General features: G+C 40.8%; 3 protein-coding genes and 2 pseudogenes across 3 annotated transcripts in view; all 5 read left to right on the forward strand.

Annotated features, from left to right (window-relative positions):
• Window positions 1–2,347: 2,347 nt before the first annotated feature.
• LOC126071138 (olfactory receptor 7E24-like) lies at window positions 2,348–3,335 on the forward strand (annotated as a pseudogene).
• Window positions 3,336–3,798: 463 nt separating this feature from the next.
• Window positions 3,799–15,277, forward strand: LOC126071139 (putative gustatory receptor clone PTE01). Its single transcript, XM_049875403.1, is given in 3 exon segments — window positions 3,799–3,822; window positions 11,241–11,389; window positions 14,389–15,277. Coding segments are annotated over 3 exon segments (1,062 nt in total).
• Window positions 15,278–43,463: 28,186 nt separating this feature from the next.
• Window positions 43,464–49,614, forward strand: LOC126071140 (olfactory receptor 7E24-like; annotated as a pseudogene).
• Window positions 49,615–64,406: 14,792 nt separating this feature from the next.
• Window positions 64,407–65,336, forward strand: LOC126072101 (olfactory receptor 18-like). Its single transcript, XM_049876765.1, has one exon. The coding sequence runs from the start codon at window positions 64,407–64,409 to the stop codon at window positions 65,334–65,336; it is 930 nt and encodes a 309-aa protein (XP_049732722.1).
• Window positions 65,337–69,992: 4,656 nt separating this feature from the next.
• The window catches only part of LOC126071141 (olfactory receptor 7E24-like), a 12,588-nt gene continuing 10,491 nt past the window's right edge, over window positions 69,993–72,089 (forward strand). The window contains exon 1 of the mRNA XM_049875405.1: window positions 69,993–70,027. Within this exon, the coding sequence (XP_049731362.1) occupies window positions 69,993–70,027 (35 nt within the window). The remainder of the gene's footprint in view (window positions 70,028–72,089) is intronic.

Raw genomic sequence — 72,089 nt, forward strand, 5'->3', positions numbered from 1 at the left:
AGCTGAAAAGGTGTCTGGGGCCATACTCTCAGAGTTTCTCTAGTCTCTGTCAGGCCAGCAAGTCTGGTCTTTCTTTTTGAGTTAGAATTTTGTTCTACATTTTTCCCTAGCTCTGTCTGAGCCCCTCTATTGTGATCTCTGTCAGAGCAGTCAGTGAAGGTAGCCAGGCACCATCTAGTTGTACTGGACTCAGTCTGGTGGAGGCCGTGGTAGATGTGGTCCATTAGTAGTCCTTTGGACTAATCTTTCCCTTGTATCTTTAGTTTACTTCATTATTCCCTGCTCCTGAAGGGGTGAGACCAGTGGAGTATCCTAGATGGCCACACGCGGTAAAGACTCTGCATACCATTCAGCAAAGTAGAATGTAGAACATATTCTTTATAAACTATGTTATGCCACTTGAGCTAGATGTTCCCTGAGACCCTGGTCCCCATAGCCCTCAGCCCAGCAATTCAGTCCCTCAGGGAGTTTGGTTGTGTCTGTGAAGCTTCCATGACCTTGCCTTGTACAAGTTGTGCTGGCTTCCCCAGTGTCATGTATTGTCTTACCCTTCAGTGAATTTATCATTTATTCTCTATTTAGTGTTTTTCCATCCCCACCTATCTCCTCCCTCATAATCATCAAAGATTATTTCTTTTTGTGTATAAACCTTTTCATGAGTTTTTGCAGTAATGGTCTCATACAATATTTGTCCTTTTGTCATTGACTTATTTCAGTCAGCATAATGTCATCCAGATTCATCCATGTTATGAGATGCTTCACAGATAACATCATTTTTCTTTACTGTTGCATAATACTCCATTGCGTGTATGTACCACAGTTTGTTTATCCATTCGCCTGTTGATGGGCATCTAGGTTCTTTCCATCTTTTTGCTATTGTCAACAATGCTGCAATGAACATGGGTATGCATACGTTTATTCGTGTGATGGCTTTTATTTCTCTAGGATACGTTCCTAGGAGTGGGATTGCTGGATCATATGGTATTTCTATTTCTAGCTTTCTAAGGAAGCGCACCATATCGTTTTCCAAAATGCTTGTATCATTTTGCAGTCACACCAGCAGTTCATAAGAGTTCTGATCTCCCCACAGCCTCTCCAACATTTGTTATTTCCTATATTTTTTGATTTGTGCCAGTAATGCCGGGATAAGAGTATCTCACTGTAGTTTTGTTTTGCATTTCTCTAATGGCCAGTGATCATGAGCATTTCCTCATGTGTCTATTGGCTGCTTTAATGTCTTCTTTGGTGAAGTGTCTGTTCATTTCTTTTGCCCATTTTTTTTTATAATGAGGGTATATACTTTGAAAGATTTTTAAAGGTGACCCACATGTTTGAATGACCATGTATCTCCATATAAGATGGATGTCAGAAAACCAAAGAATGATGAAAACCTGTGAAGATAATTGACATATAAACATACTCTCTGATTATGAGCATTTTAATTTAGAATCCAGCTAATGAGGTCCCTGGCTGAAGCAAAAGCTTTGAGCTTGACTACTAACATAAAGATTGGTTGTTTGAATGCAACCTTCAGCATCATGAAAGAAAGGCCTGGTGATCTGCTTTTGTAAAGATTAAGGCCATGAAAACTCTGTGGAGCAGTTCTATTCTGCAACACACGGAGTCGCCATGAGTTGGAATCAACTCAATGAAGATTTTTTTTTTCAAATGTGCTCCTATCCTGTATGTGTTGTTTTATACATATTCCAAATCAAGGGAATTTATAACACTGTACTCGGTTAAGTAAAGTACTTTTGTCTGCTTCTTAAAAAGAACAGCTGGTTTCCATTGAGTAGATTCTGATTCATGGTGACACTGTGTGTGTCCAAGTAGAACTATGCCACATTGGGTTTTCAGTGACTGATTTTACAGAAGTAGATCACCAGGTCTTGTTTCTGAGGTGCTTCTGGGTAGGCTCCAACTTCTTGCCTAGCAGCCAAGTGTGTTAACTGTTTGCACACCCTGGAATGGCAAGTGCTTCTTATTGTCCTTTAATTGAAAAGATATTTTTCTTAAAAAAAAAGTGTATTTCTTATTGCGTATGTTTCTCTCATAGAGGAGTGTGATATTTTGCTCTTTCTATGAACTCATTATCATAAAATGTCCTTGCCATTTTAACATTCTTTAGCCTAGCATCTCTAAAGTGGATGGGTACAGAAAAAAGTGAATAGCACAGAAAACAATGAGGAATGAGGAAAGACTTTTGAAAAATACAGTGGTTGGGCTTAGTATAACTGAGTAATATTGCTGAAAAATACTGGGGTATTAGGTCCCTAAGTGTGAACACGGGAGTTTGTGGGCTTGTGAGTTTCTTGAATTCAAAATACATACACAATACTGGGTGGCTGTTTACCTGTTTCCTTTTAACAATTCTCTTTTCTTTTTCCAAAACTGTTGCAAGTACATGGAGCCACAGAATCTAACAGGTGTCTCCGAATTCCTCCTCCTGGGCCTCTCTGAGGATCCAGAACTGCAGCCCCTCCTCTTTGGGCTGTTCCTGTCCATGTACCTGGGCACTGTGACTGGGAACCTACTCATCATCTTGGCTGTCACCTCTGACCCCCATCTCCACACCTCCCATGTACTTCTTCCTCTCCAACCTGTCCTTGGCTGACATTGGTTTCATTTCCACCACAGTCCCAAAGATGCCAGTGAATATCCAGGCACAGAGCAAATCCATCACCTATGAGGGCTGCCTGATACAAATCTCCTTTTTTTACCTCTTTGGATGTCTGGACAGTCTGCCTCTCACTGTGATGGCTTATGACCGGTTTGTGGCCATCTGTCACCTACTGCACTACACAGTCATCATGAAACCCCGCCTCTGTGGCTTGCTAGTTTTGGTGTCTTTTTTCCTCAGCCTTTTGAATTCCCAGCTGCACATTTCAATGGTGTCACAACTTACCTTCTGCACAGATGTGGAAATCCCTCATTTCTTCTGTGAACCTCCTCAACTCTTTAGCCTTGCATGTTCTGACACCTCCATCTATATCATATTGATATATTGTATTGGTGCCATCTTTGGTGGTGTTCCAATGTCAGGGATCCTTTTCTCTTACAGTCGAATTTTTTCCTCCATTCTGAGAGTCTCATCTTCAGGTGGGAAGTATAACGCCTTTTCCACCTGTGGCTCTCACCTGTCAGTTGTTTGCTTATTTTATGGAACAGGCCTTGGAGTGGACCTCAGGTCAGCTGTCTCATTTTCTTCCAGGAAGAGTTCATTGTCCTCAGTGATGTATACCGTGGTCACCCCTATGATGAACCCCTTCATCTACAGCCTGAGGAACAGAGACATCAAGAGGGCCCTGTGGAGGCTCCTCAGCAGGACAGCCTAATATCAGTACGTGTGTCATCTTTCTGGCATGTGGGTTGGAAAAGATGTCAAAACCTAACATCATAAATCTTACCTCTTGGTTATATGATTTTTGTAGCTTTCAGAGGTTTTCATCTCGAGATTTCATATCTGAACATTGCTTCCTGTGTCACATGTTTTTTTGGATAGTGGGAGTGTTCTGGGATATGCTAATCTGCATGATCAAATCCCATGGTAGCTATGGGGCCATCTGTAGCTTCTCATCTAGGACCCAGGATTTTTGATATAATGCAGAACTCTATTTTTATGTACTTAGAATCTTCATCCTTTACCATAATGCATATCTATTACCCAGACTACTTTGCATCTAACAGAACAGTATACGCAGGTTATGTGTGAGAATGCATGTCAGTGGTCCTGAACCTTGACTTCATACTGGAATCATCTAGGAAGCTAAAAAATATTGATGCTTTGGTCCCACCACTATGGATTCTGATTTAATTGGAACAGTATGTGGCTTTGGAAACCCTGGTAGCATAGTGGTTAAATGCTATGGCTGCTAACCAAAGAGTCAGCAGTTCAAATCCACCAGGCGCTCCTTGGCAACTCTATGGGGCAGTTCTACTCTGTGCTATAGGTTTGCTATGAGTCAGAATCATCGACTCGATGGCACTGGGTTTGGTTTTTTGTTTCTTTTTTGTGGCTTTAGCATAACATTTTTAAAGCACCACAGCCAGTTTTAGTGTTCGGCCAATGTGAAAACTCCTGATCTTTTCAGACTTTTCTTCAAAGATAACTAGTTTGTTGTGGGTCTTTTACTCCTCCTGAGAAGATGCTGAAGATCTCAAAATGATCAGAGCTCACCATGGCAAAGACATGAGAGAATGTACCCTAGCAAGTGGTAAGTGATTTTTCATAATATTCCTGATGATGTTTCTTCTCGTATTCTCCCTCTACATCATGTTGCTAATGGCTGGTTTTGAGTTGCCTCCCTGACACGTGGTGACCTGACGCCCAACAGAAGAACATATTACCCAGTACTGCACCGTCAGCATGATCAATTGTGGACCAGAATATTGTGCTCTACAGGGTTTTCACTGACTGATTTTTAGAAGTAGATCACCAGGCCTTTCACACTAGTCCATCTTAGCCCAGAATCTCTGCTGAAACCTGAACATTTTTGCATAATGCATGACTCTATCGACAGGGGGTTGCTGCACATGAGGTACATTATTTGTGAATCAGACCTGGGCTTCCACATGGAAGGGTAGAATTTTGCCAATGAACCATCACTGATTATTCCCTGCACACCATGAAGTTGGTTTTATGTGCTTGTTGATGAGCTATTGTCTCCCTTCTCCAGACTCACACTTCTCTACTTTACTCTGTGATGCTGGGGCTGGAGAGGGGAGGTTCCTAAACCACTCTTCTAAATTTCCATGTGGCTTTATTGTTAGGTTTTTCCAGCAATCATCAGTAAAGGTTACTGCATCCTAATAAGCTGTACATTTTCCTGGTACCTGTTTCCTTAGGCTTGTTGTTGTACCTTCTTTCAGTAACTACCATCTCTCTATTGCTACATTGCTCCTTTTCATCTTTTCCGTCTTTGTATAGCTATTTTACTGCTTACCTGAATGGGATGCTCTTCATGGTATTTTAACTTTTCTGTAATGAATTCTGACTGAAAAATTGTATTTGGGGAATAAAGGTGTTTGTGAATTGTCTAAAATTAGCACATTTCAAAGCATGCTTGGGAAAAAAAGGTGGTTGTAAATGACATATCTTGGTCAAGGTTGTACAACTGAGGATTAAGGTTGCATTATCATATTTCCAATTGCTGTGGCTGTATTGCTGCTCTAGGATCATTAATTCACCAAACATTTGTGAATAAATTGAATTTTATCTTATTTTTCATTAGTCTAAGATAGCAGAGGGTCGTGTCTTCAGAATAGGGAAGTTCTTGCCTTTCATTTGTAAGAGACTGATGAAGACTTTACTGTGTTACCATGTTTCCTTATCTTTGGACTCTTTCTGTGTTCTAGTTCATGGGTGTGCAATGTCTTAGATGTATTGACATAATTTCCGAGGGAGCAATTTGAGATGCTCTGAAAATCTGCCAATCAATAGCTTAATTTATTCTGTCTTTTACCACTTAGTTAAATCACCTGCAAACTTTCCTGACAGAGGATGACCAGTTTGTGGGAAGAGACAGCTCTCATTAAAAATCAGGAATGCAGTGCTGTGATTCTCTGGTTATGGCTAACCGCAAGGAGACTTTATGAGTTCCATTTACCGTAGAACTAAGATGCATATCTATTTCTGCAAATCTTGGGATGTCCAAAAAAAGTTGATGTATCCAAAGTATTATTTCCTTTTAATATCTCACAGTAATCTCTCCTCAAATGTAACATTTTCTTCTCCCTCTTTAAACATCAAGACTTAGAATGAGTGATTCTAGTTGATTAATGTTATGAATGGGAAAAGACTGGAAGGAAATATGCCAGAGGTACATTAAGGCAGTCAGAAAGTGGTGTAATATTTTTGATATGGAAGAGGAACTGCAGATAATAGAAAGGGTGTGGCTTATAAATGGGAGGTCTTTGGCAACGCTGTGCGCCCCATTGAGCCTCAGAGTCCTCATCATCAAATTGAGATTAATAGTGCTAATCTTCCAGGAAGAATTGGTCGACTTCAATTATGTCAGGAGGTAACATATGATCAAGAACCAATGTTACTCTGGAAGAACTAGATGGCGCCCAGCTACAACTGATGACTGCCCTCCCAGGGAACACAACAGAGAATCCCTGATGGAGCCCAAGAACAGTGGGAAGCAGACCTCAAATTCTTGTAAAAAGACCAGACTTAATGGTCTGATGGAGACTGGAGGGACTCCAGAGGTCATGGTCCTGGGACCCTCTGTTAGCCCTTGACTGGATGTATTACCATAGCCAACTCTGCAGATAAGGATTGGACTGCACTATAAGATAGAAAATGACACTGGTGAGGAGTGAGCTCCTTGGCTCAAGTAGACATGTGAGACTATGTGGGCAGCTCCTGCCCGGAGGCAAGATGAGAAGGCAGAGGGGAACAGGAACTGGTTGAATGTACATGGGGAATACAGGGTGGAGGCAGGAGCATGCTGTTACATTAGGGGGAGAGCAACTAGGTTATAAAGCAAGGTGTGTGTAAGTTTTTCTAAGAGAAACTGACTTGATTTATAAACTTTTACTTAAAGCACAATTAATAAGTAAATAAAAAAGAACCAATGGTATGGAAGGAAGAAGTCCAAGCTGCACTGAAGGCATTGGTGAAAAACAAGGCTCTGGGAACTGACAGAATACTAACTGAGATGTTTCAACAAACAGATACAGCACTGGAAGTGCTCACTCATCATTGCCAAAAATGTGGAAGACAGATACCTGGCCGACTAACTGAAAGAAATCCACATTTATGCCTAGTCCCAAGAAGGGTGATCCAACTGAATGTGGAAATTATTCAACAATATAATTAATATCACATGGAAGCAAAATTTTCCTGAAGATCATTCAAAAGTGGCTGTAGCAGTATATTGACAGGGAACTGCCAGAAATTCAAGCCGGGTTTAGAAGAGGACATGCAACTAGGGATATCATTGCTGATGTCAGATGGATCCTGGCTGAAAACAGAGAATACCAGAAAGATGTTTGCCTGTGTTTTATTGACTATGCTAAAGTATTTGGCTGTGTGGATAGTACCAAATTATGGATAACATTGTGTAGAATGGGAATTCCAGAACACTTAATTGTGCTCATGAGGAATCTGTACATGGATCAAAAGGCAGTTGTCAAATAGAACAAAGGGGTACTGCATGTTTTAAAGTCAGGAGAGGTGTGTGACAGGGTTGTATCCTTTCACCATACCTATTCAATCTTTATGTGAGCAAATAATCCATGAAGCTGGACTATATGAAGAAGAATGGGGCATCAGGATCAAAGGAAGACTCATTAACAACCTGTATTATGCAGATAACACAACATTGCTTGCTGAAAACGAAGAGGACTTGAAGCACTTACTGATGAAGATCAAAAACTACAGCCTTCAGTATGGATTAAACCTCAACATAAAGGAAACAAAAATCCTCACAACTGAACCAATAAGCAACTTCACGATAAACAGAAAACATTGAACTTGTCAGAGGTTTCATTTTACTTGGATCCACAGTGAGCACTCATGGAAGCAGCAGTCAAGAAATCAAAAGATGTATTACATTGGGCAAGCCTGCTGCAAAACACCTCTTTAGAGTGTTGAAAAGCAAAATTGTCACCTTGAGGACTAAGGTGCACTTGACTGAAGTAATGGCGTTTTCAATTTCCTCATATGCATGTGAATGCTTGACGATGAATAAGGAAGACTGAAGAAGAATTGATGCCTTTGAATAGTGGTGTTGGTGAAGAATATTGAATATACCATGGACTGCCATAAGAATGAACAAATCTGTCTTGGAAGATGTACAATCAGAATGCTCCTTAGAAGCAAGTATGGCAAGACTACATCTTACATACTTTGCACAGGTTATCAGGAGGGACCATTACCTGGAGAAGGACATCCTACTTGGTAAAATAGAGGGTCAGTGAAAAAGAGGAAGACCCTCAATGAGATGGATTGACACAGTGGCTGCAACGATGGGCTGAAGCATAGCAACAACTGTGAGGATGGCGCAGGACTGAGGAGTGTTTCGTTCTGTTGTGCATAGGGTCACTATGAGTCAGAACTGGCTAGATGGTACCTAACAACAAGAACAATCTTCCAAGGCCATTGTAGCAACTAAGTATAATGTTTTCAAGATTCGATCAAATAGTAGTTTCCCTTCAAATGGTAGCCTTTAATATGACTTTAGAGAAGTTCATTTTAAGTGTGCATTTCCAAAATTCAAAAAAGAACTTGATATTAGAAATTGTGATCTTAGGCACAACATAAAATATCTTTCTAACTTCTTTATCTCTGTAGTTGTGATAACAAAAGCACTCATCCCACAGAGTGGTTAAGAGGAGGAAATCAGAAACACTGATTACAACAGTAATGGATCAATAGGAACCTGGTGGCTTAAGTGGATATTATCACAGTCACCCTATGAGCAAGTCAATAGAGTAGTTCAACTAATGGGATTTGCAGGGAAAATATTTCATTTTCAACATTAGTTCCTCTAACTCATTGTTTGTGTGGACATGGACTTGTTATTTAACTCTTCAGACATTTTATCCTTCATTTTCTATGTTATGTAGCTTACAGCATTGTTAGGATTAAGCAGATAATGCATGCCATTCATTGTAAGAATTCAGTAAATATAGATATCTTTGTTTTCATCTACTGTAACACAGATGCCATTCAAATAAATCATTTGAAGTTCATGTGTACTTTACCTTGGATGCTTGATGACTGTCAAAACTTATCTTTACACAACAAGACCTTGAGAAGTTCAAGAGCAGGGATTGGTTATCGTTTATATATATACTAAAAATCTACTGCATTAAGATGAGAGATTAGTCTCATCTCTACTTTGTATAATGTTGAATAAATTATTTACTATCTTATATATTAAAAAAGTGAAGACAATTTGACATTAATACCTCCAGTATTTTTCTTCCTCGCTGGAGCATTATACCTTCTACAGAGAACTTTCATAGCTCCTGAAGGAAGAAATGTATGGTTTGTTTGTTTTTGTTATCATGGGCATTTGATGGGATCTGTTAGTCAGCATTTGATTATATATGCAAGAGTAAGAGTCGTAAAATGGAGGGTAGGGTTCGATAATTTGTATAAATAGAACAGGAATAAAAATATGAGAGTAGATGTTCTTCATTTGGACATCTAAAAAGGGAATGCAGGAATGTGGTATCTTTCCTTTTCCTTTAAGGATATTCATCCAGAGAGAGAAGTGGGAAAATCACAAAGGAAATCTCTGTTTTTACCACAAGAACACAACTGTCTTTGGTTTTCATACACCTGTCCTCTACACTCAGCTTTGGCAGTAACTCTAGAATCTGATCCTCTCTTTCCACTATGTTTAATATTAAAATTTTGCCACTGTACAAGGATGCTAAAAGCTCTCAATGCTTATCCTCTGCCTCTCCAATCCACCTATGGATACCTGTCATTTAGTTTCCTCAAAATTACCCTCAACCGTTTACGCATACACAGGTAAATAGCGTTCTTTTGTCCATATTCAACTTCATTAGGTATATGTTCAAGTTTTCTTGATATCAGTTAATGACAAGTCAATCTTGGAGTCCTTCAGAACAGAGAAGCCTCACCCAGATGGCCACGTGGATAGGATGTAAATGGTGCAGCGCACAAGCATTCCAATTTATCTACTAGGGAAAAATCTAGAGGAGCCAAAAGCACATTTTATTAAAGATTTCAATAGTTGGGAATGCAAAGATATCTAAGGAAAATTACACTCTGGAGTGAAGTGAGCCCCTTGTAACTAAGTAGATATCATATCCTGCTGGGGATATCTGTTGAATTTGGGCATGAAAAGGCTGCTCTTGGCCTAATGGGAAGACTCTGCCGGTACCAGAGAAACCAGAGGGCCTTCTGACTTCAAGGCCAGGAGCAGTATGGTGGTATTTGTAGGAATTCTACCATGTGCCTGTTTTTCTTCAGGGAATGTTTTCTGAGTGCAAACATTCTTCCCCAACCCCCTACTTCCTGTATTCACGCTTTTGTGGATAATCGTCTTCAGTGTGTGCTGGACTCAACTAATTGCTTACATCAAATAGAAATTGGGAAACTATTGGGGTGTCACTTCCAACAACGGGGTGTAAAAAGAATCTAGTTGTTATCTTGCCAGGCTTCTCCTGCTCTCTGGCCATCTCCCTCTGATGAAAGCCAGTTCCATGTTACCACCTGCCTGGTGGAGAGGCCCATGTGGTCAGAAGCTAAGGGAAGGCCACTGGCCAACAGCCTGTGAGGAACAAATCCTGCCAACTGACTCCTGAGTGACCTTGGAATCAGATCCTCAACCAGTCAAGCCTTGAAATGATTGCAGCCCCGGCCAACATTTTGAATGTAGCCTTTAATGAGGCTCACAGAGGTAATTAGGGGAAGGATCAAGTTACTAAATAAATATGACAAAATAGTTTTTCTAAAGTACCAATATGCATTAACTACACAGAAAAATTAGAACTGGTGCTGTCATTCAATTTAGCAAATATAGAAATTGCCAGCACATAAAACCCCAAAGCACATGCAAAGACTTTAGAAAGGAAGATAGAAAGTTGGAAGCTTTCCTTCCTGACACAAATATTAATTCAGAAAATGGAAATAGTATTAGATTTTTGCTATAGAAGACCTGTTGTTGTTGTTAGGTGCTGCTGAGTTGAGTTCAACTCATAGTGACCCCATGCGACAGAGTAGAATTGCCCCATAGGGTATTCTAGGTTGTCATCTTTATGGGTGCACATTGCCAGGTCTTTCTCCTGTGGAATGACTAAATGAATTTCAGCTGCCAACCCTTTGGTTAGCAGCCGAATGCTTTATCCATTGTGCTACCAGGGTTTTTATAAAATACTTTACCTTTCCTAAATTACATGATTCTTTCAACGGATTTGAAGATAATAAATCACACCCCGATTTTTTAAATTAAAAAAAAAAAGTATCTGATTTTAAGATCTGTACAACTTTGAAGTGGCAGGTGACGAATACAGGCGAGCTTCCTCCTTAGAATGGGAGGGTCCAGATACCAAGGATGTTAACTCTTCCCCCTGTTGTTACATTAATATTAACATGTCTTCAGAGATTGGAATAACATGAACAATTATGGTTTATTGTGAGCCCTGGGCATAGAGCGTTCAAGGCCATACGACTCTAAACAACCAGCCGATGCCCTCCGTGCTCTCAGTTTGCTCATCCTAGTCCAGTGAACTCCATACCTGTGTCTCTCCTCTAGAGTGGCATCTGCCTCCGGAGGCCCACACCTGAGTCTCTCTTCCTGCCAGTCCTGAGGAAGGAGCCTCAGCCTTCAAGCCCACCAGAAAGGAAAGGGGTGATGGACACACACTTCTTGGTCATGCCCCAGCAGAGACCCAGCACAATCCAGTGAGTGCCCTTGGATTCAGTGGACACAGAGAGGCTCATCTGGATGAGCAGCACACTTGGGATGGCCAGATGGGAGGCACTGAATTGCTAAGTTTCAGCTCAGAGTTCTGTGAAGCTTCCATTCCTGGTTCTGGTAGAAATCTGGGAAAGCCCATTTAATGTTAATTTCTTCTGCATTGATTCTAGCTCCCATAGTTCTTCCTCTTGGGATTCAGTGAGTTTATCTGTGAATTAGCTGAATGAGGCAGTGGTTTCTAGGGATCTTTCTAGCATGAATAATGTGGATCACAGGGTTTTCTATGAGTAGTAATTTATTTTACAGCCCACATTGGAGATCTGAGATATGAAAATATTATTCCCTCTGTTGTTGTTGTTGTTGTTAGGTGCCGTGGAGTCAGTTCCGACTCATAGAGACCCTATGCACAACAGAACGAAACACTGCCTGGTCCTGCACCATCCTTACAATCATTGTTATCCTTGAGCCCATTATTGCAGCCACTGTGTCAATCCACCTCGTTGAGGGTCTTCCTCTTTTCCGCTGACATACGAACCTATCATGAAATGATTACTCCTACTAGATGGACTTCAGGGATATTTGTGATTGTAGGGACCTTGACGATGAGATCATGAAGCTCATTTTTTTTCTATTGGGAAAGCAAATGTTGACAATTACCAGTAATAGTAAAATTGAACATGCATTGATAGCTCCAACTCAAACGAGTATCCTTCATTCATATATCTTATAGAAATTCTCATTTATGTGAATGGAGAGAAGCCCAAGATTTACATAGAAGTGTCATAATAAGAAATTGAAAAATAAAATTCACCCCCCAGGGAATCCTGTGCATTAGTTAAACTAGATTTTAACTAAATGTATGAGCTTCACAGAGAGACTTAAACACCATGCTGTGGTAAATGCCAGCATTTTTGGGGAAATGTGTGTAGCATGATATTATTTTTGCAAATTTTTGAGAAAACCGTACGGATATATAAACCAATCCTAACATTATGAAAACTTTGTCAGGTAAATGTTCCCACCAAATTCATGGACAGTGGTTGCCCTAGGGAAAACGGATACGCTGGGGAATGGGATCATGCAGCAGTAAGAGGAAACTTAAATATTATTGGTAATATTTTAAATGTCTATAAAATATGAGTTCTGAAGCAAATACTGTTACATGTTTACGTATTTATTATGTCGATCAGGTATTAATGATAATAATAGTAGCTAACCTTAATGGAGCAATTACTAAGTGAATGGCAGTGATTCACAACACTTGCTGTACATTAGGATCACCAATAAACTCATGTGTAGGGATTCTGATTTAACTTGTTTTTGAATGTGGCAAGTGCATCAATATATCTTAAAAAATCCAGGGGTAATTATAATGATTAGCCAGGATTGAGTTCTGTTGTTGTTAGGTGCCGTCAAGTCAGTTAGAACTCATAGTGACCCTATATATAACAGAAGGAAATGCTGCCCAGTCCTGTACCATCCTCATGATCGTTGTTACGCTTGAGCCCATTGTTGCAGCTACTGCATCAATCCATCTGGTTGAGAATTGGATTTTTCGTTTCTGCAAAGAAAGGTGTTGGAATTTTGATGAGTATTATGTTGAATCTATAGATTGCTTTACGTAGTATTGAAATCTTCGCAAACGTGAAGTCTTCCAATACATGAACATGGTATGTTCTTCTGTTTATTTGGATGATTTTTTAACTTCTTTCAGTAATGTTTATAGTTTGCTGAATTCATTTATTGTGGATTCTTTAGGGTATGGAAGGTCTCTGAGTTATGAACATCCAAGTTACAGATAACTCTTTCTTGCCCTTTAATGTTATGTAAATTTGTCCTCACTTTGAAACAATTGATACAATCCCTAATCACAACAAATTCTTCATCACAACCAACTTCACTTTCTGAAAGTGCAGTTTTTAAATCATGGAAAAGGCTTCTAGACATTTATTGCACTAAAGTAAGGCTAAATAAGAACCATACCCGCCTGTTCCGACTTAGCTACAAATTCACCTTAAAGACACACTTAAGAAGGGATCTTGTTCTTAACCTGGGGTCCAACCGTATATATATATGTATGTATCAACTATCTGCAAAAATGGATAGATTCACTTCTTTCCCAATCTGGATGCCTTTTGTTTCTTTTTCTTGCCTAATTCCTCCAGTCAGAACTCCCAGTACAATACTGAAAAGCAATGGTGGGAGCGGGTGTTGCCTCAAATGAGATGATTATGTAGCTCTTTGCCTTTGTTCTACTGTTGCAGTGAATTCCGCTGACTGATTTTCTAATGTTGAGATCATCTTGTATTCCTGGGATAAATCCTGCTTGAGCACGGTGTATATAATCCTTTTAGGATGCTTAGGGATTCAGTTTGCTAGTACTTTGTTGGGGATTTTTGCGTCCATATTTGTCAGAGATATTGGTCTATAGTTCCCTTGTGAAGGCTTTGTCTGGTTTTGGAACCAGGGTAATGCTACACTCATAGAATGAGTTAGGGAGAGTTCTCCCCTCTATTATTTTTTGGAAAACTTAAGAAGGATTGGCATCACATGTTCTCTAAATGTTTGGTAGAATTCCCCAGTGAAGCTGTCTGGTCCTGGACTTTTCTGTGTTGGGAAGTTTTTGGTATTCCTTTGATCTCTTCATGTGCTATCTGTTTGTTGAAGTCTTTATTCTAAAGTTAATTGTTTTACTGTGTTTATGAATTTACCTATAAATGTCTTTGGTCATCTAACATTCTTCAACATTCTTGAGTGTCTCTAAAGTGGGTTTCTTTAGAAAATGGTGAATAGCACAGAAACTAAAGGTGAAAGAGTTCTAGGAAAAATAGTTTTGCCACGACTGAAAAGTGTTGCTAAAGGGCGTGTATGGTCTTAAGTGTGAATGCTTTACTTGTGAAATTCCTGAATTTGAAATATAGACACAGAGATGGGGGCATATATTCTTGTTTCCTTTTACCACTCTTTCTTTACTTTCCCTAAGGTGCCTCTGCAACACGGCCCCAGAGAATCAAACACGTTTCTCTGAATTCCTTCTGCTGGGCCTTTCAGAGGATCCAGAACTGCAGCCCTGCCTCTTTGGAATGTTCCTGTCCTTGTACCTGCTCACAGTGCTCGGGAACCTAGTCTTCATCCTGGCTGTGAGCTCTGACTCCAACCTGCACACCCCTATGTCCTTCTTCCTCTCTAGCCTGTCTTTGGCGGACATTGGTTTTACCTCTGCTACAATCCCAAATAAGCTTACGAATATCCATACACACCACAGAATCATTTCCTATGTCAGCTGCCTGATTCAGTTGTCTTTTTTTAGTTTTCTTCTATGTATGGGCGATCTACTTCTGACGGTGATGGCCTATGACCGGTTTGTGGCCATCTGTGACCCACTTCACCACCCAGTGATCATGAATTCCCACTTCTGTGGCTTGCTAGTTTTAGTGTCTTTTTTTCTCAGCCTTTTGGACTCCTAGCTGCACTGCTTGATCGTGTCACAACTCACCTTCTGCACGGAGGCGGAAATTCCTCATTTCTTCTGTGATCCTTCTCAACTCATGAACCTTGCTTGTTCTGATACCACCACCAAAAACATACTAGTGTATTTTATTGGTGCCATCTTTGGTGGTGCTCCAGTCTCAGCGATCCTTTTCTCTTATACTCGGATTGTTTCCTCCATTCTGAGAGTGCCATCATTACGTGGGAAGTATAAAGCCTTTTCTACCTGTGGCTCTCACTTCTCAGTGGTTTGCTTATTTTATGGAACAGGCATTGGAGTGTACCTGAGTTCAGCTGTTTCACCTTCTCTCAGGAGTGGTGCAGCGGCCTCAGTGATGTACTCTGTGGTCACCCCCATGTTGACCCCTTCATCTACAGTCTGAGGAACAGGGATATCAAGAAGACCCTGCAAAGGCTCCTTAGCTAACCGGGATAATTCAATACGTGTGCCATCTTTTTTGGTCTATGGATTAGAATAGGCAGAAAACCAAACATGTGGAGCTTCAAGGCATGCTCCTTCGGTCACATAATTTTTGTAGCTCTCATAGCTTTCATTCTACTTGATGTTTTATATCAGAATATTGTTTATTTGGCCCATTTTTGGGGGGAATTGGTGGGTGTTCCAGAATCCATTGTAAATCATAATATGTGCCCAATTGAGTCCTGTAACACCTATGGGACTTTCTGTATTTGCCATCTGTGACACAGGCATCCTGGTGAAATGCACTTTTTAAAAATAAAAAATGTAATCCAGCACCCTTTCCACATATTATGCATATTGTCAATACAACTTCTATATCTATCTTATCTATTTATGCAGTTTAGGTGTATAATGCTTGTTATTAGTTGTCAAACTTGTATTCATTTTGGAATCATCTGTGAACTGTAAAGATACTCATACCTGAGTTTCCCCACCAGAGATTCTGATTTATTTAGCCTGAGGTATGTGTTGAGCCAGAAGAATTTTCAAACACTCCAGGAGGCACCAGTGGGCAGCCCAGTTTGGAGACTACTGATCTGTGTGAGACCATTGTTCAATGATGACTAATATGCCTTGGATCCCTTGTTCCTCATGAGCAGATACTGAAGATTTTAAAGCCATTAGAGCTTACAAGGGGGGAGATATGAATGAACTTCAGGCAATGTGATTTTTCTCAATGTGCCTGGTAATATTTATCCAAATATCTTCTCTTTTATACCACAGAGTGGTCGTATGTGCTGCATATTAAGCTCTTGTCTCTCTGCTCCAAACTCATCTTTGTATATTATAATTTGTGATAGTGGAGTAGAAATTCTCCTCTTACTGCTCTGATTTTCCATCAGACTTTCTTACAGTGTTCTTCTAGTATTTGTCTATAACAATCAGTACCTCCAATAAGCCAAGTTTTTTTCACTATATTCCTTATCCTTTGTTATGGCCACTTTAGGTACTAGCTCTGTTACCCCTTTCTTTTATTAATGCCTTTCAGTCTTTCAATATCTATTTACTATTTTAAATGATCTTCATTAAAATTACTAGTGTGTTTTCCTTTTTCTTGATTAAGCCCTAACTGATAAATTTTAACATGGAGAATAAATGTAGGTTGTTATGTGTTTGTAATTGTTGTTATTGTTGTTAGGCGCCATCAGGTTGGTTTTGATTTATAGTTATGCTGAACCCTAGAAGGTGAGCTCTCTCCAGCACTCTCAGACCTGTCAATAATCTGAACAGTGGCCTTTGAGAGAAAGAAAGTAACCTTCTTGCAATGCGCAGAGCAAGGAGCCGGGAGGAGGTTCCTCAGATTTGACTACCGAGCTATAGGGAAGCAAAGCTTATATGCAGGCATAGTGGGGAGAGAAAATACTAGAAGGAATACATAGGAATGATCTTGCAGGAATTAATGACAGCCAGAAAACAGGAGGTGACGTGGTTCTTGTCAGAACTCTCTCTTTGGAATGGGGTTCAGGTGATTTTCCTTCTGATTTGTTCCACCTGTTGCTGTGTCCTCTGTTGAGGTCAACTAATGGTCACAGCTGACCCTTCTGTGCATGTGGAGTGGACCAAATCTGGCTTGGGCTGGTTTAAGCAGTCTTTTCTGACTAATGGAAATTTACGAGCATTTGTAGGGTCAGGTTACAAAGGCAATCCTATATGCAACAGATTGAAACACTGGTCCTGTGCCATTTTCACAATCATTGCTACATTTGAGCCCATTGTTACAGACACTGTGTCAATCCATCTTGTTGAATGTCTTCCTCTATTTGTTGACCCTCTACTTTGCCATGCATGATGTCTGTCTTAGGCTGGGTTTCCTAGAGAAGCAAAACCAGTAAAGCATGCAAACAAATATATATAGAGAAATTTATATCAAGGAAATGGCTCATACAATTGTAGAGGCTGGAATGTTCCAAATCTGTGGATCAGAATAGATGCTTCTTCTGATTCACATAACTGCAGGCACTGGTGAACCCATGACTGGCAGGTTGGAGAGCAGGGCTCTTGCTCACAGGCTGTGAAGATGGATGAATCCCAAGATTGGCAGGCAAGCTGATAGCTCAAGTCCCAAGAACTGGAGGTCAGTCAAAGAGGAGGTGGCAACAGAATCCAGAGAGAGCAAAAAGCCAGAATGTCTGCTTATATTCGCATCACACCACACCCCCAAGGAAACTTCCTGTCAAGAGATTGCTACCCACAGCAGCTCCTATCACGAGAGTGATCCTCCAGACTAAGTATTGGCCACACCCTCTAGATTCTGAGTGGAGGCCCCTTGGCCCTGGGCTTCAGATCCACTTTCCAGGGCCACTGGGATGGCAACTCTCCTCCCTCGGCTTTAGGCACACCATTCTCCTATCCATTTGAGTGGCGACTCCACCCTTAGAAACATCAGAGGCCATGGCTCCACCCTTTGAAACTCCAGAGGTCATTGCCATACCTTTTGAGACTGAGGCAGCTCTGCTTCCTGTGTTCCTTGGTCTCTCAGCCCTTGGGCCTCACACCCACATCTGTCCTGCTGGGGCATGTGTCCAAAGCTCTATAGTTCCAATAAGAAGTGCCTGGAGACACCCCACTCTGCCAGTAAACTTTGGCCAAAAGGCACTCAGCTCTCTTGCTTCATGGGTCGGCAAGCCTGGCTCCACTGATAAGTGCCCAGAGGCACCCCACTCTACCAGGAAGCATCCTTTGCAAAGGCACTCAGCTCTCTCACTCCATGGGTCAGCTCCAGGGCTGCCTCCTGCTTGTGTTCTGGTTCTGCTGCTGCTGGTCCTCTGCTGTTGCTGGTCCTCTGTTGCTGCTTCTCACCGTCTGTGCCATCTTTGGTGTTAACAGTTCTCCTCACTTCTTCTGAGTTCTCTATACATTCACAGTTTCAAAACTGCTTCCACATTTTAGTGTCTAGTAGAGTAGCACCCCACTCTTGGTACCAATTATTTTAGGCTGGGTTCTCTAGAGAAACAAAACCAGCAGAGCATATAAATATATATAGAGAGAGATATATCAAGGAAATGGCTCACACAATTGTAAAGGCTGGAACCTTCCAAGTCCATGGGTCAGAATAGAGGCTTCTCCCAATTCACATAGCTGCAGGTACTGGTGAACCCAAGATTAGCAGGTCGGAGAGCAGGACTCTTGCTCACAGGCTGTGAAGATTGATGAATCCAGAGATTGGCTGGCAAGATGATAGCTCAAGTCCCAAGAACTGGAGGCCCGTTGAACAGAAGGCGGCCACAGGATCCAAAGCGAGCAAAAAGCTAGAATGTCTACTTATATTTGGATGCAGGCCACACCCCAAAGAAACTCCCTTTCAACTGATTGCTACTTACAGCAGATCCCATTATGGGAGTGATCACATATAAACACTGAGAATCATGGACGAAGCAAGTTAACACACAATATTAACCATCACGATGTTCTTCTCCAGAGACATGCCTCTCCTAATAACATGTTCAAAGTTACTGAGACAAAGTCTCACCATCCTCACTTCTAAGGAGCATTCTGGCTGTACTTCTTCCAAGACAGGTTTGTTCTTTCTTCTGGCAGTCCATGGTATATTCAATATTCTTTCCCAGCACTATAATTAAAAGTCATTGATTCTTTCTTGATCTTCCTTATTCATTGTCCAGCTTTTGCATGCATATAAGGCAATTAAAAATATCATGCCTTGGGTCAGGCGCACCTTGGTCTTCAAGGTGACATCTTTGCTTTTCAACACTTTAAAGAGGTCTTTTGCAGCAGATTTGCCCAAAGTGATACATTGTTTGATTTCTTGACTGCTGCTTCCATGGGCGTTAATTGTGGATGCCAGTAAAATGAAATCTTGAAAACTTCAATATTTTCTCCAATTATCATGATGTTGCCTGTTGGTCCAGTTGTGAGGATTTTTTGTTTTTCTATGTTGAGGTACAATGCATGCTGAAAGCCGTAGTCTTTGTTCTATATCAGTAAATGCTTGAAGTCCTCTTCACTTTCAGCAAGCAAGGTTGTGTCATCTGCATAGCACAGGTAGTTAATGAGTCCTTCTCCAGTCCTGATGCCTCCTTCTTCTTCATACAGTTCAGCTTCTCAGATTATTTTCTCAGCATACAGATTGGATAAGTATGGTGAAAGGACACAACCCTGACACATACCTTTCAAGATATTAAACCATGCAATATCCCCACATTCGTTCTGTTTGAAGGATTGTCTCATGGTCTATGTAGAAGTTCCACATGAGCACAATTAAGTGCCTGGGAATTCCCATTCTTTGCAATGTTATCCATAATTCGTTATGATTTACACAATCAAATGCCTTTGCATAGTCAGTAAAACATAGGTCAATATCTTTCTGATATTCTCTGCTTTCATCCAAGATCCATCTGCCATCAGCAATGATATTGCTTGCTCTACATCCTCTTCTGAATTCAGCTTGAATTTCTGGCTGTTCCCTGTTCATGTACTGCTGTAACTGCTTCTGAATAATCTTCAGCAAAATTTTACTTGCCTATGATATTACAGATATTGTTCAGTAATTTCCTCATTCCTGTCAGGTCATCTTACTTTGGAACGGGCACAAATATGGCTCTCTTCCAGTCAGTTGTCCAGGTAGCTGTCTTTCAAATTTCTTGGCAAAGACAAGTGAGCACCTCCAGCACTACATCCAAAGACCTCAATTTAAGGACTGAAGTGCACATGACTCAAGCCATGGTGTTTTCAATCACTCATGTGCGTTTGAAGTATGGGCAATGAATAAGGAAGAAGATGCCTTTGAATTATGGTGTAGGTGAAGAATACTGAATATACCATGGACTTACAAAAGAATGAACAAATCTGTCTTGGAAGAAATTCAGCCAGGATGCTCTTTAGAAGCAAGGATGGTGAGACTTTGTTTCACATATTTTGGACATGTTATCAGGAAGGATCCATCCCTGGGGAAGGACACCATGCTTGGTAGAGAGTCACAGAAAAAGAGGAAGACCCTCAAGGAGATAGACTGACACAGTGGTTGCAACAATATGCTCAAGCATAACAACAATTGTGAGGATATCTTAGGACCAGGTAGCATTTTGTTCTGTTGTACATAGGTTCACTATGAGTTGGAACTGACTCAATGGCACCTAGCAACAACAATAACATAAGGAAGAACGAAGTTCTGATACATGCTACAAAATGCATGAATCTTGAAAACACCACACTGAGCGAAGTAAGTCAGTCGTGAAAGGACAAATATTATATGATTCCACTTATATGGAATAACTAGAATTGGCAAGTTTATAGAGACTTGATTGTAGTATTTTCAGGGGTGGATAAAAAAAAACTCATGAAGATAACGGTCATATAAAAATACTCTCTGATTAAGAACATTTGACTTTAAGTTAGAATGCAGTTTGTGTTGTCAGACCTTGTAGTGACCACACTTTACTGCCAAGGTTTTGTTGTTAGGTGCTGTCCAGTTTATTCAGGCTGGTAGAGACTATATGCACACAGAATGAAACAATGCCCAGTTGTGTACCTTCCTCACAATCATTGCTGTGCTTGATTCCATTGTGGCAGCCACTGTGTCAATCCATCTTGTTGAGGGCCTTCTTCTTTTTCATTTACCAAGCATGATGTCCTTCTCCACATACTATGCCCTCCTGATAGCATGTCCAAAGTACTTGAGACAGTCTCACCATCGTCCCTTCTAAGGAGCATTCTGGCTGTACTTCTTCAAAGATACGTTTGTTTACTCTTCTTGCAGTCCACGGTATATTCATTATTCTTCACCAACACCGTAATTCAAAGGTCTTCCTCAGTCTGTCTTATTCATTGTCCAGCTTCTGCATGCATATGAGGTGACTAAAAATACCACTGCTTGGGTAAGGGGCACCTTAGTACTCAAAGTGACATCTTTGCTTTTTAACACTTTAAAGAAGTCTCTTGCAGGAGATTTGTCCAATGCAACATTGTTTAATGTCTTGGCTTCTGTTTCCATGTGTGTTGATTACAGACCCAAGTAAAATGAAACCCTTGACAACTTCAGTCTTTTCTCCATTTATTGTGATGTCGCTTATTGGACCAGTTGTAAGGACTTTTGTTTTCTTTATGTTTGCTTATAACCCATACTGAAGGTTGTAATCTTTGATCTTCATCTGTAAGTGCTTCCAGTCCTCTATGCTTTCAGCAAGCAAGGTGTCATTTGCATATCACAGGTTGTTAATGAGTCTTCCTCCAATTCTCATGTTGTGTACTTCTTTACATAGTCTAGCTTCTCTGATTATTCACTCAGCATAACAGATTGAATAAGTATGGTGAAAGAATACCACCCTGGCACACACACTTTCCCTGATTTAAACCACTAAGAATCCACTTGTTCTGTTCAAATGACTGCATCTTGGTCTAAGCAGAGATTCCTTGTGAGCATGATTAAATGTTTTGGAATTCCCATTCTTCGCAATGTTATCCATGATTTATTATGATCCACACAGTCGAATGCCTTTGCGTAGTCAATGAAACACAGGTAAACATTTTTCTAATATTCTCTTCTTTCAGCTAAGATTCATCTGACATCAGTAATGATATCCCTCATTCCATGTTGTCTTGTGAATCCTCAAGGTGGATTCAAGGTATTTCTGGCAGTTCCCTGTCGATGAAGTGCTGCAATCACTTATGAATTATAGTCAGCATTAACCATCCCCAAATTTGTTTAAAATGTTGAGGCTTATGAGGCCACAAATACATCAAGAATGTATGAATAGTTTTATCACTCATATAAGGAGATTGTCTAGGGAGACCAGGGTTAGTATCCCAAGCTGGACTGAATGTGGGTTGAGACAGCAAGGTAAGTGGCTGTCTTGGGATTTTTTTTCTGGTTAGGGAGTACACCTGAAATGAAGATTTTAGGATACCAGCATGTGCTTCCACAATTTGAATCTATTGGCACTTGGGCTGACTTATCACCTTGTCCAGATGTGGGGCAGAAGGTAGGAGATAAGGTGAGGTTTAAAAGCTGTCAGCCATCAAACATCCAAAACAATGGAGGCAGACTTAGCGTAGTAGTTAAGAGCTCAGCTGCTAACCAAGAGGCCAGCAGTTAGAATCCACCAGCCACTCCCAGGAAACCCTATGGGGCAGTTCTACTCTGTGCTATAGGGTTGTTATGAGTTGGAATTGACTCCAAGGCAGCAGATTCATAGAGTATTTATAAAGGGTCCAATCAAAGGAACTTAGTGCATTACATTTTGATAAAATAAATTTTACAGCTGCTTTTTTTAAAAAAAAAAAAAACCATTGCTGTTGAGTCGATTCCAACTGGCTTAGTGTCCTTTACTTAGACTGATTTTTTTTTCTTAAAAGGTTAAGAATATTTATCTCATGTTTCCCTCATAAGGAGGGGAATAATATCTTACTGTCTTGTCTGTTTGAAAATATATAGAACACATTTGTCAACTCAACATTTTTCATGTATACAATTCAGTGACACCAATGACATCAATCATGTTGGGCAACAATAACCAAGATGTGTTACCATAGTTTCCATTACCATAAACAAAAGCTCAATGACACCTATAATATGATTCTGACTTTCCTCTTCCCTCCCACCCCGGGTAACAACTAATAACCTTTGACCTCTATACATTTTTCAATTTTAAATATTTCATATAAGTGAGATTATACCATATATGTCCTTTTATGATTGATTTATTTCAGTTAGCATAATGTTTTCAAGTTTCACCCATGTTTTAGCATTTTAATTTCTCTTTATGGCTGAGTAATATTCCACTCTATATACATACCACATTTTGTTGTCCACTCATCTATTAGTTGTCATTTAGTTTGTTTCTGCCTTTTGGCTGTTGTGGGTAGTGCTTCAATGAGCCCTGGTGTACATGTGTCTCTTTTCATTATTGCTTTCAAGTATATACCTAGCACTGGAATTGCTGGGTGATATGGTAGTTCTATCACCTACGTGTCTGTCAGTTTGTCATACTGTGGGGGCTTGTGTGTTGCTGTGATACTGGAAGCTATGCCACCGGTATTCAGATACCAGCAGGGTCACCCATGGAGGACAGGTTTCAGCTGAGCTTCCAGACTAGGACAGGCTAGGAAGAAGGACCCGGCAGTCTACTTCTGAAAAACATTAGACAGTGAAAACCTTATGAGTAGCAGTGGAATATTGTCTGATACAGTGCTGGAAGATGAGCCCCCCAGGTTGGAAGGCACCCAAATGATGACTGGGGAAGAGCTGCCTCCTCAAAGTAGAGTCAGCCTTAATGACGTGGATGGAGTAAAGCTTTCAGGGCCTTCATTTGCTGATGTGGCACAACTCAAAATTAGAAGAAACATCCATTAATAACCAGAACCTGGAATGTATGAAGTATGAATCTAGGAAAATTGGAAACCGTCAAAAATGAAATGGAAGGCATAAACATTGGTATCTGAGGCACTAGTGAGCTGAAATGGACTGGTATTGGCCATTTTGAATCAGACAATCATATAGTCTACTATGCTGGGAATGACAACTCAAAGAGGAATGGTGTTGCATTCATCTTCAAAAGGAACATTTCAAGATGTATCCTGAAGTACAACACAGTGATAGGATAATATCCATATGCCTACAAAGCAGACCAGTAAATACTAGTATTATTCAAATTTATGCACCAACCTCTAGTGCCAAAGATGAAGAAATAGAAGATTTTTATCAGCTGCTGCAGTCTGAAGTTGATCAAACATGTTATCAAGATGCATTGATAATTACTGGCGATTGGAATGCAAAAGTTGGAAACAAAGAAGAAGGGATCAGTAGTTGGAAAATATGGCCTTGGTGGTAGAAACAATGCTGGAGATTGAATGATAGAATTTTGCAAGACCAACGACTTCTTCATTGCAAATATCTTCTTTCACCAACATAAACGGTGACTATACACATGGACCTCGCCAGATGGAACACACAGAAATCAAATTGACTACATCTGTGGAAAGAGACGATGGAAAAGCTTAATATCATCAGACAGAACAAGGCCAGGAGTCAACTGTGGAACAGACCATCAGTTGCTCATATGCAAGTTCAAGGTGAAACTGAAGAGAATCAGAGCATGTCCACGAGAGCCAAAATATGACCTTCAGCACATCCTACCTGAATTTAGAGACCATCTGAAGAACAGATTTGATGCACTGAACACTAGTGACCGAAGACCAGATGAGTTGTGGAATTACATCAAGGACATCAGACATGAAGAAAGCAAAAGGTCATTGAAAAAACAGGAAAGAAAGAAAAGACCAAGATGGATGTCAGAGGAGACTCTGAAACTTGCTCTCGAATGTCGAGCAGCTAAAGCAAAAGGAAGAATTGATGAAGTAAAAGAACTGAACAGAAGATTTCAAAGGGCCTCTCGAGAAGACAAAGTATTCTAATGACACGTGCAAGGAGCTGGAGGTGGAAAACCAAAAGGGAAGAACACGCTCGGTGTTTCTCAAGCTGAAAGAACTGAAGAAAAAATTCAAACTTCGAGTTGCAATAGTGAAGGATTCTATGGGGAAAATATTAAACGACGCAGGAAGCATCAAAAGAAGATGGAAGAAATACACAGTCATTATAGCAAAAAGAATTAGTCAATGTTCAACCATTTCAAGAGGTGGCATATGATCAGGAACCGATGGTACTAAAGGAAGAAGTCTAAGCTGCTCTGAAGGCATTGGTGAAAAACAAGGCTCCAGGAATTGATGGAATATCAACTGAGATGTTTCAACAAACAGATGCAGCGCTGGAGGTGCTCACTCATCTATGCCAAGAAATATGGAAGACAGCTTCCTGGCCAACTGACTGGAAGAAATACATATTTATGCCTATTTCCAAGAAAGGTGATCCAACTAAATGTGGAAATTATAGAACAATATCACTAATATCACACGCAAGCAAAATTCTGCTGAAGATCATTCAAAAATGGCTGCAACAGTATATCGACAGGGGACTGCCAGAAATTCAGGCCAGTTTCAGAAGAGGATGTGGTACCAGGGATATCATTGCTGATGTCAGATGGATCCTGGCTGAAAGCAGAGAATACCAGAAGGTTGTTTACCTGTGTTTTATTGACTATGCAAGGCATTCGACTGTGTGGATCATAACAAATTATGGATAATGTTGGGAAGAATGGGAATTCCAGAACACTTAATTGTGCTCATGAGGAACCTTTACATAGATCAAGGGGCAGTTGTTTGGACAGAACAAGGGGATACTGACTGGGTTAAAGTCAGGAAAGGTGTGTGTCAGGGTTGTATTCTTTCACCGTACTTATTTGATCTGTATGCTGAGCAAATAATACGAGAAGGTGGATTATATGAAGAAGAACAGGGCATCAGGATTGGAGGAAGACTCATTAGCAACCTGTGTTATGCAGATGAAACAACCTTGCTTGCTGAAAGTGAAGAGGACTTGAAGCACTTACTAATGAAGATCAAAGACCACAGCCTTCAGTGTGGACTGCACCTCAACATAAAGAAAACAAAAATCCTCACAACTGGATCAGTGAGTAATATCATGATAAATGGAGAAAAGATTGATGTTGTCAAGGATTTCATTTTACTTGGATCCACAATTAAAAGCCATGGAAGCAGCAGTCAAGAAATCGAAGGACTCATTGCATTGGGTAAATCAGCTTCAAAGGACCTCTTTAAAGTGTTGAAGAGCAAAGATGCCACCTTGAAGACTAAGGTATACCTGACCCAAGCCATGGTATTTTCAATCACATCATATGCATGTGAAAGGTGGACAATGAATAAGGAAGATGGAAGAAGAATTGATGCCTTTGAATTGTGGTTTTGGCAAAGAATATTGAGTATACCATAGACTGCCAGAAGAACGAACAAATGTTTTGGAAGAAGTACAACCAGAATGCTCCTTAGAAGCAAGGATGGCAAGACTGCGTCTTACATACTTTGGACATATTGTCAGAAGGGACCAGTCCCTGGAGAAGGACATCAGGCTTGGCAGGGTACAAGGTCAGCAGAAAAGAGGAAGACCCTCAATGAGGTGGATTGACACAGCAGCTGCAACAATGAGCTCAAGCATAACAATGTTTGTAAGGATGGCTCAGGACCAGGCAGTGTTCCGTTCTGTTGTGCGTAGGGTTGCTATGAGTTGGAACCGACTCGACAGCCCCTACCAACAACAACAACATTGGCTAATGGGAGCCCTGGTGGTGCAGTTGTTAAGCATTAAGTCTGCTAAACAAAAAAGTTTGGCAGTTCGAATCCACTGGCTGCTCCTTGGAAACCCTATAGGTCAGTTCTACTCTGTGTTTTAGGTTATGGGTCAGTTCTACTGTGTCTTTTACGGTCACTATGAGTAGGAATCAACTTGACAACAAGGGGTTTGGCTTTTTTTTTTTTTTTTTGGTTATTTGCTAATAATCCCTTTTGGTACAGGGGTTAAAGTGCTTGGCTGCTAACTGAAAGGTCAAGGGTTGAAACCCAACAACTGTTCTGCAGAATAAAGATGTGGCAGTGTGCGGTCGTAAAGATTTACAGGTTTGGAGACCATGTGAAGCAGTTCTATTCTGTCCTATATGGTCCCTATGAGCTGGATTTAGCTTGACAATGGTTTTTTTTTTTTTTTTTTTTTTTTTGCGTTATTAAGAACATGCTCAGCATTTCTCAAGCTGAAAGAACTGAAGAAAAAATTCAAACCTTTTTTTTTCAGTTGTAATTTTAAAGGATTCTGTGGACAAAATGGAAACCCTGGTGGCATGGTGGTTTAAGTGCAATGGCTGCTAACCAAGACTTCGGCAGTTTGACTCTGCCAGGCACTCCTTGTAAACTCTATAGGGCAGTTCTACTCTGTCCTATAAGGTTGCTCTGAGTCAGAATTGACGACGACAGTGGGTTTTTTTTTTTTTTTTTTAATGGGCCAAATACCAAACGATGCAGGAAATATCAAAAGCAGATGAAAGGGATACACAGAGTCACTATACTAAAGGGCATTGGCTGATGTTCAACCATCTCAGGAGGTACCATATGATCAAGAAACAATGGTATTGAAGGAAGCAGTCCAGGCCTTCACTGGAGGCATTGGCAAAAAACAAGGGTCCAGGAATACAAATTGAGATGTTTCAACAAAGGGATGCAGCACTGGAGGTGCTCACTCTCTCTGTCAAGAAATATAGAAGACAGCTACCTGGCCAACTGACTGGAGGAGATACATATTTGTACCATTCCAAACAAAGGTGATTCAACACAACGCAGAATTTTTTTCTTTTGAAGAATGCTTTCTTTATATCATCACATATCCAGTCAGTATTCAAATTTCTCTGATTGTCTCATAACTTTTTTTTCACTTGCTGTTTATTTATTTATTATTGTGCTTTAAATGAAAGTTTACAAATCAAGTCAGTCTCTCATACAAAAACTTATATACACATTGCTATATACTCCTAGTTGCTGTCCCCCTAATGAGTCAGCACAATTCTTCTCTCCACCCTCTATTTCCACGTCCATTCAGTCAGCTTCTGTCCCCCTTTGCCTTCTCATTTCCCCCCTAGACAGGAGCTGCCCACATAGTCTCAAGTGTCTACTTGACCCAAGAAGCTCACTCCTCAGCAGGATCATTTTTTATCTTGTAGTCCAGTCCAAACCCTGTCTGAAGAGTTGGCTTTGGGAATGGTTCCAGTCTTGGGCTAACAGAAGGTCTGGGGATCATGACCTCTGGGGTCCTTCTAGTCTCAGTCAGACTGTTAAGTCTGGTCTTTCTGTGAGAATTTGAGGTCTGCTCCTTCAGGGGTTCTCTGTTGTGTTCCCTGTCAGGGCAGTCATGAGTTGTAGCCAGGTGCCATCTAGTTCTTCTGGTCTCGGGCTGATGTAGTCACTGATTTATGTGGCCTTTCCTGTTTCTTGGGCTCATAATTACCTTCTGTTTTTGGTGTCCTTCAATTTCCTTTGCTCCAGGTGGGTTGAGACCAATTGATGTATCTTAGATGGCCACTTGCTAGCATTTAAAACCCCAGATGCCACTCACCAAAGTGGGATGCAGAATGTTTTCTTAATAGATTTTATTATGTCAATTTAACTAGATGACCCCTGAAACCACAGTCCCCAGCTCCCCTGGCCCGTGCTACACTGGCTGTCGAAGGGTTTGGTTTATTCAGGAAACTTCTTTGCTTTTAGCTTAGTCTAGTTGTGCTGACCTCTCCTGTAGTGTGTCTTGTCTTTCCCTTCACCTAAAATAGTTCTCATCTACTATCCAATTAGTGAATACCCCTCTCCCTTCCTCCCACTCTCTTAACCATCAAAGAATATTTTCTTCTCTGTTTAAACTTTATGTGGAGTTCTTATAATAGTGGTCTCATACAATATTTGTTCTTTTGCAACTGACTGATTTCACTCAGCATAATGCCTTCCAGATTCCTCCATGTTATGAAATGATTCCTCATTGTCTTTATCAATAGTATTCCATTGTGTGAATATACCACAATCTATCCATTCATCCATTGATGGGCACCTTGGTTGCTTCCATCTTTTTGCTATTGTAAACAGTGCTGCAATGAACATGGGTGTGCACATAATCTGTTCGTGTAAGGGCTCTTATTTCTCCAGGATATATTCAGAATGTGGACATTATTGAATAATATCACTAATATCACACACAAGTAAAATTTTGTTAAACATCATTCAAAAGAGGTTGCAGCAGTACATCTACAGGAGACTGCCAGAAATTAAAGCTTGATTCAGAAGAGGACCGGAACCAGCGATATCATTGCTGATGTCAGATGAATCTTGGCTGAAAGCAGAGAATAGCAGAAAGGTGTTTACCTGTGTCTTTTTGACTATGCAAAGGCATTCGACACTATGGATCATAACAAATTATGGATAACATTATAAGGAATGGAAATTCCAGAACACTTAATTGTTCTCATGCTGAACCTGCACATAGACCAGGACGCAGTCATTTGAACAGAGCAATGGGATATTGCGTAGTTTAACATCACAAAAGGTGTGGTTCAGGGTCATATCTTTTTATCATACGTATTCAGTCTGTACGATGAGCAAATGATCCGAGAAGCTGGATTATATGAAGGACAATGTGGCATCAGGATTGGAGGAAGACTCATTAACAACTTGTGATACGTAGCTGACACAACCTTTCTTGCTGAAAGCAAGGAGGATTTGAAGCGGTTACTGATGAAGATCAAAGACTACAGCCTTCAGCATGGATTACAGCACAACATAAAGAAAACAGAAATCCTCACAGCTGAACCAGTAAGCAATATCATGATAAATGGAGAAAAGATTGATATTGTCAAGGATTTCATTTCACTTGGATCCAGAATCAATGCCCATGGAAGCAGTAGTCAGGAAATCAAAAGATGCATTGCATTGCACAAATCTGCTGCAAAAGACCTCTTTAAAGTGTTAAAAAGAAAAGATGTCACTTTAAGGACTAAGGTGTGCCTGACCCAAGCCATGATATTTTCAAACACCTCATGTGCATGGAAAAGCTGGACAATGAATGGGGAAGACTGAAGAACGGATGCCTTTGCATTATGGTGTTGGTGAAAAATGCTGAATATACCATGGACTTCCAGAAGAATGCACAAGCCTGACTTGGAAGAAATAGAGCTACATCGTTCCTCGGAAGTGAGGATGGCAAGACTTCCTCTCATACTTTGGACATGTTATCAGGAGGGACCAGTCCCTGGGGAAGGACATCATGCTTGGTAAAGTAGAGAGTCAGTGAAAAAGAGAAAGACCCTTGGCGAGCTGGATTGACACAGTGGGTGCAACAATGGGCTCAAGCATAACAACGATTGTGAGGATGGCACAGGACGGGGCAGTGTATCCTTCTGTTGTACACAGGGTTTGGTATGAGTTGGAACTGTCTCAAAGACATCTAATAACAACAACAATGGCTGATGAAGTTAAGTATCTTTTCATGTGCTTTTTGGCCATTTGTATACCCTCTTTAGTGAAATGTCTATTCAAGTCCTTTGTCAATTTTTAGATTGGACTGTTAGTCTTTTTCTTGTAAAACTGCAGGTGTACTTCATATATTTTGGATATTAAACCCTTATCAAATATATCATTCCAAAATTTTTCTCTCAGTTTGTAGGTTGTCTGTTCACTTTGTTAATTAAGTCATTTGATGTACAGAAGTTTTTAATTTTGATGAGATACGTTTATTTATTTTGTCTTTTGTTGCTTGCGCTTTGGATGTTATATCTTAGACTCCTGGGTTAAAAATTAGATCTCAAAACATCATCCTTATGTCTTCTTCTAAGTGTTGTTTAGTTCTCATATTTTTAGGTCCTTGAAACATTTTGAGTTAATTTTCATGTATGGTATTAGGTACTGGTCTGCTTCATTCTTTTGCATGTGGAAATCTAGTTGTCCCAGCGCTGTTTATTGAAGAAGCAATTCTTCCACATTTAGTGAATTTACCGCTCTTGTCAAAGATTACTTGACCATTGATGTTGTGCTTATCTCTGGACTCTCAAGTCTATTCCATTGGTCTATAGGTCTATCACTATACCAGCACAGACTGTTTTGATTACTGCAACGTTATAGTATGTTTTGAGATGAGGGGTTGTGAGTCCTCCTACTGTATTCTTTTTCAAGATTTCTTTGGCTATTTGAAGCCCTTTGTGGTTCCATATAAATTTCAGGATTGACTTTTTCATTTCTACAAAGAAGACTGTTGGAATTTTGATGGATATTTCATTGAGTCTGTAGATTAGGTTGTATTGACATCTTGACAATGTAAGGCTTCCAATCTATGAGTGCAGAATGTTTTTCCATTTATTTAGATCATTTTGGTGGGGCAGTGGCTAAGAGCTACTGCTGCTAACCAAAGGGCTTGCAGTTTGAATCCACCAGCCCCTCCTTGGAAACCCTACAGGGTATTCCTGCTCTGTACTGTAGGTTTGCTATAAGTAGGAATAGACTCAACGGCAGCAGGTTTTTTTTTTTTTTTTTTTGGTTTGGTTTTAACTTTTTTTTTTTTAATAATGTTTTATATTTTCAGTGTACAAGTCTTTCACCTTTCTGGTTAAATTTTTTCCTAGATATTTTATTCTTTTAGATGGTAATGCAAATGGAATTGTTTCCTTAATTTGTTTTTCAGATTGTTGCTGATGTACAAAAACTCTGCTTTTTTGTGTTTTGACCTTGTATCCTGCCATTGTGTTGAATTTATTTATTAGCTCTAATAGCTTTCTTGTCAATTCTTTGGGTTTTATACTTAGGATCATGTCGTCTGCAAAAAAGGGCTAGTTTTACTTCTTTCTTCCCAATTTGGATGCTTTTTATTTCTTTTTCTTGACTAATTGCTGTATTTAGAACTTTCAGTATAATGTTACATAGCAGTGTTGAGAGCAGATGTCTCTTGTGTTGGTCCTGATCTTTTGGGCAAAGCCCTCAGCCCTTCTCCATTTAGTATGATGTTAGCTGTAGGCTTTTCATAAATGCTCTCTATCAAGTTAAGGAATTTTCCTGCTATTCCTATTTTGTTGAGTACTTTTATCATTAAAGGGTGTTGGATTTTATCAAAAGGCTTTTCTGTATTGATTGAGATGATCACGTGGTTCTTTTCCTTTGTTCCGTTGATGTGGTATATTACATTGACTTTCTAATGTTGAACCACCCTTGCATTTGTGGGATAAACTGTACTTGATCGTAGTGCATAACCCTTCTAATATGCTTTAGGATTAAGTTTGCTAATATTTTGTTGAGGATTTTTTGCATCTAAATTCATAACAGATGTTGGTCTTAGTTTTCTTTTCTTGTGGTGTCTGTCTTGTTTTGGTATTAGGGCAATGCTAACAACACAGAATGAATTAAGGAGCATTTTCTCCTTTTTTTTCTTGAAAAATTTAGGAAGTATTGGAGTCATTCCTGCAAATGATTGGTACAATTCCCCAGTGATCATTTGGCTCTAGACTTTCTTTTTTGGGAAATGTTTGATTACTGCTTTTATCTCTTCTCTTGTTATAGTATGTTGAAGTGTTCTATTCTTGAGTTAATTTTTTTACTACCTTAATGAATTTGTTATCTCTAAATGTCTTTGCTCCTCTAACATTCTTCAGCTGAGTGTCTCTAAAGTGGTGTGTATAGAAGGGTTACAGACCAATGAAGATTCTAGGAATGGTGGTTTTGCTACAATTGAGAAGTATTGCTGAAGGTGATGTATGATAAGTGTGAATTTTTTACATGTGAATTTCCAGAATGTTGCCAATTTACTTGTTTCCTTTTATGGACTCTTTTTTTCTTTCCCTAAAGGTGTCTCTGCTACACGGAACCATAGAATATAACATGTGTCTCTGAATTCCTCCTCCTGGGCCTCTCATACTATCCAGAACTGCAGCCAACCCCTCCTCCATCCTTAGAATCTTCTTGTCCATGTACCTGGTCGCCTTGCTTGGGAACTTATTCATTATCCTGGCCATCAGCTCTGACAGCCACCTCCACACTCCCCATGTACTTCTTCATTTCCAACCTGTCCTTGGCTGACATTGACTTCACTTCCACCACGATCCCAAAGAGGCTTAATGACATCCACACACACCACAAAATCATCTCATATGTCTACTGCATGATTCAGTTGTGTTTTTTAAAATTTTGCGTTCATGGACATTCTTTTCCTCATTACAATGGCCTATGACTGGTTCATGGCCATTTGTCATTCCCTGCATTACCTCGTCATTATAAACCTTCGTCTCTGTGGTCCGATGGTTTTGGTATCTTTTTTCATTAGCCTTTTTGACTCCCAGCTGCACCGGTTGGTGTTGTTACAACTTACCTTCCGTACAGATGTGTAAATCCCTAGCTTCTTCTGTGATCTCCCTTAATTCCTCAGCCTTGCCTGTTCTGACACCTCCACCAATATCATATTAGTATATTGTATTGGGGCCATCTTTGATGGTGTTCTGCTCTCAGGGATCCTTTTCTCTTATACTCGAATTGTGTCCTCCTTTGTGAAAGTCCCATCATCAGATGAGAAGTATAAAGCCTTATCTACCTGTGGCCCTCACCTGTCAGTATTTTGCTTATTTTATGGACCAGGCTTTCTTGTGTACCTCAGTTCAGTTGTCTCACCTTCTCTCAGAAGTGGTGCAGTGACCTTAGTGATGTACTCCATTGCCACCCTCATGCTGAATCCCTTCATCTACAGCCTGAGTAACAGGGACATCAAGAGGAACTTGCAGAGGCTTCTTAGCAGAACAGCCTATTTTGAATACTTATACCATCTTTTTTGGTCTCTTGATTAGATTTTTTTTTTTTTTTTTTTTTAGAATAGGCAAAGAAACCAGCTTTATGGAACTGGAAAACATGCTCATTTGATCACATACATTTTGTAGTGATCAGAATAATGCTTATTTGGCACATCTTTTATGGAACTGGAGAATTTCTGGAATCCATCCTACTTCATAACATCTGCCCAATTGAGTCCTATAACACTATGGAGCCTTCTGTTTTTGTCCCCTAAGACCTGTACCCTTTCCACAGTTCACAGCTGTTTTTCATATCTTTATATCTATCTTATCTACTTATGCAGTTTAGGTGTGAGAATTCTTATTACTTGCCCTCAATTTTGCCTTCATATTGCAAATATCTGGTTATCTCTAAAAATACTCATGTCTGAGCTGCACCACAAAAGATTATGATTTATTTACAGTGATGTGTGTAGTAAGCCAGAGAATTTTTCAAAACACCCTGGCAGGTACTAGTGGGCAGCCAACATTAAAGATTACTGATTCAAGTGAGATCATTGTTCAAAAATGACTAGTATATATGTCTTGGGTCTTTTATTCCTCATGAACTTATGCTGAAGATCTTAAAGTTATCAGGGCTCACATGGGGGAAGATATGAGAGGTATTACCTTAGAGACAGGCCATATGATTTTTCTCAATATGTCTGGTAATATTTCCTCCTATATCTTTTCCCTCCACGCCATGGATCTGATTATAGTGCTGGGTATTAAACATTTTTCTTTCTGCTCCAACTCCCCCTTCTGTACTAAACTTTGTGATGCAAGGGTAGAAATCCTCCAATCTTGCTCTAATATTATATCTGTCTTTCTTGTGATGTTCTTCTGTTGTTGTTGTTGTTAGGTACCGTCAAGTCAGTTCCGAATCACAGTGACCCTACGTACAACAGAACTAAACACTGGCTAATCCTGGGCCATCCTCACAATCATTGGTATATTAGAGCCCATTGTTGCAGACACTGTGTCAATCCACCTCATTGAGGGTCTTCCTCTTTTCTCCTGAGCCTCTACTTTACCAAGCATGATGTCATTCTCCAGGCACTGGTTCCTCCTGACAACATGTGAGGAAAGAATGTGAGATAAAGTCTTGCCATCCTTGTCTCTAAGGAACATTCTGACTGTACTTCTTCCAAGAGAGATTTGTTTGTTCTTCCGGCAGTCCATACTATGTTAAATATTCTTCTCCAACACCATAATTCAAAGTCATCAATTCTTCCTTCGTCTTCGTTATTCATTGTCCAGCTTTCACGTGTAAAGATGGTTGAAAATACCATGGCTTGGATGAGGTGTGCCTTACTCCTCAAAGTGACATCTTTGCTTTTTAACACTTTAAAGAGGTCTTTTCGCAGCAGATTTGCCCAATGCGATACGTCATTTTATTTCTTGACTGCTGCTTCTGTGGGCATTGGCTATGAATCCAAGTAAAATGAAATCCTTGACAACAATTTTCTCTGTTTATCATGATTTTCCTTATTGGTGCAGTTGCGAAGATTTTGTTTTCTTTATGTTGAGGTGTAATTCATACTGAAGGGTTGTCATGTTTGATCTTCAACAGTGTTTCAAGTCCTCTTTGATTTCAGCAAGTAAGCTTGTGTCATCTGCATATCGCAAGTTGTTAATGAGTCTTCCTCTAATCCTGATGCTCTGTTCTTCTTCATATAGTCCAGCTTCTCGGATTATTTTCTCAGCATACAGGTTGAATAAGTCTGGTGAAAGAGTACAATTCTGAAGCACAGATTCCTAATTTTAAACCACTCAGCATCTCTTGTTCTTTTTAAACAACTGCTTCTTCATCTAAGCACAGGTTTCTCATGAGCACAATTAAGTGTTATGGAATTCCCATTCAATGTTATTCATAATTTGTTATGATACACACAGTCAAATGCCTTTGCATAGTCAATAAAACACAGGTAAGCAGTGGTCGATATTCTTCTAATACTTGTCTATAAAAATCACCACCCCCAAAACCCCAACCTTTTCACTATACTTCTTATCCTTTGTTTCCTTTGTTAGGCAGATGACATAACCTTGCTTGCTGAAAGTGAAAAGGACTTGAAGCACTTACTAATGAAGATCAAAGACAACAGCCTTCAGTATGGATTGCACCTCAACATAAAAGAAAACTCCTCACAACTGGACCATGAGCAACATCATGATAAACGGAGAAAAGATTGCAGTTGTCAAGGATTTCATTTTACTTGGATCCACAATCAACAACCATGGAAGGAGCAGATACAGACCCCAAATTCTCATTAAAAGACCACACCTAATGGTATGATTGTGACTGGAGGAATCCCAGAGACAATGCTCCCCAGAACTTCTGATGGCACAGGACAGGAACCATCCCCGAAGACAAATCATCAGGCATGAAAAGGACTGGTCAGTGGAGGGGAGAGAGATGCTGATGAAGAGTGAGCTAATTAAATCAGGTGGACACTTGAGAGTGTGTTGGCAACTCTTGACTGGAGGGGGGATGGGAAGATAGAGAGAGAGGGAAGATGGCAAAATTGGCACGAAACGGGAGACTGTAAGGGCTGACTCAATAGGGGGAGAGCAAGTGGGAGAAGGGAGTAAGATGTATGTAAACCTACATGTGACAGACTGATTGGAATGGTAAATGTTCACTTGAAGCTTAATAAAAATTAAAAAAAAAGAAATCAAAGGACGAATTGCATTGGGCAAATCTACTGCAAAGGACATCTTTAAAGTATTGAAGAGCAAAGATGTGACCTTGAAGTCTAAAGTGCGCCTGACCCAAGCCATGGTATTTTCGATCACATCATATGCATGTGAAAGCTGGACAATGAATAAGGAAGACCAAAGAAGAACTGATGCCTTTGAATTGTGGTGTTGGCAAAGAATATTGAATATACCATGGACTGCCAAAAGAACAAACAAATCTGTCTTAGAAGAAGTATAGCCAGAATGCTTCTTGGAAGCAGGGATGGGGAGGCTACATCTTACATAGTTTGAACATATTGTCAGGAGGGATGAGTCCCTGGAGAAGGACATCATGCTTGGCAAAGTACAGGGTCAGCAGAAAAGAGGAATACCCTCAATGAGGTGGATTGACACAGTGGCTACAACAATGATCTCATGCATAACAATGATTGTAAGGATGGCGCAGGACTGGGCAGTGTTTCGTTCTGTTGTGCATCAGGTCACTATGAGTTGGAACTAACGAGACGGCACGTAACAACAACAACAAGATCTTATCCTTTGTTGTGCTTGCTATTTCCTGCATGTAATATCTCTGTGTTTACAGTTTTTCTTTTATGCCTTTCAGTCTTTCAAAAACTGCTATTTACCTATGTTAAGTGATCTTCATTAAAATAACTAGTGTGGTTTCTGTCTTCTTGATTGAGCACCAGCTGATAAATCATAACTAGGGGGATAAAGGTATGTTGCCAGGTGTCTCTATTAGGAGGGTTAGAAATGGTTTCAGGTAAAAAGGTGGTTGTAAATCTTATGCCTTGGTCAAGGATGTAAAATTTAGGTTGAAGGTGGTAGTATCCTATTTCCAGTTGCTGTGTAACTCTAATGGTACCTCAGAATCATTAAATCACCCAAGTTTTATGATTAAATTTGCCTTTATTTTTCTTTTCATTATTCTAGAATCACAAAGGGCCATGTCCTCAGCAATGAGGGGCTGTTTCATTTTTCTAGTAGCAGCCTCTTTGGGGTTCTACTCTGTAACCATACTCCCCTGTCTTCTGTCATGATGAATCTATCTTGGGGCTCCTTCTGTCTGGCTCCTCCTGCAGCACTACATGGGTATGTACCTTCCCTTTGGAGATGACACACATAGTTCCTGATACAGAGATGTAGGCTCTGAAAAACCGTACAATAATTAGTTTAAATTACTCTGCATTTTACCACTAAGCTGAATCCGCATCCAATGTCACTCATGAGGAACTGATATTCGACCTGTGTTTAAGCCTACATGCCTGAGAAAAGGTCTTACAATTTCATCTTTACACAGTGAAACTTGTGCAGTTTAACAGCAAAGACTGAATATCATTGGCTTATATACTCAAAATCTAGCTTAGTTATGACATACTTTTGGTACATTTCACTTTGTTTAACTTTGGATAAGTCATTCACTGCCTCACAAGAAAAAGTGAAGATATTTTGACATCGATACATCTAGTATCAGATGAACCACTAGACCTTTGATATAAATCTCTAACTCCTCAGAGAATAAATATATGGTTTCATTGTTTTTGTTATTATGAACCTTCAATGACATCATTTTTGCAATCTAATAGTGTATGCAAGATTAAGAATCACAGAATAAAGAGTGCGTTTTTTGTATTCACTAGGAAAAAAACCAATTAAGCAAACCACACATTTTATTAAGAATTCAAGAGTTTCAAACATAAAGAAATTCTAAGAAAATACATTCTGGTGTGAGGGGAGCCCATTCTAGTGAAGCAGATATCAGATGTCATTGGGGATATTTGTTGAGTTTGTGCATGTAATGGCTGCAATTGGCCTAATACGGATGGAAGGGCTCTGTTCTTGTTAAGAAACCAGAAAAACGTTTGACTAAATGGCTAGAAGCAGCGCGGTGAGTTTGCAGAAGTACCCAAGGCAGAGAAAATTCTACCACATGCCTGTTTTTCTCTGTTGGGTAACAACCCAGTGGCACCTGAACCCAAGGTCAGCTGCATCTCCAAGAGACCAAAGAAAGACTCCGGAACCAGCCATCATGACATATGGTTTATTTGGGAAGCTTACTTACAGGACTGTGGCCCAGGGTGGCAGATGGACCAGTTTAGTGCTCCACAACCACCTAGCAAGGGACCCAAGCTTATATAACATTCCAGCTCATTGTTTTTCTCCCACATCCTTGGGCAGTCAGTGTTCCCAGGGACTTTACATCCAGGTCCAGATGTTTTTCTTCCTGTTGCTAAGGCATTCCTCGGCCTTGACTGCTGGTCCAGTCATGTCACTCCAGCATTGTATGTTAGCCTGAGTCCATCCTGAATTCATCCCCAGCATGCTTTGGGGAAGAGCAAAACTGACTCCATTTGGAGGGGATGAATATAACTGAATAGCATTACCCTACAATCCACCCCTGCATACCCTCCTAATGTCCTTACAATCTTACCACCCCCTCTTCGGCGATAGCCCTCAGACTTTGTATGCAGAGGAACATTGGAAAACCAAACCACATACTCAGTATAACCATCAACACAGGAAAAGACATAGTAATTAGAGTCCCAATATCACCCAGAAGCTTGTCTTCCAGGTAGACAGAGGGATTGCAGCCAGCTGGAGACAGGATCAGCAGCATCATGTTTGATAGAAGCGTGGTGTTGCTGCACATCCTGAAAAGCCAAAGACACATTTTTGGAGGCATCAGGGCAATACATGTAACATTTAATTTTTATCATGGCACAGGTGCCACCCTTGGTGGCAGCCAGGATGTCAAGGGCCATCCTGCTCTGGACAACTTTCCGTATTTGTTGAGTCTCCCCATTCAGAAGGGTGATAGTCCACCTGGTATTGTTAAGTGCAGCTGTGGTGCATCTGGCTAGCACCTCTGCCTGCCACCCCACATCTATAGTGGTGGCCTGGGGCAAGGACAGGGACAAGGGTAAAACTACCATGATGTCCGCTAGTATCTGTGTTGGGCTGTTACAGTTTGCCAATTGCTGGGAACACTGGGGAGGGTGGTGTAAATATTAGCAGCTATGTACAGCTGCCCCCAGGTGCAGTGTCTCACCCATTTGTAGGGCAGTTATGGCCACCCATGCAAGCCACAAGTCCAAAGCCACCCCTTGGGCGATGGGTATGCCCCTGCCCATAGGCTTTGCTTTTGCTCCCCTAACCAACTATTGACAACAACTAGCAGGGTTCTAGCACACTGTTGTTGGGGTTCAACCTATCTGAGGGGACGAGAGGTATTAGTCCCATTCCGACACTTCCAGTGAAGGAGAACTTGGCTCTTATAAGGACTTGCTTCCACTTGGAGTAGGGCATTATACACTGCACATGACTGTTTCTCCAACATACTGCACCTCTCTTTCGCTCCTCACCACAACTGGGACCAAAGTCCCAGTGGCACTCTCTTGTTGCCTTGCCACTGCCACAGGCCCTACCTGTATTCCTCGAGGTAACAGGCTATGGTCCAATTCTCATGGCTGACCTTGCATTAACACTCCTAAAGCCTGTATTTGTTTTACAGTGACCTTCTCCTGCTAGAAGTCCTCCTCTTCCTTTGTCTCTCAATCACACATTTCTCCTTTCTTCACATTCTCTATGTCTCTGTCTCTCCCCTCTTATGGGCCCTCTCTTCTTCTCACACCCTCACTTTCTAGAACTCTCCCCAGTTTCACCTGTCTTTCTCTCTCTCCAATCTTCTTCTCTTCCTGTCTCTCTCTCTCTCACTCGTTCTCTTCCCGTCTAGCCCCCCCGTATCACTTTCTCATCCAATATTTTTGTTTCTCTCTACTTCAATCTCACTTCCTTTCTTCACTAACCTATATAGGGGCTGTAGGGTATGGGCTACATGTGGTATGAAGGGGCACCAATGCCCTAGGAACCTGACAAATGCCTGTAGTTGTTTCACAGTTTCTGGGTGGGGGTAGGATTGTACTTCATCTATCACCACTTCAGGCATCAGTCTAGTCTTAACCAACCGGATAATACTCAAGTACTTGACTGACAAACCAGGCCTTTGGGTTTTTCCCTCATTCACTGCCCATCCCCACAACTGGAGGTGCGTGACTACCTCACCACCTGCAATCTGTAAAGAAGCAAATGAGTCAGAGGTCAGCATGACATCATCAATATAGTGGAACACGGCCACCTCAGCAGGGGAACCCCACTGCTTGAGGTCAGCAGCAAACATGTCGTAGCATATGGTGGGGCTATACAGGTACCCTTGTGGCAGTGAAAGTCCACCACCTCATGTCCCAACTGAAGACAAATTGGTCCTAGCTGTCTGAGTGTAGAGGGATGCTAAAGAAAGCATTAACCCAGTCGAGCACAAAGTGGTAAGTGTTCAATGCCTCCCCTATTTGCTCCATCATCTGTGTGATGTTGGGTACAGCTGCAAAAAAAGGGGGAGTCGTATCATTCAATTCTCAGTAGTCTACTGTCATTCTTCAGGAGCCGTCCGGCTTACGCATTGGCCAGACAGGATTATTGAAGGGGCTCTTGGTCGGTCTCAGAATCCCCACTGGGTGTAGCTCCTGCATGGCCTCAGTGATATCTTGGTGCCTGCCAGGGAGGTGGTACGGCTTAAGAGCCATGAACCGATCTGGAGAGTGCAACTGCACAGGGGGCCATTTAGCATTACCTTGTACTACAGTTTTTATGGCTCCCACTTGTAGGTGGAACTCACTGGAGGTCTGCAGCTCCAACCCCAACAAGATATCTCTGCCCAGAATGTATTCTGGTATCAGTACTATGTATTTGGTAGGCCTTTGGGGGTAGCCTTTCAATCTGCAGCACTAGTTTGATTTGGCGCACCCTGACAGCCCTATGCCTTGTACCCATCAGTAGCTGTTAGTGGCCCTTTAAAACCTATTTGGGTTACCATACATCAGGGTGCATTCCACTCCGGTGTCCACCAAAGCCAAAACATGTTGCTTGTTAGTGGGGGTCCAGTGTATGACCATTTCAATGTGTGGCCTCTGGTCCCCTGTCACCCAGCGGAGGGCTTCCTGTACCTGTGGTGCACCTTGACCACACCCCTATTTGAGGGGTAAGGGAGACTCCCACCCCTCGGTGGGGGGATCCGTAGACTTGGTCTCCTCTCGTGGGCTCTGGTCAGTGCTTTTGTGGAACCCAGATGTTTTGTCAGGAACAATTCTACACCAAAGAAATTTTATAGAATAGATTGTTTGATCAAACATAAGGCACAAATAAGAAATGCCCTCGCAGGGAACTGCTGCATTGAGACCCCAGGCTGCTTGTCTGAGATGCATGGTCCAGGTTGGGGTTGTCTTGTCCCCTCCCATCAGCCATTTAAACCTGTCCATTGAAGTGTTCAATTGCCCCTATGTCTTGGGGTGATAAAGAGTGTGAAAGTTCATTCAAAATCCAGTGGAAGCCTCTGTGTAGGATAAAAAGCCCCAAAACAATTTACCTGCCGAGAATACCCTGGCCCGTTGTCTCACGAAACTGTCCCTACATAGGTTTTAGCCTTGGCCAGGGTCTCACAGGCAGGTCAGCTTTCTCATGCTATCCAGCGTTTTCTGATGACAGTGGCAGTCCGTGCGTGTAGGCACAGTCTAGGATGGTGTGTGAATCTCCATGGACGGTCCTCTCTTAAATTCAGGAGGTTGTTGATTGCACATCTTTGTGCTCTGGAGCAGACAATGCTTCAGCCTTTGCAGCCAGCTGGTAAAGACTGGTCTGGTAGTTGACTATTTTCCACTCTCAGCATGGGGGTTTTTCTGATGACTATCCACACGAGTAACAAAAGCTTATCAGGAGCAGAACTAATTTTGTTATTTATCTATTTTTTTGTCCAGATGTCTCATCTCTACAGGGCTTTGCTTTATATGTCAGTCTGAGGGTTGTCAGTGGCCAGATTGAATGGTCAGGCTGTTAGCTATAGCCCACATCACAGTTTCCTTGTGCCCCTCTAAAAATGGCCCTAACGTCAGCAATTCCCATCAGGACTTGGAGGCAAAAGTTTACAAAGGTGTGCATTAAGACATCAACATCATCAGTACATACAATAAGGATTTGTAGGGGCCCCAAGGGACTTATCCATAGTCAGGGTGGGGCAAGTGTCTCAATGACAGTGACCTCAGACCCAAAGTATACCTCATTGGACTTTAATTGTAACACAAGGCCTTTGCTCCTCCCTGTTGATGGAGAAATTAGGCTTAATCCTCAATCTTAATTCTTTCTGAAAGAAGATCTAGGAAAAGTTGGCAGAGCCCTTACTCACTTGTGGGGCCATGCCTCCACCATACCAAGTGCAAACATGGGTCCAGCCCAGTTGCCTGGTAACCTGGTGGTGGGCCCCCTTCTTTTAGTTTTCCCCTTACCATTGCAGCTGCAGCTAGGTTGCTGTTCAGTTATCTTGGCCAGAGTAGCTATCAGAGAATTCTGAGGTCTCTTCAAGGTTGCTCAACACAAGCTATCTTGAAGGGCTTACTACTCCTTTTTTTTTTTTTTTTTTTTCTTTCTTTCCTCCCTGCTGTTTTAACTCTTGCTTTGCACTGGGTGTTACAGGGTGTTCTCAACACCAGGGACCTGTTTTATCCCCTCCAACTAGCTCTAGTCCCATGCTCTACCAATTGAGCTAGCAGGGCTTCGCTGGCCAACCTGGGATTTCTCCCACAGAAAAGCATGGGGGCCAGGCCTCCCCACGTAGAAGTTGCTGGCCACCCCAGAATTTCCCCTGAAGATGCCCCTTGCTTCTGCAAATGGGACACTAATGTTTCAGTGGAGGGGGAATATGCTGCCTGCAAATCTTCCAGTTGCGGCTCTGCTTCCAGCTGCCTAATTAGGGTCCTAGCAGCTGGCTCCACATTGGATGCCCCTCTCAATGCTGCCAGTAGAAGCCACCCCACACAAACTGCCTCAGCACGGCAATCTGTCTTTTGCTTTGGGGTCTCCAGCTGACACAGCGTAGCTTCAATGCCCTTAGGTGTTTTGGGGTCACCCCGTACTCATGCGGTGGACTCCAGCTAACCAAGATAGCCGCGCCCCCCCCCTCCGTGGAGGACGGGGGCCACCACTTCGGGATTCTTCCCATCAAGGTCCCTCTCCCTGCTGTATGTCCGGTGTTCACAGAGGTTTCCTCAGTCTCCTGGCTGGCTTGCCAGTTGTTGGGTAACAACCCAGTGGTACCTGAACACAAAGTCAGCCACGTCTCCAAGAGACCGAAGAAAGACTCTGGAACCAGCGATCATGACGTATGGTTTATTTGGGAAGCTTACTTATAGGACCGTGGCCCAGAGTGGTGAGCGGACCAGTTTAGTGCTCCACAACCACCTAGCAAGGGACACAAGCTTATATACCATTCCAGCTGGGACCAAGGCTCCTTGTTTTTCTCCCATGTCCTTGGGAAGTCAGTGTTCCCAGGGACTTCACATCCAGGCCCAGGTGTTTTCCTTCCTATTGCTAAGGCATTCCTCCGCCTTGGCCGCTGGCCCAGTCATGCCACCCCTGGCATTGTACGTTAGCCAGAGTCCATCCTGAATTCATCCCCAGCATGCTTAGGGGAAGAGCAAAGCTAATTCCATTCAGGGGGGGTGCATATAGCTGAATATCATTACTCTACAGTCTCCAGGAATTATTTGCTGCGAGCATGGTGGTGGCATTCGTTGTGACTAGGCTAGAAAGCAGAGGGACCTCTCTATAGTCAAGCTGTCGGTACTGTCAATTGTCCTTATAGAGAGCGAAGCCTGTTAGCGTGTAGCTTCTAAGATTTTCCCAGTGACTCCCACCTCCTGTATTCACTCTCTTGTGGATAACTGTCCCCTTGAGTGTGTGGTGGACTTACTTACTTCCAACAAATAAAATTTGGAAAAATATTGGGGTATCACTTCCAACCTTAGGGTTAAAAAGAATCTGCTTTCCTTCTTGCCAGTCCTCTGTTGCTCTCTCCCTGGCTCACTCTGATGAAAGCCAGCTTGCATGTTGCCAACTGCCTGATTGAGAGGTGCCTGTTGCCGGAAGCTGAGCGAGGCCTCCGGCCAACAGTCTTTGAGGAACTGAACCCTCCCAACTGATGTGTGAGTGGTCTGGGAATGAGATCTTCCAACGAAGCCTTGAGGTGACTGCAGTCATGGCCAACAGTTTCAATTTCAATGCAGCCATCTTTGAGGACAGTGAAAGTATTGCTTTGTGTGTGTGTGTGTGTATTTTTCACTGATTGCCTCATTTATTGTTATTTTTTTGTTTTGGTAAGTACATATATAACCAATGATTTGTAATTTTACCATTCTTAATGTGTATAATTCAGTGATATTAGTTACGTTTATCAGGTTGTTCAATTATTCCCATCATCTATTTCCAAATTCTTCCATCACCTTTAGCGGAAGCTCAGTGTCTCCTAAGCACAGAGTCCCTCTTTTACCCTCCATCTACCTGCTCCTGGTTACCACTCACAAATTTTGCTTTCTACTCAATTGCCTAACCTAATTATTTCACACACTTCCTGAAATATTTAAGTAAAAGATTGTTACCAAATATGTGTGGCAAAATAGTTTTCCAAGCTTACATTTTTTCCAGCGTACATTAACTACCCCAAAAAAGTAGAACTGGTGTTGTCATTCAAATTATCAAAAATATGAATCGCCTACGCATAAAACTCCAAATCACACTAAAGCTAAAGAATGGGAAATAAAAAGTTGTCTTTAGTGACAGAAATCTTAATTCAGAAAATGGAAATAGTATCAGATTTATGGCATAGAAGTCCTAATCCTCTCTAAATTATAGGAATAATTCCAAGGGTTTGGGAATATAATATCATATACTGATTTTTTTTCCTGAAAATTTGAAAAAAAAAAAAAGTGTCCGATTTTTATGTTAAGATATGTACAACTTGGAAGTTAGAAGTGAGAATTATAGGCAGGCTTCCTCCTTAAAGTGGGAGGGCCTAGATACCAGAGACATTCACTTTCTTCTCTTCCTCTTTCATTAATGTTAACGAACCCTTAGAGATTAGAGTAACATGGACTAATTTGGATAATTGGGTGCCCTGGACATTGAGCTCTCAAGGCCATACAACTGTGTATAACATGCCTGTGCCTTCCAGGCCTTCAGTTTGCCTGCCCCAGTCCAGCTAGCTCCATATCCCTGTCTGTCCTCTGGAGTGGTCGTCTGCCTCAGGAGGCCCATACCTGAATCTCTCTTTCTGACAGTCCTGAGGAAGGAGTCTCCACCTTCAAGCCCACCAGGCAGGAGAGGCATGGTAGATCCACACCCCTTGTAATGCCCCAGCAGAGTGCAATTTAATCAGTACCATGGGAGACAGTAGACATGAAGGGGCTTGGGAGCATTGTTTCCTCCTTATCAGGACAAGTAGTACACTTGGGATGGCCAGATGGGAGGCCCTGAAATGCTAAGTTTTAGCTCAGAGGCTTGTAAAGTTTCTGTTCCTGGTTCTGGTAGACATCTGAGAAAGCTCGTTTAGTGTCTTGATTTCTTCTACATTGGCTCTACGTCCCATAGGCACTTCCCCACCAGCGTAGGAAATGGGTTCCTCTCATCTGCCCCCTAAACTCTTCAGAATGATCTTGTAGATGATAATGATAATGACAATGGTGAAGATGATGACAGTAACCATAGTATGACAAATGTTTATTGAAGGCTGCCCAGTGCTAGGATCTGAGCTAAGTATTCTATGTAAATTGTTTCCTGTTTCTGCACCTCACCCAGAAAAGAGCAATATAAGTTATTGTCATTTCATAGAAGAGAAAAGGAACACAGCCTTTTTTTGTAACTTGTTCCAGGTCATGGACTAGTAGAGGTTGAAGCCAGGTTTAAATTCTGGGAGTGTGAAGGGAAACACAGGGTACCTGGCCATGTTCTCTCCTGCCTACCTACCCTGCCATTTCAATTCCCTGGTCTCTCTAGGTACAGACCCCCTGATCACTGTGTTCTTTTGTAGTGGGGGCTGGGGTAGTGCCTGCTAGACCATAGTGGACAGCAGTGGGTGCTTCTTGCTGCATCGACTACAAGAGGGATCATTGCAATCACAGGTGAGAATCACAGAAAGATTTGGCAGATGAAAATTCAAGGCAGATCTTTTTCTTGCTCCTGCTCCTGGATGTTGTCTAAGCTGCCACTTCCTCCTTCATCCTTGTAATTTAGCCCATCCTGGTCTCAAAGGGAGACATGAGTTCAATTCATAGTCAGGAAATTGTAAACAGTTTAAAGGTGTACCTTAGATGTATCTTTGGTTAAGTTCTCTGGACCTCTGCTTTGAACATTTTGAAATGTGAGGAAACAGAATAAAGATGGTTAGTGCATGGGCCTCAGATAGCTACAATTTAATTGTGAATCCAAGTTCTCATCATCTCTGAGCCTTTACATTGCCATCTGAGTTGATCTTTAGTTGACAGAGTGATCTGCATTGATGTAAGGATTGAATACATAATGGATACTACTTTTGTGATTAATCATGTGATGGACATATACAGCAAGAGCCAATTACTTTTTGATATTATTATTATTTTTAATTAGGCTAAGCTCCATACCATTCAAATAAAATATACTGTGATCAGAATGTTTTTTTTTCCCCCGCCCTCTGCATCCCTGAAAGAACATTTCATTTTTATACATGAAGATATTGAATGCTAGGAAAGAAACCACTGAGTCTCATTCATTTCTGATTCCCCAGAGCCTATCTCATGCTTAGCACAGAGAAGGCTACAAACACAACCACAACAAAAGATCTGTTAAAACACTGAATAATTCCTTTCTTGGTTCACAGGAACCAAGCTAGACTACATGGCTTCCACTTGTTTAGTATCACAAGGTAGTCATGGCAAGGCAAACAAGAAAAGACCTCATTCCTTTAGCACTGGAGAATCAATTACAATGTTAGCTTAAATGTTAAAGGCTGAATCTTTAGACTTCAGGCTTTACCTTTAATGAGTGGTCTTGGGGAGGAGACTTGACCACACCTGGAACTCAGAGGAGGCCCTCGTATACAGGTTCGAGGTCTGCTGTGGCAAGCAGTGTCTCAGCAGGCTTCTCAGTCTTCAGACAGAGAGTCGAGAGACCTTTTGCTTCTGTCTCCTCTGAAAATGAGCTGAAATCCACATGTTTATATACCCTGTATATTGTCATGTTCAACTATAATGGTATGTTTTATTGCCAATTAAAAAATTGTTGTATGATATATTTAGGTTTTGTTAATTTATATTATGTTTTATGGTGAGTTAGGGACTTGTTGTATGGCATATTTACATTCTTGTTTACTACGTGTTTTAAGACCAAGTTAATAAATTAAAAACTATGGGAATTGTTTAGTGACTTACACACATATGTTTTTAAAGGACATTGCAGAAGCAGACATGACTTGAGAGCATAAAGAAAGCACACATAACAAAAGTACCCCCACCAAATTCATGCCAGAGCTTGCTTTTGGGGGACAGGTGTGCAGAGGAATGAGGTCATGCAGGGAAAGCACGAAAACTCAAGTTTGACTGGTAATATTTTAAACCTCTAAAGTGTGATTTATAAAGCAAGTATTATTAAATGTGCATATTTTTAATACGGTGAGTACATATTAATGATAACAATAAATAATAAATAAAAAAAGATAACAATAGTTAACATTATTGGAGCAATTACTAAGAGCCTGGCAATAATGTAAAGCAATGGTTCTCAACCCTGGCTGTGCTTCGGGATGACCAACAGAGGGACTCACATGTAGAGTCTGTTCAATTGGTTCAAGGCTGTGGCAAGGAGCCCTGGTGCCCCAGTGGTTAAGAGCTCAGCTGCAAATCAAAAGACTGGCAGTTCGAATCCACCAGCCACTCCTTGGAAACCCTTTGGGGCAGTTCTACTCTGTCCTATAGGGTTGCTGTGAGATGGAATCGATTTGAGAGCAATTGCTTTGGTTTTTTTTTAGGCTGGGGCCAGCTTATTAGTATATTTTAAAAGATCCATAGATAATTATAACGATCAATTAGCATTGAGAACCACTGGTTTTAGCACTTTATATGCATTTAATTTAATTATAACAGCTCTAAAAGTGAGGTTCAATTAAGAGTTATATTTTAATAGATGTACAGACTACCAAGATGTTTGTCACATTATTCTCTTCTTCTTACAGGGTATTTCTTATTGTATATGCTTCCCTCGTAGAGGGGGGCTGATACTTTACTGCCTGTATAGATTTTTTTATGTTAAAATGTCCTTGCTGTTCTAACATTCTTCAGCCCAGTGTGTCTAAAGTGGGTTTGAAAAGAAACAGTTGAATAACACAGAAACGAGTGAGGAGAGATTTCTGAGAAGAACAGAACTTGGTTTTGCTACATCTGAGGAACATTGCCTAAGGTCCTAGAGTATCAGGTCCTCAAATTCACTTGATTTGTGAATTTCTTGAATTAAAAATATATGCACAGTGCTGGGTGATTGTTTACTGATTTTCTTTTTTATAACCCTTTTTTCTTTCCCCAAAGCTGTCTCATCTACATGGAACCACAGAATCTGACAGGTGTCTCAGAATTCCTCCTCCTGGGCCTCTCTGAGGACCCGGAATTGCAGCCCCTCCTCTTTGGGCTGTTTCTCACCATGTATGTGGTCACTGTATTTGGGAACCTGCTCATTATCCTGGCTGTCAGCTCTGACCCCCGCCTTCACACCCCCATGTACTTCTTCCTATCTAATCTGGCCTTGGCTGACATTGGTTTCATTTCCACCACAGTCCCCAGGATGCTAGTGAACATTCAGACACAGAACAAATCTATCACACAAGTGTCCTTTTTTATTCTTTTTGCCTGTTGGGACGTTCTCCTTCTGACTGTGATGGCTTATGACCGGTTTGTGGCCATCTGTCACCCACTTCACTACCTTGTCATCATGAACCCTCACCTCTGTGGCTTCTTGGTGTCATGTTTCATCAGCCTTTTGGACTCCCAGCAGCACTGCTTGATGGTGTCACAACTCACCTTCTACATGGAAGTGAAAATTCCTCATTTCTTTTGCTACCCTTCTCAACTTCTCAATCTTGCCCGTTCTGACACCTTCACCAAAAACATACTAGTATATTTTATTGGTGCCATTCTTGGTGGTATTCCTATCTCAGGGATCCTTTTCTCTTACACTCGAGTCATTTCCTTGATTTTGAGAGTCCCATCGTCAGGTGGGAGGTATAAAGCCTTTTCCACGTGTAGTTCTCACCTGTCAGTAGTTTGCTTATTTTTTTGGAACTGGTCTTGGAGCTTACCTAAGTTCAGCTATCTCATCTTCTCCCAGGAAAGGTGTGGTGGCCTCAGTGATGTACACCGTGGTCACCTCCATGCTGAACCCCTTCATCTACAGCCTGAGGAACAGGGACATCAATAGGGCTCTGTGGAGGCTCCTCAGGAGAACAGCTTGATTTCAAGTCTTGTGCCATCTTTTACGGCATGTGTATTGAAAACAAAACTTACCAAACATCTCAAACAGGAAATCCTATATTTTGGCCAGATAATTCTTGTAGCTTTCATGTTTACATTCCTCTTGATATGTCATATCTCAGTATTGTTTATTTTGGTCCCTCTTGAATAGGATTGTGGTAGTATTCTGGAATCCTAATTATACCATAACCACTGCATGATTGAATTCTGTAAAACCTGGGGAACCTTCTATATTTGTCATCTGTCTTAGTCACCTAGTGCTGCTATAACAGAAATACCACAAGTGGATGGCTTTAAGAAAGAGAAGTTTATTTTCTCAGAGTGAAGTAGGCTAAAAGTCCAAATTCAGGGTGTCAGCTCCAGGGGAAGTTTTTCTCTCTCTTTCAGCCTTCTCATCAATCTTCCCCTAGACTAGGACTTTCTCTGCGCAGGGACCCCGAGTCCAAAGGATGCGCTCTGCTCCTGCCACTGCTTTTTTGGTGGTATTAGGTCCCCCTGTCTCTCTACATGTTTCTCTCTTTTCTAATTCAAGAAATTGCCTTAAGACACAGTCCAATCCTATAGCCTGAGTCCTGCCTCACTGATACAACTGCAGCCCATCCTCCCTCATTACCATCACAGAGGCAGGATTTACAACATACAGGAAAATCACACAATACTGGGAATCAGGGCCCAGCCCAACTGACATAAACATTTTGGGGGTGGACATAATTCAATCCATGACATCATCTATGACCCAAACATCCTAGAGAAATGCACAAGTCTCTTTTTTTACGTGTACAATTCTCAACCCTTCCCACAGGCCAGGTTTACTGTCCATAAAGCTCTTGCCTAGATCTGATTTATTTACGCAGGTTATGTGAGAGGGTGTGCATCACTGGTCTCCAACGTTAGCTTCATACCTGAATCAGCTGGTGAGCTTTAAACTCCCAGTACTTGGGTTCCACCACCAGAGTTTCTGAACTGATTGGACTGGCACGTGGCATGAGCATGAAGAGTGTTAAAAGCACCCGAAACCAACTAAACCCACTGCTGTCAAGTTGATTCTGACTCATAGTGACCCCACAGGATTTCCAAGGCTGTAAATCTCTGCAGAAGCAGACTGCCACATCTTTCTCCCATGGAGCCACTGGTGGTTTCAAACAGCCAATCTTTTCGTTATCAGTCGATCACTTTAACCACTGCGCCACCATGGCCCCTTTAAAAGCACCTCAGGTGGTTCTAAAATGCAGCCAAGGTTGAGAATTACTGACCTTTTCTCAGACCTTTCCTTCAAAAATGCCTAATGTGCCTTGGGGCTTTTATTCCTCACTTGCAAATGCTGAAGATCTTGAAGTAATCAGACTTCAAAAGGGGGAAGTTATGAAAGAGGTTACCCAAGCAACACGCAATGTGATTTTTTTTGTTAGTCCTGATAATATTTCTTCGCATGTCTTCTCCCTACACATTGTAGAGCTGGTCATATGTGCTGGACATTAAGTCCTCATCTCTCTATACTAAACCCACCCTTTACACTTTTCTGTCTGATGCCAAGGGTTAGGGAAGAGGAAAAACAATTGTTACATCACTGCTCTGATTTCCATCTGGCTTTTTTGTGAGGTTCTTACAAGAGTAGACAACGAAGCTCACTATGCCCTAATAAACCCAACCTTTTTCTCCCCTTAGACTTTGGAATGGTTGCTACTTCCTGGGGTACTATTTCTGTGTTACCACATTTTTTCTGTTACATCTTTCTGTCCTATAAAACTGTTTAACCAATTGCCTATATTCAGTTACCCTCATTAAAATCACTACTGTTGTTTCTCTCTTCTTGATCGAACCCTGACTGAAAAATGATAACACCATAAATAAACTATGTTTTGAGGTCTCTGTAATTGGAAGAATACAAAATGTGCTTAGGAAAAAAGGCTTGGTCTTGGTCAAGGCTGTAGCTTAAGGTGGTGAGTTCACACTTCTAGTTTCTGTGTGGCCTTAATGGTGCCTGAGAATTATTTAAGTCACCCAAGTCATTAGGAATAAACTCAACTTTATCTTCTTTTCATTACTGTAGAATGGCAAAGGGCCATGTCCTCAGCAAAGGGCACTTTTACCTTTCATTAGTTACAGCCTTCTTGGGATTTCACTCTGTGAACATGCTCACCTCTCCTCTGTCATGATGGGTCTGCCTTGGGGCTCCTCCTGTTCTTCATTGTGTGTGTATCCATCTTTCCTTTAAGATGCCACACTTTATTTCTGGGCTCTCTAAAATCAGGCCTAATAACCAGTTAGGTTGTACCGCCTTTTACCCATAGGCTAAATGCTCACCATCTTCACTGACAAAGGCTTTGATCCTCAAAGTGTGTTTTAATCTGGATATTTGATGGATAACCTTGGAATTAATGTTTACACAACGAGACCTGGAGCAGTCTAAGGGCAGGGACTGAATATCATTAATCTCTATACTCAAAATCTAGCACAATGTGGGCAGATATTTGGTACATCTCCACTTTGTATAATGTTGAATAAATTATCTACTTTCTTACACAAAAATGTAAAGGTGTTTTGTCATCCACGCATCCAGTATTTTCTTTCCTCCCTAAATCACTAGGCCTTCTACAGAGATCTCTGTGAGCTTGTGACAGAAGAAATATATGGCTTGCTTTTACTATTATGTACACTCAAGGGAATGTATATTTCCGCCACCTAATACTTTGTACAAGATTAAGAATTATAGAATAAAGGGTGAGTTTTAATAAGTTCTACAAACAACCAAAGGATAAAAAGTAAATTGAATACCTGAAAAGGAAATGTGAGAAGGTCATGATCTTTCTGTTACCTTCCAGGATACTCATCATGAGAGAAGGACTTGGAAAAAGCCCATTTTATCAAAGCATCACAATGATCTTTGGTTATCATATACCATGTACTCTAAACACAGTTGTGGCAGTAACCCTATTATCTGACAACCTCTTCCCACTATGAGATGACTTCAGTTTTAATATTACATTTTTGCTACAGCCAAAGAATTATCAAATGTCTCCACACTGAGACCCTCCCTCTTCCTCTAAAGACTTGTCATTTGAACATCTGGCCTCCTATGAGTTACCATCTGCCATTCTGTGTACACATGTAAATAGCATTCGTTCTTCCATATCCAATTTAATATGGTATATATTATCCCAGTTTTCTTCATATCAGTTAGTGACAAACCAATCTCCAAGATCATCAGCAAAGAGATCCCTGAGCCAGGAGGGCTGCATGAGTAGGATGCAGAACCTTGCACTAGACTGTCATTTTCATATACCCTACTGTCTTAAGCTGGTTTCTCTAGAGAAGCAAAACTAGTACAGTATATATATATATCGATGAAGTGGCTTATGCAGTTGTAGAGCTTGTAATGTCTCAAGTCCATGAGTCAGGATAGAGGCTTTTCTTGATTGCTGTAGCTGCAGGGGCTGGTTAAGCAAAGGTCAGCAGGTCAGGGAGCAGGGCTCTTGGTCATAGGCTGTGAAGATTGACAAATCCCAAGATCAGCAGGCAAGACCACAGTTAAGCTGCCAGCTCAAGTCCAAAGGTCATGCAAACAGGAGTCAGCTGCAGGATCCAGAATAACCAATAGCCTCTGAGCCCTATCAGAAAGTCTGCCCACACCTGATGCAGGCCACACACCCAAGAAAAATCTCCTTCAACAGATTGGCTACTCACAGCAGATCCCATAATGGGGGTGAACACATATCAAATCTCAACAGGGAAGTGACTACAATATCACAGGGCTGTCAAAACACTGAGAATCATGGCCCAGCAAAGTTGACACACAATCTTAACCATTACACCCACTTTATCCACTAGTGAAAACAGAGAAGCCAAAATCACATTGTATTAAGACTTTAAGAGTTCCAGAGACAAAGAGATCTAAATAAAATACATTCTATGGTGAAGTGAGCCCTCCTTAGTTAAACAAAATCAGAAGCTCCTGGGGATATTTGTTGAAGCTGTACATGGAATGGCTGTGACAGGCCTAATATCAATGGAAGCATTCTACTGGTGTTAGAGAAACCAGAGGGGCTTTTGTCTGTAAGGCCAGGAGCAGAATGGTGGGGTTTGGAGGAATTCTATCAGGTACCTGTTTCTTACCAGGAAATGTGCTGAGAGAATGGTGGTGCAATGGATTGGCACTATGCTGGAAAGCAGAGGGACCTCTCTAGAATCTAGTTGTGCTTAGAGCCAACCGTCCTTATATGAAACTTGTGTAGTGTGCAGTTGCTAAGATTCTCCCAATGACCCCCACCTCCTGTATTTATGCTCTTGTGGACAACCATCCTCTTGGGTGTGTCCTGCATCAGTTAATTGCTTCTATCACATAGAATTTGGAAAACTGTTGGGATATCGCTTCCAACATTGGGGTGTGAAAAGAATCTGGCTTTCATCTTGCCAGCCCTTTCCTGCTCTCTGGCCATCTCACTCTGATGAAAGCCAGTTTCCATGTTACTATCTGAGTGATGGAGTTGCCTATATGGTCAGAAGTTATGGGAGGCCTCCAGCCAATAGCGTGGAAGGAACAAATCCTGGCAACTGATACCTGAGTGACCTTGGAATCAGATCTTTTTCCAGTTAAGCCTTGAGATTACTGCAGCACAGGTCAACATTTTGAATGCAGACTTCTGTGAGGCCCACAGACAAATTTAGGGGAAGAATCAAGTTACCAAAGAGTATAACAAAATAAATACTTTTCTAAAGTACCAACATACATTAACTACACAGAGATATTAGAAATGGTGCTGTCATTCAAATAAACAAAAATATACATTGTAAATGCATGCAACCACAAACCACATGCAAGGGCTACAAAAAGGAAAATAGGAAGTTCTCCTTCATGACAGAAATATCAATTCAGAAAATGGAAATAGTATCAGATTCTTGGTATAGAAGATTTATGGTTGTTGTTGTTAGGTGCTGTGGAGTTCATTTCAACTCATAGTGACCCCATATGACAATGGAACCGTCCTATGGTGTTTTCTAGGCTATAAGCTTTACGGGAGCACATGGCCATGTCTTTCTCCTGTGGAGAGGCTAAGTGGGTTCCAACTGCCAACCTTCAGTTAGCAGCAAAGCACTTTAAGCACTGCACCACCGGGAATTTATAGAATACTTGTCCTCCCTAAATTATATGATTCATTCCATGGGTTTGAGAATATTAAATCACACACTGAGTTTTTCTATTGAAAAATTGAAAAAAGTGTGTCTGATTTGTACATTAAGATCCATACAACTTGGAAGTTAGAGATTAGGAAATACAGGTGAGCTTCCTCCTTAAAATGGTAGGGCCCAGATACCGGGGACATTCACTTTCTCCTCCTCCTGTTTCATTAATATTAACAAGTCTTCAGAGATTTGAATAACTTGAAACAATATGGCTAATTGTGTGCTCTGGGCATTGAGCTCTCAAGACCATATAGCTGTAAATAACCCACCTGTGCCTCACAGGGCTTCAGTTTGTCCAGCCCAGCCCAGTGAGCTCCATAACCATGTATCTCCTCTAGAATGATTGTCTCACTCAGGAGGTTCATGCCCGAGTCTCTCTTCCTGACAGTCCTTGGGAAGGTGCCTCAGCTCTCAGGCCCACCACAGGAGAGGGGTGGTGGACTCACACTCTTTGGTCATGCTACAGCAAAGACCCAGCGCAATCCAGTAAGTGCCACGGGAGACAGTGGACACAGGGGGACTGGGGAGCATTGTTTCCTCCTGATCAGGACACGCAGCACACTTGGGATGGCTAGATGAGGAGGCTCTGAAATGCTAAGTTTTGGCTCAGAGTACTGTGAAGATTTTGTTCCTTTTTCTGGGAGAGGTCCAAGAAAGGTCATTTAGTGTTTTAATTTCTTCAGTGTTGGTTCTAGCTCCTGTAGGCACTTCTCTACTAGAGTAGGGGATAGGTCCCTCTTACAGAATGATCTCCTAGATAGTGATTATAACAATAATGATGAGGATGATGACAGTAACCACAGTATCATGAATGTTAATTGAAGGCTGCCCACTGCTAGGATCTGAGCTAAGTTTTCTATGTGGCTTGTTTCCTTTTTCTGTACAACCACACCCAGAAAAGAGCAACACAGAGTTATTGTCATTTCACAGAAAAGTACAGTCTTTTTTTGTATCTTGTTCCAGGTCATGAGCCAGAAACAGTCGAAGTCATGTCTGAATCCCAACAGCATGACATCAGACAGAGGGCAACTGACCATATTCTCCCCTGCCCACCCACCCTGCTACTTTGCTTCTCTGATGTCTCCAGGCAAAGACCTCCCTGCTCACTGTACTCTTTTGTGGGGGATTTCTGCTAGTCCAAAGTGGAGAGCAGCGGGTTCCTCTTTGTGCCTCAATAATCAGAAAGATGGTTGAGAATATGGGATGGGGTCTCATCAGGACTTGAAAGTGGATAATTAGGACAGATCTCTCACTTGCCACTTCTCCTGGATTTTATCTCAGCTGTCAACTTCCCCTTTCATTCTTGTAATTTAGTCCATCTCAATCTCAGAGACATAAAGACAGGATCTTGGGGTCCATTCCTAGTCAGGACGTTGGAATGAGTTTAAAGGTGTAACTTAGATGTATCTTTGGTTGTGGCCCCCGGACTTCTGCTTTAAACATTTTGCAATATGAGGAAACAGGGTGAAGATGGTTAATGCATGGGCCTCAGTGACTTACAATTTAATTGTTAATGCTGCCTGCTTTCCTTATGATCTGGGTGTCACAGGGTAAGTTTTAGTATCTCTCAGTTTTCACGTTGTCATGTGAGTTGATCTGCAGCTGATAAAGGGCGGGAGATCTGCATTGCTGTCAGAATTGTTGAGATAATGGATATTGCATAAGTGATTAATTATATGATGGATGCATATAGTTAGGGCACATTAATTTTACATATATAAATTTACATATATAAATTAGATGAAGCTTCATACCATTCAATTAAAGTACCCTGTGATCTGAACATTTTGTTTTGTCTGAGTCCCTGTAAGAGCATTTATTTTCATTCTTGTACAAGTGGGGCAGTGACTGAGATCTAGGGTGCTAACCGAAGGGTTGGCAGTTCGAATCCACCAGCCGCTCCTTGGAAACCCTCTGGGGCAGTTCTACTCTGACCTACAGGGTAGGTATGAGTCAGAATTGACTTGATGGCAATGGGTTGATACAAGAATGTATAAGAATGTTTGGAAGGAAGGAAACAACTGAGTGTCATTTGTTTCTGATTCCCCAGAGCATATTCTATGCTTGGCACAAAGTAGACTACAACCAGAAAGACAACAACAAATCTGTGCTTAATATGGAATAGACACTTTTGTTCCTTTTTCCTTGGTTCACGGGGTCAGAGCGTAAGCTGTAAAGTTTCTACGCTGAGTGATTTCCTGCCTGTGCTTTCCTTCTCCCAAGGAAGTTCCATAGGACTAAAAAGGACTAGAAAAAGTAAAATAGGGCATGACTATGTTTATATCATGGACTTTCTATGGAATCTATTTAATAGAGTGTACAACACTCAATTATTTTCAAAAATTGTGGAGACTTTTTAGTTTTCATAAAACTGAAAACTAAAAAGGAAAAATGGAGAAAGAGAAGGGGAAACTAAATCTTACTGGGTGAACCTAGGCACATTTTATGATTTCAGTACATTCTGTGCTCTAATTTTCTGGGACATATTAGGCTTCTTTCCAATATAATCAAATAAAACTGGGATTGTATTTCAATAATCAACACACTACTTTCATATCGATTCAAATTCTGATTAAAAACCATGTCCAAGTATTTAGTAGTGTCACAACTTTGTTAACTGCCACATGCTCCCTAGTGATGGGTATTGTTCTCCCTATTTCTAGATAAGAGAGGTTGAGACATTTACACACACTCCAGATTCATCATGTGAAAGATATGCCCTCTTGTTTCCTATTCCAGGGCTCTGTCTCCTCAACCAGAGCTGAATGATTGTGTTTCTTTTCAGATGAGCAAAGGGAGACTGAACCATTGGTTCTTCCTCTCTCAACTTGGTGAGTTGATCTGTGAATCAAGAAAATGAGCCAAATGGTTTATAGGAAATTTTATAGCATGAATCTGGTGGCTTGTAGGGTTTTCTATGAATAGAAATATGTTTTACTACATACTTAGGAAATCTGAGCTATGGGATTATAATTCCCTGTACAGGATGGTAATTTTCATGTTGATCTATTATGGAGTGACCATTACCAGACAACTTTCATGGATTTTTGATTCCATACCTTGAAATAAAAGCATGTAGTCGTACCTGACTTTGTATTGATAAACTCATGTTGGCAATTAATAGTAAATTTGGACATTCATCAATTTTACCTTTTGAACAACTCTGCTCCATGCACATATAAAATTCTCGATTATGAATTGTGAATAATACATTCGTAAATTATAAATTGTGAATAATAAATAAATATATAAGAAATTCTCAATTATGAATAATATGGTGAGTGGAGGAAGAATTCTGCTATGATGTTCTTAATAAGATATTGACATAAAATGATCCTTCACTCAGCAATACAGTGCACCATTTAAAGTGTTTAAAATAGATGTATGTACATTACAGAGACAGTTAAAACACAATTTGTAATAAACAAAAACTTGTGTTGATGGTATGTGTGGGATTATACTATTTAGGTCCATTTTCAGAAAACTGGCTATGGACACATGAATTAAAACTAATATTATGAAAATATTGATTGGAAAATATACCCACAAAATTTATTACAGAGGTTGCCTTTTTGAGAACAGTTGTGTGGAGGAATAAGATCATACATCAAGAGCAAGAAAACAAGTTTTATGGGTAATACTTAAATCTCTAAAATATGAGTTACGAAGCAAATATTATTAAATGTTTATGTAATTAATGCCAGGAGTGGGTATTAATGATAATAATAGATCACATTGATGGTACACTTACTAAGAGCTTGGCAATAATGTAAAGCAATGGTTCTCAACCCTGGCTGTACTTCTGGATGACCAAGGGATTCACATGTAGAGTCTGATTTACTGGGTTCTAGGTTGTGGCCATCCTTCAATCTTCTTTTGATGCTTCCTGTGTTGTTTAATATTTTCTCCATAGAATCCTTCTCTATTGCAACTGGTGGTTTTAATTTTTTCTTCAGTTATTTCAGCTTAAGAAATTCCGAACATGTTGGCCCCTTTTGGTTTTCTACCTCCAGCTCTTTGCACATGTCATTATAAAACTTTGTCTTCTCAAGCCACCCTTTGAAATCTTCTGTGCATTTCTTTTACTTCATCATTTCTTCCTTTTGCTTTAGCTACTTGATGTTCAAGAACAAGTTTCAGAGTCTCTTCTGACATCCATTTTGGTCTCTTCTTACTTTCCTGTCTTTTTAATGACCTCTTGCTTTCTTCATGTATAATGTCCTTGATGTCATCCTACAACTCCTCTGGTCTTCGATCATTAGTGTTCAATGCATCAAATCTATTCTTGAGATGGTCTCTGAATTCAGGTGGGATATTCTCAAGGTCATACTTTGGCTATCATGGACTTGTCCTAGTTTTCTTCAGTTTCAACTTGAACTTTCATATGAGCAATTGATGATCTGTTCCGCAGTCGGCCCCTGGCCTTGTTCTGACTGATGATATTGAGCTTTTCCCTCATCTCTTTCCGCAGATGTAGTCGATTTGCTTCCTGTGTATTCCATCTGGTGAGGTCCATGTGTATAGCTGTCTTTTCTGTACGTGAAAAAAGGTATTTGCAATGAAGAAGTCCTTGGTCCTGCAAAATCTGTCATGGGATCTCTGGCATTGTTTCTATCACCAAAGCCATATTTTCCAACTACCAATCCTTCTTTGTTTCCAACTTTCGCATTCCAATCGCCAGTAATTATCAATGCATCCTGATTACATGTTTGATCAATTTCAGAATGCAGAAGTAGGTAAAAATTTTCAATTTCTTCATCTTTGGCCTTAGTGATTGGTGACTAAATTTGAATAATAGTCATCTTAACTGGTCTTCTTTATAGGTGTATGGATATTATCCTATCACTGACAGTGTTGTACTTCAGGATAGGTTTTAAAATGTTCTTTTTGACATTGAATGCAATGCCCTTCCTCTTCAAGTTGTCATTCCTGACATAGTAGACCAAATGATTGTCCAATTCCAAATGGCCAACACCAAAAGGAAAGAAAGTGCTCCACATTTCTCAAGCTCAAAGAACTGAATAAAACTTTCAAGCCTCGAGTTGCAATAGTGAAGAATTCTATGGGGTGAATATTAAACGACATCAGAAGCACCAAAAGAAGGTAGAAGTAATAACACAGAGTAGTTATGCCAAAAAGATTTAGTTGAAGTTCAACCATTTCAAGAGGTAGCATATGATCAGGAACTGATGGTCCTAAAGGAAGAAGTCCAGTCTGCACCTAAAGGCATAGGTGAAAAACAAGGCTCCAGGAATTGACAAAATATCAACTGAGATGTTTCAGCAAACAAATGCAGTGCTGGAAGTGCTCACTCATCTATGCCAAGGAATTTGGGTGACAGCTACTTGGCCAACTGACAGGAAGAGATCCTTATTTGTGCCTATTCCCAAGAAAAGTGATCCAACTGAATGTGGAAACTATCAAACAATATCATTTATAACATATGCAAGTAAAATTTTGCTGAAGATCATTCAAAAGTGGCTGCAGCAGTATATCGACAGGGAACTGCCAGAAATTCAGGCTGGATACAGAAGAGGACGTGGAACCAGGGCTATCATTGCTTATGTCAGATGGATTCTGGATGAAGCAGAGAATATCAGAAAGATGTTTACCTGTGTTTTTTTGACTACGTGAAGGCATTTGACTGTGTGGATCATAACAAATTATGGATAACATTTCAAAGAATGGAAATTCCAGAACACTTAACTGTGCTCATGAGGAACCTGTACATGGATCAAGAGGCAGTTGTTTGGAAAGAACAGTGGTTACTGCATGATTTAAAGTCAGGAGAGGTTTGCATCAAGGTTGTATCCTTTCACCATACCTATTCAATCTGTATGCTGAGCAAATTTTCCAAGAATTGGCCTATATGAAGAAGAACAGGGAACCAGGACTGAAGGAAGACTCATTAACAACCTATGTTATGCAGATGACACAACCTTGCTTGCTGAAAGTGAAGAGGACTTGAAATTGTTACTAATGAAGATCAAAGACCACGGCCTTCAGTATGGATTACACCTCAACATAAAGAAAACAAAAATCCTCACAGCTGGACCAATAAGTAACATCCTGATAAATGGAGAAAAGATTGAAGTAGCCAAGGATTTCATTTACTTGGATCCACAATCAACAGCCATGGAAGCAGCAGTCAAGAAATCAAAAGACACACTGCACTGGGCAATCTGCTGGAAAAGACCTCTTTAAAGTATTGAAAAGCAAAGACGTCACCTTGGAGACTCAGGTGCGCCTGACCCAAGCCATGGTATTTTCAATAGCATCATATGTATGTGAAAGCTGGACGATGAATATGGAAGTCAGAAAAATTGATGACTTTGAATTGTGGTATTGGTGAAGAATATTGAATATACCATGGACTGCCAAAAGAACAAACAAATCTGTCTTGGAAGAAGTTCAACCAGAATGCACTTTAGAAGCCAGGATGGCGAGACTGGGTCTTACATACTTTGTACATGTTGTTAGGAGAGATCAGTCCCTGGGGAAGGACATTATGCTTGGTAAAATAGAGGGTCAACTAAAAAGAGGAAGACCCTCAAAGAGATGGATTGACACAGTGGCTGCAACAATGGACTCAAGCATAACAACGATTATGGCATAGGACTGGGCAGGGTATTGTTCTGTTGTACATACGATCAGTATGAGTCAGAACTGATTTGACAGCACCTAAAAACGACAATAACAGCAGGTTGTGGCTAGTTCATCTTTATATTTTAAAAGATCCGCAGATAATTATAATGATCAGCTAGCATTGAGACCACTGGTATAATGAATTTATATGTACAATTTAATCTAATTTCCTTCTACAACTATAAATGTTATACCCACCCACTGCTGTCAAGTAGATTCTGACTCATAGCGACCCTATAAGACAGAGTAGAACTGCCCCATAGAGTTTCCAAAGAGCTCCTGGCGGATTTGAACTGCTGACCTCTTAGTTAGCAGCCATAGCACTTAACCACTACGTCGCCAGGGTTTCTACTATTAAAAAAAAAAAAGGTTTAGTTAATACATATATTTCAACAAATGTGCAAATGATCAATGTGTTATTTCATAACATCCTCTGTTCTTTAGGTTTTCCCAAATTAGATCATCTTGGACCTTCCAAGCAAAATGAAGAAGTGAGGAGAATTCCAATCCCCCTGATAAGGAAAGATTGTCTTGGAAAACTCTTCAGTAGGCCTAAGGTGGGTGGGTTTGGAAGTGCCCTGGTCTTATTCTCCTCAATTGTAAATAAGAGTGTCGGCTTGATAAAGAAATAACGCTTTCTAAACATTTAGAATGAGAAACACATTTCAGCATTTTATCAAGTCAACAGAGAATGGTAGCAAATTAAAAAAAAAAAAAAAAAGCCAAATGATCACCAGACATTTTTCTAAGATGGAGTAGTATTGATACCAATAACACTACATACAGTGAAAAATACAGAGTGTTTCTTATTGTTTACTGTTTAATCACTGGTGCATTTCACAGTAAGGCCGTCTTTGGGATCATCAGTGTTGTCTGATTCCGTGCATTTACCAAACCATTATTACCAAAATTTGACGTCCATTAAAGCCAAGGGAGAGAATATATATTTCAAAAGATTTTTAAAGGCAACCCACATATTTTAATGACCTTGTATCTCCATTTAAGATGGATGGCAAAGGACCAAAGATTAATGAAAACTTGTGAAGATAATTGACATATAAACATGTTCTCTGATTATAAACATTCTATTCTAATTTAGAATCCAGCTAATGAGGTCCCTGGGTGAAGTAAACAGTTTGAGCTGAACTACTAACCTATAGGTTGGTGGTTCTAACACACCCTTCAGTGCTGTGAAAAAAAGGCCTGGTGATCTGCTTTTGTAAAGATTAAGGCCAAGAAAACTCTGTGGAGCAGTTCTATTCTGTAACACACAGGATTGCCATGAGCCAGAATCAACTTGATGGCAACCATTTTTTGTTTGTTTTTTAATGTGGTCCTATTCCTTGTTGTTTTATAAATATTCCAAATCAAGAGAATTTATTGCACTGTATTTGGATAAAATAAAACTACATCTGACTCCTTAAAAAGAACAAGTTGCTATTGAGTAGATTCTGATTCATGGTGACAGTATATGTGTCAGAATAGAACTGTACTCATTGGGGTTTTCAGTGACTAATTTTTTGAAAGTAGATCGCCAGGCCTTTCTTATGAGGTGTCTCTAAATGGACTTCAACCTTTTGGTTAGCAGCCTAATGTGTTAACTGTTTGCCCACCCTGGGACTGCAAGTGCTTCTTAGTGTCCTTTAATTTAAATGATTTTTTCTTTAAAGAAGGATACTTCTTATTGCATATGTTTTCCTCATAGAGAGGGCTGATAGTTTGCTCTTTGAATATGTTATCTTTTTTTTTTTTTTGCATCCTTTGATTTCTTTTTCAAAAAAATTTATTTTAGATTTGGGTTTACAGAGTAAATTAGTTTCTCATTAAACAACTAATACACATATTGTTTTGTGACATTGGTTGCCATCTCCACAACATGTCAACACTCTCCTCTTCTTGACCCTGGGTTCCCTGTTACCAGCTTCCCTCACCTCTCTTGCCTTCTCATCCTTGCCCCTGGGCTAGTGTGGTTTTATGGGCCTGTCTAATGTTTGGCTGAAGGGTTAACCTCAGGAATGACTTCAGTACTGAGTTAAAAGGGAGTCTGGGGGCCGTACTCTCAAGGTTTATCCACTTTCTGTTACACCAGTAAGTCTGGTCTTTCTTTTTTTGTGTGTGAGTTAGAATTTTGTTCTACATTTTTCTGCATCTGGGACCCTCTACTCTGATCCTGGTTAGAGTAGTCAGTGGTGGTGGTAGCTGAGCTCCATATAGTTGTGCTGGGCTCGGTCTGGTGGAGGCTGTGGTACCTATGGTCCATTTGTCCTTTGGATTAATCTTTCCCTTGTATCTTTGGTTTTCTTCATTCTCTCCTGCTGCAGATGAGGTGAGACCAGTGCAGTATCTTAGGTGACCACTTGGAATCTTCTAAAACCCCAGATGCTGTTCACCAAAGCAGGATGTAAAACATTTTCTTTATCAACTATATCATGCCAATAAGCTAGATGTTCCCCAAGACCATGGTCCCCATCCCTCAGCTTGGTAATTTCATTCTTCAGGGAGTATGGATGTGTCTGTCTATGGAGCTTCCATACCTTGCTTTGGTCAAATTGTGCTGGCTTCCCCAGTATTGTGTACTGTCTTACCCTTCACCATAGTTACAACCTATCTGTGGTTTTTTTTTAGTTGTTATGAATTTGTTGTCTTAAAATGTCCTTGCCATTCTAACATCTCTAGCCCAGAGTCTCTAAAGTGGTTGTGTACAGAAACTGGTGAATAGCACAGAAAACAGTGAGGAAAGAGTTCTGAGAAGTACAGTGGTTGGGTTTGCTACAACCAAGTAATATGGCTAAAGGTACTGGGGTATTAGGCACTTAGGTGTGATCATCTGTGAATTTGTGGGCTTTACTTGTGAGTTTCTTGAACTCCAAATACAAACACAGGGCTGGACGCTTCTTGTTTCCTTTTAACAATCCTCTTTTCTTTTTCCAAATGCTGCCTCAGGTACATGGGGCCACAGAATCTAACAGTTATCTCAGAATTCCTCCTCCTGGGCCTCTCTGAGGACCCAGAACTGCAGCCCCTCCTCTTTGGACTGTTCCTGTCCACGTACCTGATCACTGTGACTGGGAACCTACTCATCATCCTGGCTATCACCTCTGACCCGCACCTTCATACCCCAATGTACTTCTTCCTCTCCAACCTATCCTTGGCTGACATCGGTTTCATTTCCTGCACAGTCCCAAAGATGCTAGTGAACCTCCAGACACAGAGCAAATCCATCGCCTATGCAGGCTGCCTGACGCAAGTGTCCTTTTTTTATCTCTTTGGATGTGTGGACGATCTGCTCCTCACTGTGATGGCTTATGACCGGTTCATGGCCATCTGTCATCCCCTGCACTACACAGTCATCATGAACCCCCGCCTCTGTGGCTTGCTAGTTTTGGTATCTTTTTTCATCAGCCTTTTGGACTCCCAGCTGCAACTTTCAATGGTGTTATCACTTACCTTCTGCACAGCTGTGGAAATCCCTCATTTCTTTTGTGACATTCCTCAACTCCTTGACCTTGCCTGTTCTGACACGTCCACAAATACCATATTACTGTATTGTTTTGCTGCCATCTTTGCTGGTGTACCAGTCACAGGGATCCTTTTCTCATACACTCGAATTGTTTCCTCTATTCTAAGAGTCTCATCTGTAGGTGGGAAGTATAAAGCCTTTTCCACCTGTAGCTCTCACCTGTCAGTTGTTTGCTTATTTTATGGAACAGGCCTTGGAGTGTACCTCAGTTCAGCCATCTCATCTTCTGCCAGGAAGGGTGCGGTGGCCTCAGTGATGTACGCCATGGTTACCCCCATGCTGAACCCCTTCATCTACAGCCTGAGGAACAGGGACATCAAGAGGGCCCTGCAAAGGATCCTAAGCAGAGCAACCTAATGTCAACACTTGTGCCATCCCTTTGAGTGTATGGGTTGGAAAATACAGCAAAACCAAACATCTGCTACTAGAAATCTTGCCTGTTTGGTGGCATAATTTTTTAGCTCTCATGGGTTTCAATTTCGAGATTTCATATCTGAAGATCGCTTCCTTTGTCACAGTTTTAATGGGATAGTGGGAGTATTCTGGGATAAGACAGTCTGTGTGATCAAATCCCATTATAGCTATGGAGCTTTCTATAGACTCTCATCTATGACTCAGGCTTTCTAGTAAAATGCACAAATCTATTTTTATGTGCTTAGAATCTTCTTCCTTTACCGTAATTCCTAACTGTTACCCAGGCTACTTTTGCACCTAACAGAACAATATGTGCAGGTTGTGTGTGAGAATGCCTGTCACTGGCCACAAGCCTTGACTCCACATTGGAATTGTCTGGGAAGCTTAAAAAATATTGATGCCTTGCTCCCGCCACTACGGAGTCTGATTTAATTGTACCAGTATGTGGCTTGAGCACAAGGTTTTCAAAGCACCGCAGGCGGTTTTAATGTGCAGCCAAGGTGAGAACTACTCATCATTTTAGACTTTTCCTTCAGGATTATTTTGTCATGGGTCTTTTACGCCTCCTGAGCAGATGCTGAAGATCTGAATGTGATCAGATCGTGCAAGGGGAAAGATATAAAAGAACTTACCCTAACAAGAGGCAAGTGATTTTTCTCAATATTCTTGGTGATATTTCTTCTCATATCTTCTCCCTCTGCATCACGTTGTTGTTAGCAGCTCTTGAGTTGCCTCCCTGACACATGGTGACCCCATGCACAACAGGAGAAAGTGCTGCCTGGTCCTGTACCATCCCCATAATCAATTGTGGATCAAAACCGTGTGATCCATGGGGTTTTCATTGGATGATTTTTATAAGTAGATTGCCAGGCCTTTCTTACTAGTTCATCTTAGTCTGGAATCTCTGCTGAAACTTGTTCAACATTTTAGCAGCACATAAGTTTCTTCTGACAGATGGTAGCTGCGTACAAGTTACATTTGTTGGGAATCAAACGTGGTCTTCCACATGGAAGGGGAGAATTCTACCAGTGAAGCACCACTGCCTCTAGCCTGCACACCATAAACACTCAAGTCACGAGTGCATGTTGATAAGCTATTGCCTCCCTTATCCAGAGTCACTCTTCTATACTTTGTGATGCTCAGGCAGGAGAGGAGAGGATCTTTAAATCACTCTTCTGATTCCCATCTGGCTTTATTGTTAGGTCTTCCCATAATGATCAGTAAATGTCACCATACCCTAGTAAGCCTGATATTTTTCTTATACTTGTTTCCTTACACCTTGATGTGGTAGCTTCTTTCTGCAGTTACTATCTGTGCATTTTTGCATTGCTCCTTTTCTTCCTTTCAGTCCTCATAAAACTATTTTGCCAGATTCCTGTGTGAAATGATCTTCATGTTGTTTTCATTTCTCTTTATTGAATCCTGACTGATACATTGTATTTGGGGAATAAATCTATTCGTAAATGTCTAAAATTGGAACATTACAAAGCATGCTCAGGAAAAATGTGGTTGCAAATTGTATGAATTGGTCAAAGTTGTACAAATGAGGATTAAAGTGGTGGAATCATATTTCCAATTACTGTGGCTCTATTGGTGCTCTAGGATCACTACTTCACCAAGTCATCATGAAAAAATTAAATGTTATCTTGTTTTTCAATAGTCTAGGGTTGCAAAGGACCATGTCTCCACTAAAGGGGAGCTCTTGCCTTTCACTTGTAACAGCCCGATTAAGACTTTGCTGTGTTATATGTTTCCTTACCTTTGGGTTCCTTTTTGGTGTGCTACATGGGTATGCATTTCTCTTTTAGAGATATTGACATAATCTCCGAGGAAGCAATTTGGGACTCTCTGAAAATCTGCTCAATAAATAGCTTAATTTACTCTGTCTTTTATCACTGAGTTAAATCCCCTACAAATTTTTCTGATGAGAAACTTTGATAAAGGAGAATGGACTGCACTTGACAGAGGATGAGGCCAGACTAGCTTCATTAAAAATCATGAAAGTAGTATTCTGATTTTCTGGTTACGGTTAACTGCAATGAGACTTTATGGGTCCCATCTGTCCTAGAACTAGGTTGCACATCCATTTCTGTAAACGTGAGGATGGCCAAAAAATTGATACATCAAAGATTTTTTTTCCTTTTGATGTCTCAATGTAAGCTCTCCTGAAAGGTAACATTTTCTTTTTCCGCTTTAAACTTCAAGGCCTAACATGAATGAGACTAGTTGACTGATGCTATGAATGGGGAAAAGACTGGAAGGAAATATGTCAGTTTCCTATTGGCTATCAGAAAGTGGTGTACTTATCTTTGGTATGGAAGAGGAACCACAGATAAGAGAAAGGGTGTGGGATTTGAGGACACACCTCCAACCAGATCTTTGCTTATAAACTGGACAACTTTGGCAACTCAGTGCACTTCATTGAGCCTCAAAGTCATCCTCATCAAATTTGAGATTAATAGTGCTAATCTTCCAAGTTCACTGGAATGACTAAATATAATGTTGTCAAGGTTAGATCAAATAGTAATTTCCCATCATGTGGTGGCCCTTAATATTACTTTAAAGAAGTTCATTTTAAGAGCATTCCAAATATTCAAAGAGACCATCATATTACAAACAGTGATTTTAGGCATGATAGAGAGCGTCTTTCTGTTTAACTTCTTCCTCTCTATAGAGGTGGTAGCAAAAGCACTCATTTGAGAGAGTGATTAAGAGGATATACTCAAAAGTACTGATTAGAGCAGTGTTTAGTACATATAATAGATCAGTAAGTGAACACTAACATAGTTACCATATACATAGGCCAATATAATTTTTCAACTAATGGGTTTTGCGGGGAAAATATTTTATTTTCAATATTCGCTCCTCTAACTCATTAGTTTCGTGGACTGGGACTTGTTATTAAAGTCTCGTGGTGTCCAGTTCTTCATTTTAAATGATACTTAACTCAAAGCCCTGTAAGGATTTAACAGATAATATATATACATGGTTAGTAAATACAGATATCATTCCATCGTCATCTACTCTATGGCTGATGTCATTCAAATAAATTATTTGAACACTAAGTGTGGATGACCCTGGATACCTGACAGGCTGTGATAGTTTATCTTTATACAATAAGACCTTGAATAGTTCAAATGTGGAGACTGGATATCATTTATCTACATACTTGAAATATAGCACAGTGAGGCCAGAGATTAGTCCCATCTCTACTTTGTATTACGTTGTATAAAATATTCACTATCTTATAAGGAAAGGTGAAGACATTTTGAAGCAATACATCCTGTATTTTCCTTCCTTCCTGGAGCACTGTACCTTCCACAGAGATCTTTAAGAACTCCTGAAGGAAGAAATGTGTAGTTTGTTTGCTTTTATTATTATGGATATTTGATGGGAACTATTATTCCATTTAATTGGGTGTGTAAGAGTTTTGTAAGAGTAAGAATCATTGAATAAAAGGGTGGGTTTTGATACATTTTATGATTAAAACAGGGATAAAAAACTGAGGCTAGATTTTCCTCAATCGTACATCTAAACAGGATGCAGGAAGATGATAGTCTTTCTGTTTCCTTCAAGGATAGTCATCATGTGAGAGGAAATTGGGAAAAAACACAAAGCAAATCTCTCTTTTTACCACAACTCTTTGGTTTTCATACTCCTGTCTTCTACACTCATCTTTGGAAGTGGCTCTCGAATATGATACCCTCTTTTTTGTTGTTAGTTGCCATGGAGTCCTCTCCAACTCATAGTGATTTTATTTAGTTGTAATACTTTTCAGCCCGGTGCCCCTAAAGTGGGTGTGTTTCGAAACAGATGAGTAGTGTAGAAACCAACAAGGAAAGAGGGATGGGATTGTCACAATTGAGAAATATTGCTGAAGGAGATTATGGTCATCAAATTTGAGTGCTTTGCTTGTGAATTGCTTGAATCCAAAATATAGACCCAGTGCTGGGTGCCTGTATACTTGCTTCCTTTTTTATGACCCTCTTTTATTTCCCAAAAGCTGTCTCAGCTAGGATGCTCTCATTACAGAAAAAAAAAAAAAAAAACCTTAAATGAGATATGGAAATATATCAGATTCTCAGTATAGAAATCCTTATTATTCCTAAATCACTTGATCAATTCACTGCATTTGTTATCATCAAAGTCACTCAATGAATCTTCAAATCAGGAAAAAAAAAAAAAAGAGCCAGAACTCCATATTAAGAGCTCTACAATTTACCAGACAGAAGTGAGAATATTGGTGTGATTCTTTCTGAGAAGATGAAGGGCCATGAGTCTTTCAGGTCATTCACTTTATTCCTCCCTCATTCATTAAGAAGCCCTTAGGGAATGGGAGAACATAGATCAGATAAGCTAATTATGAGCTCTGTGAGTTGCATTCTCAAAACCATATGACTATAAATTATTAGCCTGTGTCTTCAGCCATTCAGAGTGCCCATCCCAGTCCAGCAGGCTACATATGTGTGTCTCTTCCTTTCAGAGTCGTCATTGACATCAGGACACCCATGCCTGAGTTTGTCTTCCTGCCATTTCTGAGGAAAGAGCCTCAGCCCTCATCTCCCGCCAGGCAGGGAAGGTGCAATGGATTCACACTCCATGGCCATGCCCCAGCAGAGACATCGTGCAGCCCAGTGAGTGCTGAGGGAGACAGAAATGCAGGAGGGACTATTAAGAGCATTGTTTTTCATCATGAGGACCAACAGCACAGTTGGGATAGTCAGAATTGAGGGCCCAGAATAAAATGTTAATATAAATGGCTCATGACATTTATGTTCTTGGTACTGTGGCTATCTGAGGACTTTGATTCAGACTTCTGCTCTTCTCTAACACCATTTTGAGGTTCCACAGGCATTGTCTCTATGAAAACAGGAAATAATTCCTTCTAAACTGTCACCTATGCACTCCTAAATGATCATGAAGTTGAGGATGATGATAGTAATGGTGATGGTGATGATAACTACAATATCACCAAACTGTATTGAGAGTTTCCTGGTGCCAAGCTCTGAGCTATGTCTTCTGTAGCTTTTTTTGTTTTATCTGCACAATCATCCCCAAGATATGGGTGCACAGATTATTATTATTTTATAGGTGTGGAATGGAACACAGCAATTTTATTTATTTCAATCAAGTTTTGGTGTAGAAAGGGATGAGTTCAGGTTTGAACCGGGCAGTTAGACTCCATTGACATAGTAACACTACTGGTGTGGATCAGATCATTGTAATCCATAGTGTTTCCACTGGCTGCATTTTGAAATCTCCATGGAAGCCAATTCAACATCATAGCAACACACAAGCCTGCACTGAGTGATGGGTGGTGGATCTGCATGAGGTGTATTGGCTGACAATCAAATCCAGTCTTCTGCATGAAAAGTGGAAATTCAGTCACCACAACTGCCCCTTATCAATGGGCCAAAAACCAAACTCCTTGCTATGAAGTTGATTCTTACTCGGTGACACTATAGGACAGAATAGAACTGTCCCACAGGGTTTCCAAGGCTGTAATCTTTACAGAAGCTGACTGCCACATCTTTCTCCTGTGGAGTGACTGGTGGGTTTAATCTACCCACATTTTGGTTAGCAGCCCAGTGCTTAACCCCTGCAATACCAGGGCTTCTTATCACTAGGCATCTAGCCAATATTCTAAGCTGACAGCCCAACCTGCTATTTCTCTTCCTGGGTCATCCCAGGTGAAGTGCTCAGAGAAAAAAGATTGAGTCTCATTCATTTCTGCTTCCCTAGATCCTACACCAAGCTTGGCACAGCAGAAGCCACCATAACAGAATACCTCTGTTAAATAGTGATTATAGTTATTAGGTCAAAAGAACAAAGCATAGTCACAGTGACTTTTACACATGGGGTGTTTTTCTGCCTGTGCTTTCCTTCCTTCCTGGGATGTCCAGTAGGACTAGAGAGATGAATGAGACTCAGGCGTTTCCTTCCAAGCTCTCTGCCTAGATCACCAGGAAAAAGAAATGGAAGGTAAGAGTATCGGCTTGGTGCCTGTGAATGGCGTCACAATGCTCAGATACATAAATAAGATAAAACAGGGTTTGTGTGGGTCTATGTCATGAATTTTCTGTGGCATCTATTATTTCCCATTTAATATGTATGTATGTAACACTATATTTAATAATTGGGTAGATTTTCATAAAAATGAAAACAGAAAAAGAAGAGGGAGAAAGAGAAGTAGAAGAAAAATCTTACTGTGTGGACCGAGAAAACTTTTCGGATTTCCTTTTGTTCATGCTTGAGTTTCTTGAGATAAGACAGGCTTCAACCTCTTGCCATATAATTCAACAGGAAGTGCCTCAGTTTTTCGTGGCATTGAATTTCATCAATAAATCAGCTACTTTGACAATTATTCCAACTCAGGTTAGAAAACCATGATTGCATATTAACTGCCAGACTTCCAGTGAATGAAAGATATAAGACTCAGACCTTATTCTCCTAACTCCCATCTGAGGCCCTGTCCCCACCATCAGAGCTGAATGAGTGTTTTTGTTTTCAAACTTGGTTTGGTTAAAGATGGGCAAAGAGAGGCAGAAGCATCAATTCCTCCTCTTGGGATCTGGTGAGTTCATCTGGAATTAGTTGTAAGGTTGTGGTTTTCAAGAGTCTTTGTGAGATGGATATTGTGGTTCACAGGGTTTTCTGTGGGTAGCAATTCATTTTACAGCCCACTTTTGAAATCTG

The sequence above is a fragment of the Elephas maximus genome, chromosome 3 (genome assembly GCF_024166365.1).
Source record: "Elephas maximus indicus isolate mEleMax1 chromosome 3, mEleMax1 primary haplotype, whole genome shotgun sequence".
NCBI classification, from domain to species: Eukaryota; Metazoa; Chordata; class Mammalia; order Proboscidea; family Elephantidae; genus Elephas; species Elephas maximus.

Bases quoted from the DNA above. Each gene is read 5' to 3' on its own strand.
- LOC126072101 (XM_049876765.1), top strand. From the start codon at position 64,407: ATGGGGCCACAGAATCTAACAGTTATCTCAGAATTCCTCCTCCTGGGC.